Raw genomic sequence first — 68,168 nt, forward strand, 5'->3', positions numbered from 1 at the left:
AAATGCGTAAGACCTCGCAACGATGTCGTGCCCCCCTCGCTCGTGGCCCGAGCGTCTGCGCCTTGAGCAGTTTCCTTGCGTTCATCCGAGGCGTGCGCGCGCGAAACCCCCGTGGGACTGGCCCGCCCCCTTTCGAACTGGGAGGGCACGGCGAAGAACTAGCATCTCCTCGACTAAGAGGCCCGAACACACGCCTCCTGCCCTGCTCTGGCGTTCTATCCGACGAAGGAAGTGGGGAGGGGGGACTGGCGCGGGGATGTAGATGTTGACGACGTCAGCGTCAGCGGGCCATGTCCATCACGTCCACGCCCACGCCTACGCCCACGCGGATGACGCGGGCCGAGTGTTCCCGCCGCTCAGAGCGACTTAGCTTTTTGGGGAGAGGTCAGTGCAATGATGGAACGATGTTTGTCTGTGTTAGTATCCAACCAGACAAGCGGGTGGAATTCTGTCATTCCCCAGCGACAACGGACTGAAAGATTGACGGTACATGGGGGTTGTCATGTGAACTTGGAAGGGATCCGTGATTTGGCATTCTTCTGATTCCGTACATGGGTGACTTGGAAGGGTACGTGGCTCAGAGTCATTGTGTTGGGGTAAGCTAGAGATCCAAAAAGCTGCTTTAATCTATGGAAATCGAACCACACGAGGGTCTCTCAACCTAGCAACTCCCTAGGACCTTTCAAGAAGCCATCACCGTCAGCCGGTGGCTGGCGGGTACAATCACATCTGGGTAGATTCGCTTCGCATCATGCAGGACTCGGTGGGAAGACTGGCGAACCGAACCACAGACAATGAAGTCTGTTTATTCGAACGCCAAAAAAGACGCAATTATACCTGCCATCGTTCCTTGCAATTAGGGCGGGGGGTCTTTTTTGTTTTTGGTTTGCGGCGTACTACCGCCTCACAAATATGAGACTCGGCAGGTCTGATGTGGACTTTTCTGACCTGGCCAAGTGTGCGTAGACGGTGCAAGAGAGGGCGTCATCACCGAGACAGTTGTCACTGAATCGTCGTGCTTCCGTTTTTAGTGTACCCGCACCGATGGAAGATTATGGGCTCTGCACAAACAAGGTGGTGGCTTACTGTTGCCCTCGGCTCAGCTTAATCCGCATCGCTTGAGAAAATGGTAAGCCAATGTTCATGGGACGAAGCCTGGTAGAATAGCGAAGTGGCTCTGGACCATCCCCACGGGAGTTGACAGGGGCGTCCGGTTTGCCTGTTTTTCCCACCCGAGCCGGTCCTTTCATCGTGACTTGACATCAGCCGGCCCTGGTTCCCGAAAGCTTTTACCACGGGTTCCCTTTGGCTTCTCGGGCTTCACGGGAGCGGAGATTGGCCCTGGGGCGGATGCCTTGGCCGGCCTTTGATTGCCTCGATTATCTCGTGTTTCTGTAGAGTTTACCGATGGATATTGGTCTGGTCCCCCTCGGCAGGCCAGAACAGCGGCGATAGTTGAGGAGCCCGGTCTCCTGTGCATGTTGATGTCTATGGACCGCGGTGGACGTCGAAGCACCGGTGTTCGTGGCATCACGGCCCATTCTCCTCCAGCCGATATCCCCCTCTTTGGTACGACATCCTGAGGACTGCGGATGAATATGCCAAGTCCCATAACTCCCTCCTGCCATTCGAGGGATGTGCTGGGTCGGCGGCAGTGAAGTTAGATGTTCCTTTTCAGCCGGGAAGACGTGGTGACGTCAGTGCTGGCCGTGGTCCTAAGAACAATCTCATATGTGTGAACATTAGACTGATGGGACTACGAGTAGCACGAGAGCAATTTAGGTTCAAAATGAACACCGAGTCATGGTTCTCGCAAGAAAGATGAGCAATCATTATTTCCGAATCTAGCCAAAGTTCCGATCAGTTGCACTCCCCTCGACAGCCTTTTGCCTCGGTGATACGAGTCGAGATAGCAACAATTATGTGTACAAAGCAATACATCAACAGTCAGAGAGAGCATGTATGAGACCGTCACGGGACCCGAACTCGGATGCCAAGTCGCCAAGAATCCTCACGCAGCCGGACACACTATTCGTCCCATCCTCGGTCGCCGACGAGATGGGATCGCGCCCGTCTTCTCACGACGCTGACAAAACCCCAAACATCCCCGTCAAAACGTGGGCGCGACCTTCTCTTCGCCCCTCTCCATCACGCTCATCAGCTTCGGAGCACGCAGCGAAGCCGCAGACGCCCGCGGCATGTGCCCTGGCCTGCAATCCCTTCCCCTCGGGGCTCCGGCGCTGCCCATGCTCATGGAGGTGCTTGTACGCACCAGCTCGCCCGCGGTCATGGGCGAGGAGCGCTCGTGGCTGGCGTACACTGCCGTGGAGATTCTGCGCGGTCTTGTGTTCAGACGGCTCATCATTGAGTTCAGGGCCGTTTGCCCATCAGCAGGGGCGTGGTTGAGCGGCGGAGGCTGAGAGCTGAAGACGGGGTCCGAATCGGGAGAGTTGCGACCCGACTGCGGCGCTGGGGAGAGCGATGAACCGCGGGGCCTGTTGAGTTTGGATAGTAACATCTCTGCAGTTGGTCTGCTGCGTTGCTGGGGTGTGTGGAATGAGTGGCCCAATCTGGTCGGCGAACGGCTTGAGCCGCGGCTCGACGGCGGCGTTGGAAGGACTCTATCGCCGTTGTAGGAGCTATGCTTGCCGGACCTCATAGAATACTCCAGGTTCAGGCCCATCATATTGCCCGCCATCTCTGGCGGCGACAGCGGGTCACTATGTTGTGACATCTTCATGGTGACGGCTTTTTGGATGTCCTCGAAGCTCATTGCCGGAGGCGGAATCTTGCTGAGCCTGCGGATCGCACGGTTGTTCCTCTCGACAAAATTGTTCATGGCCCTCAACGCCCCTGCGTTCTCGCGACTCGCGACCACGCTGACGTCGCCCGTGCTGCGGCCCCGGGCCTGGTGCACGGCGTTGAGGGTCAGCGGCTGCCGCGGATGCGCGAGATGGCTCGAGGGTGCGACGTCCTGGGTGCCGGCCCTCAGGCTCGCCTGCACCTGCGCCATCACGCGGTCAAAGTCAATGTTCTGGCTCGGGTTCGCGCGGGACATGTAATACGGCACCGGAGCCTGCTGCTCCGGCACACTCGGGTTGAGCTCCGCCTTGGCGGCCAGGACAAAGAGGCTTCCGTCCCTGATGCGGCGGCGCACGAATGCCCAGCGGCTCCGGGCCGGGTTCTTTTCCAGTTTGGGCTGGTGGACAGAGCAACGGGCCAGCTGGGTGTAGAAGACCTCCAGGTGCCGTGCCATACGTTCGAGGGCCTGGAGAAGGAAGGCGGATAGGGCAGTGAGCCGGGCGTTCTCAAAGTCAGGGTCGGAGGACTCTTGGATGGAGCGTGCGATGTCGTCGAAGGCGTCCATCCCGGTACAGGATTCTTGACGGAGATCCTCCAGAAGGGCAATGTCGAGCTCCACGCTGCGGGCGGCGTAGGCGAACACCCCACGCTCTTGGAATCGTAGCGACGCGTCGGCGTCGCACACGAGCTGTCCTATGAGGGCGATTTCTTTCGTACAAGCCACTGCATCTCCGCTCGTCTTCGCCCGGGCCACCGTTCCTAGCACGTCCGGCAGCTTGGTGTCCGCGGCCGGACCGTTGGCGCTGGCGAGGCCGAAGGACAACTTGAGAACTAGCTCCTGCAGCTTTGGACCGAACAGCGCGGCAAAGCCGCTCTGCAGAAGTCGGCTTTGGTATCCGTAGAAGGTGCGGACGGCGATGATGTTCGGCAGGCTTTCGCGTACCCAGATGTTGTTGCTGCCAGAGGGATCATGTGACGAAGGCGTCTCGAGGGATGCACCCATGATTTCGTACATCTCGAACTGATGTGCAACCAGCGTCTCGACCGTAGATCGGAGGTATGCTGACCAGAGGTCGTGCAGCGCTGAGATTTCAGCGTCGCCATAATCAGGCTTGGGAGTCAAGTGCCCGACAAAGTATTTCGTCAAGAGACTAGAAACCTCGGGGTTGTTCGTATGTGCGAGATTGTCGAAAGATTTGGAGCAGTCAACACCGGCATTGGACTTAATGATGAGCGTACCTCCGGGATGCATAGAACAGAAGTCGGTGACATCGTAGGCGCTGCCGTGAACCCCGATCCACATGCGGGAGCCTGGGCGGTGTCCGGTATGCAGCGCCAGCTCAGACATGGGTATCGTCGGCAAGTTGCATGGCAGTGGCTTTGGCGTCATGAAAACATCGAGCATGAATCGTCTTTCCGCAAAAGCCTTGTTGATGATGACATCAACGCCCGCCTCTGTGGCTGCTCTGTAGGTGTAGACTGCCTTCCGGATTCCATTCATGACGGAATCAAAGACCGAGACGGAACCGCAGACATACAGGTAGCCACCTAGCCCGCCCTGTTTCTTAGACATGACGAGATCGCAAATCGCCACACCCTGCTCAACTATCAAGGCGTCAATGTAGCGGGGTGGGATGTGCTTTTCGACGAGGTGACGACCAGCGTACGCGAGCCCGCGGGAGTCTCTGGAGAAAGCGACATGCACCTCCATGAAGTTGGCGTTGACGTACTGCCGCAGCTCTTCTTCGAAGCAGAACTTTTCGCGCGACTGGACGCCGAGATACAGCAAGTTTTTACCCCCAGACAGGCCGCTTTGCGCGAGGCGTGCTTGCCAGAAACTTCGAAACGGCGCGATGCCACTCCCACCGGCGAAGAATGCGCAGGGCGCCATCGGGTCGAGGGGGAGTTGAAAAGCCGCCGGCCTCGAAACACCGATGAGGAACTCGTCATCTGACCCGATCTCCTCCATCTCCACTGGCGGGTTAAGGAAGCCGCTAGAGACACCTGCGCGCGAGATGTCCTCTTCCCCGGAAAAGGTCAAGCACAGCTTGTACTCTGATCGTGACACGGCAAGGTCGACGGTCTCTGGCAGAAGCTCTTGGGTGTAGCTGGCGATGGAGTATGTGCGCGGTACTTCAAGAGAAACCAGCCCGGTCAGCCACGACAGGTTGTCGAGGTTGAAGGCTCTGTCCCAGATCTGAGGCGGCGTATCGGTGACAGCACCTTGCAGCAGGTCGCCCAACGAGCCCCTGACAGGCCACTCATCCGTACCGAGGACTTGCAAAACGGTGTTGGAGGAAGCAAGCAGCATGCCGTGGACCTTGATTGCCATGCCCTTGGTGATGGGAGCTAGGTGACCCCGTCGCAAAATGTCACCGACAGTCAACTTGACGGCCGCCGTTCGTCTGACGGATCCCAGGTGCATCGCGAAACGAGCCCAAGTGCCGCCGGCTTCCACCGGGGTATCCATATGTTGCTCCAAGCCGAGGGCAGCAATGACTTTGGCGCACTCGCCCCAGCTGTTGAGGGGCATGACTGCCAACCGGTCACCAGGCGCGAAAGTTATTCCTGTCTCGCTGATGTCGAGAGTCACCATCGCAATCGACCTTGTCGGGTCGGAATCCACATGGGACCTGCTGAGGACCCGGGTGACATAACGGCATTCCTCGAACGTGCCTCTCATCTGATGGGGTTCCATGGCCAAGGCGCCTCGGTAGGGCTCCAAACGCTCCTTCATGGCCTCGGAGAACTGGCGATGGGTCTCCTCCCAAGGTCTTTCGCCGTCTGCCGCACCGGAAGCGCCGTTGGTCTCGGTCCGGCCGGTCTTCGCGGCCACCTCCAAGATTCCAAACACCTTGTACCTGTGAACTCCCATAAAGCCGCGCTCTCCGGTGTAAGCCTCGACGATGCCGTCGAGAACACCCATAAGGCGCGGGTCGCCGGACTGCTGAACGAATTCGGGGATGCGGTAATGATACTCAACAGCCGCGATAAAGGCCCGCAAGTTAGATGGGAGCCACGCCCGGAGGTGGACGCCCTCAGCACCGAGGAACGATGTGTACCTGAGCAGAGGTTAGAAGCAGATCATCATGAGTGTCTGGCACAAGGAGGCGCGTCACAAGAGGGTTCCATGGGCGTCAACGACTTACTTCTTTCTGCCCAGGAACGCATCCATCACCAGGTAAGGTGGGAACTGCAAGCCCGAAGAGGCAGGGCATCGTTTCGAAAGAGGGGCAGAGAACTTGGCCCAGCGAACCCATTGTTGAACAGGCACGTAATTCTCGCCCGCGTTGGGGTTTGTCGAAATTGAGTGGAAGGCGTTGGGCATCCGTTCGAGGATTTCCTTCAACCGAATCATCTCATAGAGGAGGCCTTCGACATTGCGGTTCATGACGTGCTCTTGGCAGGCGGCGATGGCGTCAGGTCCATGCTGGAACGAGGCTGTCGGGAAAGGTTAGCAATATCTCTCGGGTATGGTTTTCCCAAACGAAGTCGAGGGTCAGCGGACAACACTAACCAGACGTTTCCGCAACTCCCTTTAGAAAGGCTACTTCGGCACGTTCGCCAAACATTGGCCACCTAAGTTCTATGTTGTCGAAGCGAGCCACGTAAGGGTAGCCCGATGTTGCGTCCTTTATCTTCAGATTGTACGAAGACTGGTCGACAAAGGTGAGGTGTGGGAGAGTTCTGCCCATGCGGCGGGAAACTTGGAAGTAAGGAAGGGCAATGCTGAGAGGGATACCGACAAGTTCCTCTCCCAAGGGGTCACCCATTTTGCAGTTCAGCTTCAACTTTGTCGGGTTTGCCGTGGCGTTTACCCCGTCGTGCCCGTCATACTTTTGCTCGAAGCGATATATGGAGCACAGCATGCCTAGGGCGACGATGGCCGCCCAGAGTGCCTGATCAGGGATAACGTCTTCGGTGCCCTCAATGACGGGCGCAGCTGCGATCGACTCTCTTACTCTACCTCGAGAGACGCAACCGGGCATCCTCTCACAAAGATCAGACCAAACGCGGCCTGGGGATCTGGCCAAGGCACCGGCGGCCACGTCGTAGTCGGGTGGGCAGAAACCATGCTCTGTGCTGAGGTACCCGTCTCTCCAGCCGCTTTGTGGCCCGATCTCCTCGGCTCGGAGCATGACTTGTCTGGCTGGCGCCCCGAGGGCGACAGAAAGTAGGTCTTGCTCATTGGCATTGAAAGCATCCATCTCGGCCTGGCTCGTGGCCATGTCGATCTCTTGGGTTGATGGGTATTGAGAGTAGAGGACATGGTTGATCGACTTCCTTTCTCTGCAGAAACTCGTTCAATATGCAGTGTGAACACTGACATCGGTTGACTTACCTCATCCGCAGCCACTCCTCTGCGTTGATGCCTCGAGGTATCTAAGTGATTGTCAGTGCATCCATAGAAGAGATCCTTAGATGTCATAAAACTCACATCGAATGCTGTGTGAATATCACCGGGCTGGGAGAACCCAGAGAAAGAACATCCTCGAGGACCCATTCGCTTACTTGGTCGGCTTGGTCTCCCCGACTTGTCTGTGCCGATAGGACACATCCCTCCCGTGGTGCCCGAAACTGGGCATGATCTCTCCGAGTACGACATTGTGAATGTGACTTGCGTCTGCACTGTTTAGAGAACCATCAAAGACAGATGAGGGAAGGAAATAAAAATCAGAGACGAGGATAGATAGATATGGCCGCCAGGGCCAAGGAGAATAACGGCCTCAAGCCGGCGAAATCAAGATCTGGGAAACCGGCAAATTGTGCAATTCAGAAAGAAGAAAAAAAGACGAAATAGAAGGCGCCTTTCCCCATGGATTGATATTATTTCAAAAGAAACTCCTCGAGATGTCGTTGTGGCGCCATGCAGAAAAAGAAAGACGGGGTTTTGCCCCTGCGTACGCACTGTCCCATGGAAAAAACAAAACAACCGCAGACTGGGGCCGTTAGGAGTCTCCGCGGTCGTTTGAATTCTGAATCACAGCCGCAGGAACTCATGGGTCAAACGGCCCCCAAAAGACCAAAGGGGATGCGTTCCGGGGATGCGTTCCGGGGATGCGTTCCGGGGATGCGTTCCGGGGATGCGTTCCGGGGATGCGTTCCGGGGATCGGGGAGGCAGCCGTGGGATGGGCGGCGGCTCAGCTCCACGAGACCCGAACATGCTAACATGGTAGCCAGCCTTTGGATGGCCGGATGCCATCCCATAAGGAGACTTGGCTAGTTCCAAAATCTGGAAGGTCTAGTCTCATGAATGCCAAGATGATTGGCATGCAGCAAAGGCGTGAATCTTCTGGGATTATCATGCATCTATGGGATACTCGCTGATCTTATCAGGCAGTTGAGCAGAGTAAGAAGAGACCCGTTTTTGTGGCCACAAGACCAATGTGTTCGATGGCGTACACCATGAGCCCACGGACTTATCCGCCGGAGTCAGATATATAGATAGCCCTTGTAGTGCGAGATGGCCTAATCGCACTTGTGTGGCCGATTATAGCATTAGAGAGAGCGTCGATTAATAGATGGACACAAGTTATAGGAATAAGAAGGTTGAGGGGGATCGTGTCTACCGGAAGAGTCGGTAGTGTCATGCGGATGCAGTGTAACGAAAAGATTATTCACCCAATCAAGATGCGTTAACGCATCACGTACTGATCTGTACTCGAGAACTTTGTGCATACAGCTCTCCCGATCCGATTCACTGCTACCACGTTCATTTTTTATTCTTTTCTTGGACCCGCGGAAGGTGGAAGGTGGGGTTGTTTGAGAGCTTGGCAACTCAACTCATAAGATGCATCATGTTACAGTCCTCGAGACGCGGTTACGCACCAAGACTCCGCGAAGAGACAAGGGGTAGAGACATGGTCAAGGCGCCCGATTCTAGAGAAGAAACTTGGGTGGTAGAGCTGTATTTTACTATACGCCCTTCTCGAACCTTGATCAAGGATGAAGGTACACTTCTCCTTGGATAATGTAAACCGAGGGGCAAGGGACTCCTGCAGCCCCAAACGGCTTCTATTCCCGTGAATCCCCAATCTTCAGTTCGGTTCCACATGAGTGACAACAAGGAGTGGTCTGGCGCATCTCACTCGGCGTACTTGAGGCCGCCGCTACCCTGTCCTCGGTAAATTGCTAAGGAGGCACTTGTTGTTTCTTTTCTTTGATATTTTCCATTGCTGGTGAAGGCTGCAAACCAATCGATGAACTGTCCGGGGGCCGAAATGTCGTCGACGCTTCTTGGCAGTCAGAGCATAAGATGGCATGACATGGCTCGCTCGCTGCCAGAAAATCCAGAACGTCAGACAACAGAGAGTGATTTCTTACAACGAAATCTCCCACGTGAATTATCTCGCGTCACACAAGCTCGTCATAGGCCTGTTGGTGTTATGTTTGTGACTTGCCTAAATGCCCACCGGCTCCATTCAAGAGGGTGAACAATTGCCAGGAATCGACCCACCCCCACATTGACAATAGTTGCCCCTTTCTCACAACCATGTATCGCACCCTATTGGGTCAGATGTTGCGAATGAAGATGCGATGTCAAGAGTCTGGTAAGTAGGCGTCACCATAATGCCATCTACTTTACATTACACATCTTCCCAAACCTGTCCTACGTCTGGCAATGCCACTTTTTAATATACACTGCCCTAATTACATGGCAGGCTGCATTAATACATACCATGTCTTGAATCCTGGGCACAGTCTGGCTCGAATATGCTACCACATCTTACCCTTTACAAATATTTGATATGGACCAATGTCACAATGCCTCGCGTTGTCCGCGTCAACATGCGTCGATTAAGCAATCAGCCCAGACGACATTCGCATACAAGCTTATCTAACGCCTAATATCACGCGGATTCATTCTCTTTACTTTTTGGTCACAGTAATGCTAAGTTTGCAGACAAATGGGCTATGAATATGATGTTTTCTATAAATTCTTGTTTCTTTTCTCTTGGTGCGAAGGAATGGGGTGGGTTCCGTCACTTCTCAAGAACTATATTCCTTTTCTCGTCATGTGCTCCACCGCCTACCCTTGTCCGCTGTTTCACCACTTCATTCGAAAGTGTGTCCGCTTCTTTCTTAACCGACGGGGCGCCCGCATCGTCCCGGTGGGCGTCTAGTAAGTCTTTGCGTGACTTTCCACTTTGACGGGTACACATGGGAGCATACCCAGCAAGTGATGTGGGAGTCATTTTTAACCGTGTCACTGTCGTTGTGTACCTGTGCGACCTCAAGAGGGACCGCCTTGCAGATGTACCTAAGTGATGCGGGGGTCATTAGATCATTTCTTTAGTTGTCTCATGCTACCAAGCGGCTCTTCATTCCACCCATCTTCCGCTTCGGCTCTTGTTACGATCCCGATGCTACAGGCGTGTTTCGCATCAAAATCGATCGGATAAGAAAAAGAACCTATGGTTAATTAAGCCACCTGAGTATGTATTGTTTCCCTGCTTCGTCGAGATCAATCGGGGATCACCGGCAGTACCGCAGCTAGGTAAGATTGCCATTGTCCAGGGATAATGCACATGAGCCAACAGACGATACCTGCCAGATATTATGCATGACGGAGGGGACTTATCGAAAGTCAGAAAACGCGCCACTCCCGTTGAGATGTCTTTCTTGGGCTGTAGCGCGCGAACTCACCGTGGCTTTTGCTTTGACTGCGCCTTTGCCGTCTAAGCGAAGCCATGTCTTGGGTTTTAATTCAACCTCCTGCCACTTCGCGAACTCTACCGTGGGAGCTTCCTCGGTGCGCCACCATCAAGTCATTGAGGTGGGCTGTGTGCGCCAAATTCGGTCACCTTGGAAAGTGACCTCGGGGAGGCCAGGACAAGGGCCAGGATGAGAGCAAGGTGATCTATGTGAGTTGGGATCGCCAAAGAGACTTTAAAAAGACCCAGGATAAGCGTCATTGAGGCGATAGATGTCAAAGTAGCCACGGTATATAGCAGTCGCCAAAGTCATAAGCAAATGGGGGTGCCTCCACTTTTGTATGCACTTTGTCAATAGAATCCTGACGAAGTGATGGCCAATTATACTCCCAGGGTTACATCAACTAGTAGCGTTACAAAACGGATGTCGCAACCGCAACTGTCGCTAAGGATCTCTTTACTTAGCTGTCTGTTAATGCTTGTAGTTATTATAACTAGTATATGACTATGGTTTAATCTTTATCTTAACTACTCTTGCCGCAAAGAACAGTTACATGGCTCCTCAGCATACTGCTGTTACCTGTGTGGTCGAACATATTGACATACGTCGCTCCATTGTTCGATGAGATGTTCCCTCCCAAACAAACAATGATCCTAAATTAGCGCTTAATTGCAGTATAAATCAGGAGAACTAGACGCACCCGGACCAGACACGTGTATCCTGGCTAGAGAAGCAATTTTGACAGCAGCTCACGCAGGCTTGCAAGTACTGGCGAGCCTTTGGTGACAATTCTCCGGTTCTTTGAGGCATTCTTGTTAGAGCTCTGTTGTAGCTCCAATCACGTCCCCATTAGCCGTTGAAAGACCCAATACTATGCAGTGAGCTCATGTTTTTGACCTGAACCGATAGCTGTATTTATGCCAGTTTTCAGCAGTCTCCGCTACCAAGCAACACTCTATAAGAGCCTGAGTAGCCTTGAGCTCACGTGACATCGTCTGCATGTGAAAAGTCGCGTCATCTTCCGTACTTAACTCAAGTATCCGTATAGGGCCGTCGCTAAGGTTTATACGCATGAGTGGGACCACATAGTTGATTATGGCTTGCGGGACCTAAGTGAGAGGTTCAGGGTCGCGTTTGATAGTGGCGTCGTGCGAGAGGGCGGTTACAACGGCAAAAACTAAACCCTACTCCTCATGTGGCGCACGTCGCTCTTGAGGCTATCGTGACGCGGATACAAAGCCGAATCGCTATGGCCTTCTCTGCTTCGGGTCCTGTCAAAAGTTTCTCAGCCAGACACACCTGATTTTTGGGTCGGTGATCCGCAAGAATCCCGCAATATTGATTTGAAAAGTGAGTTGATTGGGTACCTGCTCATGAATGCTCTCGGAGTACGGGGACACGAATTAGGCTGCCACTTTCGCTTCTGGACCCTGTCAGTCCGAATTCCGACAAGCTGAGCTTGGCGCGCTTGGGCTCCGCTTCCAGAACGAGCCTATCGCTGTCCTTTGTCTTGTCTCCCGCCTCCAGTCTTGCGATAAGCGAGCTCCTCTAACTCCTCCTCAGCATGAGAGGCACAGCAGTATACGAAGTTTGCCGCCAATGGTGTGGCCTCAACTAAGCTGTCGGGCGTAATTTAGGCTTGGCTCATCCTTATGTATTACTTTGGCCATCCAGCCCTTCCGCGGTCTTTCCCCCATATCTTGATTCTTGACCCTTTCTTCTTCCAGTCATGAACACAGCCTAGGATATACGGTCTTACGCTTCCAGACCTTACACGAAGAGAACACGGATACCCCGTCGGCAAAGCTCATTGCTCTGACTATCATCGGCATTGCCCCTAACTGTAACGCATAACCAAGGCGTTTGGTTAGTCACTTGAACAGGCGCCCAGCGCCTTGGCAATCGCCATCATGCAGTCAGGCAGTTCCTTTTCCGCTTCGAGAGAATCGAGAGATTTGCCGCGATCTTCTTCAGCGTCGCAGTCTTCTATCGAAGCTGGGTACGATACGCAAAGCCGATCCTTCCTAAACCAAAATGTTTTCAAGAACGCAAGACACTATGTTCCGACCCGCCTCCTGAGCAATCGCCGCCTCGCCATCGCCTTCGGATGTGCTATATTTCTTGTTATTCTGATAGTGGCCACAACCACGGGTCAACAAAAACGGGCCATTGTTTTCGAACTCAATGCTGCCACCAACCGCACATTGGGCTTTGGTTCAATAGAGATGATCAACTTGCCCATCCGGCAGGATAAGGCGGACGCTGCTACTGTTCAAGCATTTCTATCCGGCATTGATATTAACATCATGGAAGGTGTTAATGGCAGCCGCCTTGGCGAGGTGGGCATGCCACCAAGCAGCATTCCTGATACTGAGCCTGGCTTATCTGGCGGCGAGAAAGGTTGCTGGAGGTCACATGCTAACGTGAGTTGGCGTCTTATCGAATCCGACTTCCTCGCCATACGCTAATGTCCCACTAGGCTTGGAGATCTATGCTTCGTGCGAACAGGGGAACGGTCCTCATCATGGAAGACGATGTGACGTGGGACATCAACATCAAGGAGGTCATGCGCCTCGCTTCCTCTAACCTAGCCGTTCTTCTTAACGGCACTCGCATGTTCGATATCGGCCAATCGCAATCCAAAGTACGCAATGCTCTATTTGACCCTTGGTACAGCGATCGATGGGACTTGATCACTTTCGGACAATGCGGTGACGGAGACGGCTGGAAGTCCGAACGGATCAAGTACGACGATCCTTATACGAACGGGAAGCAAAGCGAGTACTTTGGCGTCGGTCTCAAGGGTGGCCGTCGGATGGTCCGTCGAGCCGGCGGTATGACGTGTACTGGAGCTTACGCCGTCAGTGCCCGAGGCGCTGCAAAACTTCTGCTCCGAAGCAACTTTGACTTGAACCTACCGGTAGATGTCATCATGAATGACATGATCGGGAACGGTCAACTGCACGCGTACAGCATATGGCCCCCACCAGTCGTACAATGGCGGTACCGCGACAAGCTGGGTATGTGGGGATCCATGGGAAGCGATATTAGGGTCGAGCACAAGGACCAGGATCGGAGCGGGTGGCAAGAGGCACACAAAAAGCACGATGTATGGCAGCTGAAGGGTGACACGACGGGCTTGAAAAGTCCCGCAATCAAGAGTGCCTGGGGTACATTGATCGGCCTTGACGAAGAATGACAAAAACGTTCACAAGCAGCCTTACTCGATAACGTTGGACATATGAACATAAGATGTTATAGGTACATAAAATAAAAGCAAAATCGTCTTCCAATATGATTTCTCGATCCATTCTGGTGCGTATGTCAGCGAACAATCAAAGATGGAGGAAATGCCACTTCATGTGGCCTCCAAGAGGTGACCCGGCATATCATCAGTGGCTTTTATTCAACGTAATGTTGATGAAGCTGAAATTATTCAGATTATCACTGTAGAGGCGTACAAGCAAGTCTAGACTAGACGTCGTTTTTCGAGACGCTCTTCCAATTCTCGGTCTTACCTCAGACATGGCACAACCTTCAACTCATTTTGCTTGCTTTAAGATTCTAAGAAATCACGTCCCAATACCCTAAGGCTATCAACACTAGCTTTATAGCCTAGAACAAGCCAGCTATTCTTGCGCGTATTTCTTAATATCCGGTTCGCCCCATACCTTTTTGGGATACAACAGGCAATCCATCGCAGTGTCATCCAAGATGGCTTCCGTTGCATTGATCTCAACAGCGTTCAATTGACCCGCGGAATGATCCCCGCAGACCTTCTTGTCAATCCTTTCCAGCTTTCCCGGTCCTTCGTTCTCGAGAGCATCTTTTAACAGGGCGAATGCCAACGAGTTGTACAGAATGCCCTTATGCGGTATAGTGCGACCAGATGGTGTGTTGGGACAAGCGTTTTGTACCTCAATGTTTGACACATCCACTCCTTGCGCATCATTGAGAACGGCCGAAGCATTCGGGCCAGATTGGGGCTGAATGATTTCGTCCGTTGCACTGAATATTGACGTAGTCGGGACTATGCCTACCGGATCAGCCCCAAGCTCTCGCTCAAGTAAGCTTCTGAGGACATCAATTTACCGTATGCACTGTCGCCTCCATCCGCGCGAAGAGTGCGCACGAATGCAGAGTCGTACGTCTGTTGATAAACACTCGGTGCGGCGCCGATGATGGGCAAGATTATGTTACAGCCGTAGAATGCCTCCGTGGTCCCGCGGAAATTGGGGCTCAGTGCCACCAGGTCCGTAACCGCATCCCGGGTGCTCGGCCAGTACTTGAGTGCCCACTGCACGTTGAGGTTTCCCTGTCCCCAAGCGACTACGGCTGGTTTTCTTCCCGTCCAGGTTTGGATGTAGTTCATGGAGTATGCGACGTATTCCGAGTTTTCTTGGGCGTCGTTGAGTGACGCGTCTGGGATGTTCACCCAGAGAGGGTCGGCAAAGTCGGACTGGGCGAGTAGAATGCCAAGATTCGCGCGGTATGTTGATCCGGCCATCGCACCCATTCCTGGTATCAGAATCACCGGCTGTTTATTCGAAGATTCATTGAACGTCTCTGGGAAATAAATCTTGCTTCTCAGCTCTTGCTCCGACTTCGAATATGGCGCGTCACCGTCCGACCGCTTGGGGTAGATCTGGGTTTTTGGGTCGGGGTTGACGTTCTCAGTGGAGTCCACATCGCCACCGTGAGGACTATCCAGAGCCTGGATATCGGACGCTATGGTGTTAGACTCTACTGTTACTGTTTGATTGCTATCAGCGATGCCGGGAGTTGTGAAACCTGGCTGGTCAGAGACGGGTCGGGTGACGACCTTCGTCAACCACCAGGCAAGGGAGATTGGGACAACATGCGTAGTCTTCATTTTCTACCCTGAAATTGCGGTTGAATGTAAGCAGTCCCGTCTTTCTTAAAATCAAAGCAAGCAACGGGCGACGAGAGGGTCTAAATAACCTTTCGTGTTGCCATTATGTCCTTCCAAAGCCAACGGTAAAAGATGTATTGATCAGGGGATCCCGGCTGTCTGGCAAGCTACAATCCTGGTTTACTTCTGCTTAAGTTTCTGGTATCGTCCGGCCTTGATCCGAATTTCATCCAACCCAACGTTCTGTGCAAAAGGACGAAGATTAGCATCTATACTCGTCACAGGGGGGGGGGGGGGGGGGCTCACAAAATCCATCGCATGGTTTCACGAGAAATTGTCGGCCATGAGTAATCCGGCCCCCAAGAAGGATGAGAAGCATGTCACTGTAAGAGCCTTTTCGTTATCAGTTGGGTGACGAAGTATCGTGGTTCAGATGATGTTTGTTTGGCTAGAACATCTCGCTGTACGCACAGTGTTCCCAAGCATTCACATGATTCCACATGATTTCATAAGTAATTCGTCAGGTTCTCGGATAGTATATTATGGAGCATGGAGATAGCTAACCTGACACTGTTATAGGCATATCGATTGTATCCGTACTGGGGACCGGATCTCGATAAGGAATCACGCAGCTAGATAGCAAAAAGGGCAAAAACATACAACACCAGGTATTCGCTGGTCGTCACCGACCCAACTACTAATCCGGCCCTCACTGGCTTATCTATGGGAGAGCGGACGGGATCCCGAGTTTTCCAGTAGATATGGTCGTATGTAGCATACCGGAGCGGAAGGAATGTTTATAAGCTCTACCGGGTGTTTCATGCCACGAGAAACTGCCCCTTGCCCTACAGTATTAAGCTTGTACAAAATGAAAAGAAGCAACGGCATTTTTGCATATGCTCTATATATAAATTTACTTTAAATATAGGGGTAAATCAAAATAATATCACTATAATTATTCTTTCTATCTGCAAAGTATTAACTGTTGTATAAGCCTTATGTACTAGGCTTATACGCCGTGAGTTAATTTGGACCAAGTGTGCAATGATTCGTACCTGAGGCCCAAGTATTCAATCTGGTTAACCTTTGTTTTAATCTCTGTATATGATATTGATGTTCCAACAAGCAAAGATAAGAGCCGCTTGTTCTAACGTTAGCTTCTCGATGCTTAGTATGTATGAAAGGCGGGAGCTGCAAGTCTGAGCCTACTTCATCGGGAAACAGTTCTCTGCGGCAATAGAAACTCAACGTGGTCGCAACATACTCAGTACGTAACCAGACCAGGATCTAACTGTGACTGTTTCCCATCTTGCAATAGGTCTATAGAATAATTCCATTTCCTGTTGACTCACTCAGCTGCCTCGCACCGCCAGGTGCCAAGGTCTCAGTGGATTCTGAACCATCACTCTGTGAGCCCATATTCAGCTACAAGATAAGAAAGTAATTAACATCATAAGTTGAAACGATCCCGAGCGACCCGCCCCGCCCCCCCTCATTGCCTCAGAGCGTTCATCCGTGTCAAATGGTGTCGTCCCAAGCTCAAGCCCCTCGAAGATTCGGTTCCGTATTGTGTGAGCGAATCAGCGCCATCAGCCGGATGTCCGAAACTTTAATCTTTAGCTATTACGTGTTTGCATGTGGAAACCGCTTCACTACTAAGTCAATAGGGGATTGGTTTATTTTCATCCTTGCTTGGCTGCAAAAGAAGGCGAAAGGAGGCTGCTAGACTAAAATCTACTTCGTAACAGTTGATGAAATTTCTATGCTTGCAATCCTTATAAGAAATAAATGAATTTATGAGTGATCTGCGTCATTTGCATGGCTGGTAGCCTCGCTCCCTCTGCTAGCTAATGGGAGACAACCATTGACACAGCCCTCCTAGTAGACGTCCTGTAATTAATGGGGCAAATGGGCTGAGCAGTTGCACGACATCGACGTGAAGAGACACAATAAAGGCAGTTAAGGCATTAAAGTAAGGAAGCAACGCGCGCACAACAAAGCAACAGCACAGACAATGAACTAATAGCATGTTGTGGAACTGGAATAGCTTTGTGTAGTACCAGTGGCAGCCGCCACAGATGGCGTACCACCCGCACGGACTGCTTGGGATAGGTACAGTGGGGTGCCACAAGTCTCCTGACATATACACAGTATACACCTAAAGCACAACTTTATAGTAAGTAATATCAAGCTAACTATATATCTTAAAATTAAGGATAAAATACTTCCTAGATAGCCTTACTAAATCCCTATATATTTTATATTTAAGTACTTATTCTACTTACTTATTAAGATAAAAAAAGAGAAAAAAAAGTATAGTGTTCTTTACTTTCTAGAGATAGTAAGCTTATAAGGGATATATACGTAGTATAAATACTATATTTTCTTAAGGTAAAAGTAAAAAACCTAAACCTATTTATTTCTAGATTTAATATATTTATTATTATATAAGTAGTATACTTATAAAAATAGTATAATATAATTTACTTTTATACCTAATATATTAAGATAAAGTGTATTCTTTATAGTATAGTTAAGGTGGCGCACTATGAGGTGTCAGGAGACTTGTGGCACCCTACTGTATTTCTACCACTTCTCCAGTCCATACATAGTCTTAATAGGACAACTACTTTACTCTCAAATGACCAGACGCTGCGGTTTGTCACATAGCACAAACAGTAACAGGCAAAAGATAGGCGGAGGCAACATATCCCAGTCAACCTCTTGACTGTTTAATCCAGTTACTACCAAGACTCAAGGGGCTGGCCTGTGCGCCCTGAAACAGCATGGTCTTGCCTGAAGGGGTTTGCCTCTTTTTTGTTTACCTTTCTTCTTCTTGTTGTTCTTTCCTCCCTGGTGTCTTGAGATTTAGAACTAGAATAAATGTCTTTGAGTATGCTACGACGCTTGCCAGCTTTACTTTGTGTCCTAATTCCTATATGAGTGGTTGCACATGATGCTTGCTTCATGTCACTGAAGTGCCCCTATTGGTAGTCTTTCGAAACGTGTCTGGTGTGCGTCAACTTCAGATCGTGGAAGAGAACGCACCCGCCTAATCAGGTCACAGAAATTCGCAAGACAGCAAACGAGGGGTGCTAAGCTTGTTGGACGCAGTTCCGTCACTCAAAGGGCTGTCTTCAGCAGTTAACAGCTTTCCGCTGTTACCCAGAGACAATAAGGTGTGTGATGATAAACAACGGCCCCTGCCTTGTTGCAGGGGTCAAGGGATAATGGACAGCCACCCCTGACTCCCTCTCAGCGCCAGGATGCATGCATCGACCGATACGGAGACGTTGGCTAGAACACTACATGTACGGATCTCACTCTGCCTGTTGGTTGTTCACAGATACGGTTGTAGATGCGTGCTGCGTACTCAAGTGGTTAGTTGGAACCTATGTGGACCAAATGTCATTTCAGGGCATATTCGTACGCATGAGTCAGTTGCCAGAAGGTCTATATAACTAGCCACTTTCCAACCAGCTAAACCGCTAGACTTATAGAATTCATGCCTTTTACAATCACGTCTTGTTGATGCATCAACCCATCTATAGCCTTTCCAACATCAATAGAATTAATACCAGGAGGTGTGCTGTTCCCACTACTCGCAGGGGGGTTTGCCACGTACTGGAGGCCTTGCTCCATTTCAGGCCGTGGACTGATTACCACAAGTTCAGCCCTGCCGAGACCAGACACAGGGCTAGGGGGCTAGGGGGCTGGCCGGTTGTGATAGGCAGGGGAGAAGCGAAATAGCAGGCCTTAAGACCATATTCGCTCCGTTGATCCAGAGTCCCGGCAACTATCCTGACACAGCACAAGAAAGACCACTTCGCAAGAGACTAGCGTATCGATCGTTAGCTGTTCGACATCACCCACCGCATCATCTTCGCACAGCTACGTTGCCTCTGTGCCTCCCGCCCAAGTACCTCCAAAAATGGAATCCGCTTTAGCTCCAGCACCGTCCTCAACACCGAAACCGCTTCCCATCATTCATCTGAACGGCTTCCCAGGCACCGGCAAGCTTACCATCGCGCGCGCCTTGCAGCAGCAAATCGGGGCATGTTGCCGGCTGGTACACAACCACCTGCTCATTAACCCCGCCGATGCGGTGCTACATCGCTCCGAGGCCGGCTACCAAGACCTCCGGCGCGCCATCCGCGGGGCGATATTCGCGTCGCTAGCCCATAGCCCGGCAAGCCACCGCTTCGCGTACGTCTTTACCGACTTCCAGTCCACCGACTCAATCGGTAGCGCCGTGTGCGCTGAGTACCTGGCGGCGGCGCGTGCCCGTGGCGCAGCGCTAGTGTCTGTCGTCGTGCACTGCGACGAGGCGACCAACCTGGCGAGGTTACAGGCCGGAGACCGCGAGGCACATCATAAGATCATTGATCCAGATCTATTGCTCATGTTTCGCAGGGGCACTCAGATTCACCGATTCGACGAGCCGGGAGTGATGAGCTTAGACATAGATGTGGCCAATTTGAGCGCGGTCGAGGCGGCGAAGGGTATTCTAGAACATTTACTAAGAGTCTGCCCTGAGTTGGAGGATGAAATTACAGTAGCCAAAGATTGCTAAAGTAAAGTCAAGAGACGCGTATGCTTCCAATAACCCGTCTGAAGCGGTCCATAGTGATCCACTTGTGATTATCTGGCTCTACCCATACCACAGAGCCGTTGCTGGATGATCCTGACACGCTGGGGTCGCAGACTGGCCTTATCTTGACGACGCATCGCCGGCACTGGGCACACTGTTTGTACATGTGGAAGACACCGCGATCGATGCGGTTTAAGTCAGTCGGGGCATCAAATGAGCAGCTAGGTAGCTTCATAAAGACCGGCTGTGTCCAGTATCACACCATTGAAGCCTTGATTGTTTCATATAGTATGGAAAAGTACATCTACTACCCTCCTACATTTGAAAATAGAAACACAGTTCATCCATAAAACATATACTTGTAAGGTATATGAATCTCGAAACAGTGCATTCAAAGCAGTATTTTAGATGGCTAGACTGGGGCTTATTGCTTGGGAAAACGCCTACTTATGCAGCTCCGTCACGCGAGACCGAGCTCCAATTGGAAGGCGTCCGTGTTGGGCTGTCGGCCTAGGAATTCTGTAAGGGTCTTCATCTCATCCTGTTCCCCCCCCTTTTCTAGGACAGTATATTAGTATCTCTGACCCTCCTCTGCATTTATTGAATCCGCCTTGAAGATAGTGCGGAAGATATTGGCGGAGTACACCTTGGAACTAAGCGACAACTGTATTAGCAAATAACCTGAAAGATATGTTTTAGCGAGGCTATTCTAGTCTTATAATAAATAGCTGTAATATCCTGCGTTGTATTTATTAACTAAGTGTCTAAAGCGGATATAACTATAGCCCTATTTGTTACTGTAGCCTACAGCCTCTAGGCTATCTGGCGGGTATATCTCGCTTTGTATCTTGTTGTAGGTTGCAGATATGTTCATGTTCTCTATCGAGCTGTGGCTCTTGGGGTGGTGAACTGCTATGTCGAAAATGCAGATGTAGAGCTGGTTCAGATGGAATAATGCGCTATTTACGTACCTTGACTTGACTAGGCTCTTGATCATGTCGTCCGGCATCTTTTCAGGCGGCGGTCTCTGGCTTGCGTCTGACTTTGATTGCTAGGATTGTAAATACTCTGGTGAAAGGGACGAGTAGTGTTTGCTAAGGGCCTTTAGCTGAGATAGCACCTAGCACAAATTCTTGAGCATCTAACTAGGAGCTTCACCAAAGTCTAAGGCAGTCTCTGTGGCATGGAAACAGGCGTATGCGGTCTTTAATACAAGGTTATAGATACCGTAGCCTAGCTTATAGAAAAGAGTAACCACTTTATTATGCTTTAATAGACTAGGACTCTAGGACGTAGGTTTAGTAAAGCTGCATACTATTGCTGTTATAAGGTACTAGTAAATACCGTCCTCTCGACTAAAACCCTAAAGGGAATATTAGCACCTCTAGTTAGCAAACAGGAATTATATGTCATAGACATACTAGTATCACATTAAAGTTTGCCGCACCCCTATTTTTCCCTTTACAAGGGAAAAGGTCTAAGTATAGATAGCCAACAAATCCACCACCTTGCTTCACATAATCCTAAACGCTAAAAAGTTAAACATCCTGTTGGTATCACAGGGATCGCGATCGTAAAGCAGTAATAGTTCGATTGACTACTAGTTGCTTGTTGAGATGGATGATAGGAAAAAAGAAGAAGAAGTTGTTGCCGCGGATATTCGTGGTGGTGTAAGTGAGCCGCCAGGGTGAGTCACGTGATAGTAAATCACGTGACCATGGATCGGCTCCACCATTGAACAGTTGAATATCCCGACACTGGCAACTTTCTAAAGTGAAGGAAAATCGCCACAAATAGCCCAGATTTTCTAAAGTGAAGGAAAATCGCCACAAATAGCCTAGATACTGCCCAGCAGCCAAAAAGCTCAAAAACGCAATAAAAATCAAAAGCCTAAAAGTATTTAATACTTTTTGTCTATGTAATCTGTTATATAGCTTAAGAAACCTATCCCTTTATACTAATCTAAACTATCCTATTTCTAACTAGTTATTCTAGTGCCTTATTAGGTAATAATTTAGTAAATCTATTAGTAGGATTATTATTACCTTATATCTATTATACCTTATAGACCTTATATTACTTATATAACTACTAGAGGGCTATAATATTAATTATAAGCCTTTTCTTTTTTATAGTCTTAAGCTTAATAAGGCACTTATAGAGTAAGTATAAGTTAGTATAAAGGATTATTAGTATATATAGTAGCTTAAGGTAGTTAGTAATTATTATAATAGTTATACTAAGTATATAGGTAATATTAGCGCTAGTAACTATACTATAAATCTTAAAGGCTAGTATACTTTAAGTAACTTACTTATACTTTATTAAGCTAAAGTAAATAATATTACTAGTTATAGTAAATTTATTACTTATAGTAGTACTTATAGGTGCCTTATTAGTAAGAATAATAATAAATCCTAGCTATAAAGTAAAGTCTTTATTATTTATAAATAATCTATTTATAAAGATAAAAAGCTTTATAAATTTAAGGTTAAGTAGGTAAAATAATAAACTATAGTTAAGGTTATTTATTTACTATATAGTATAATAGTTAAGTGCCTTAATTTTATTTATATTAGGTAATTAGTATTATACTATAATAAAGTAGTTAAAGTACGCTTTAGGCTAGTAGACTAATATAATATATATACTATAGGCCTATTACTTAACGTACTACTTAAGTGCTTATAGAGATTTTTTATTAATAGGTTAAAGTCTTTTACTTTAGCCTTTTTATTAGAGAAAAAGCTTCCTTTTAGTAGTTAAAGATACTATACTGCTATTAAAGGTAAGTAGGTTATTAATAGTAAGGATTTACTTCTCCTTAGTAGTAAATATAGCCTTAGTAAGCTTATTAGCCTTATAGGTAGAAAAGGATTTATTTAAAAAGGTAATAGTATTATTAGTCTATATACTAATAATCCTAAAGTCTAGGCTCTTTATATTAGTAATTAGTAGGTATAAATTAAAGGTTAAAGTCTTTATTTAGAGCTTTTTTTTATAGTAGTAACTATATATTACCTACTAGTAAGTGTTTACCTTTATAATACTATATAATAGCTTTACTACTTATATAATAGTGCTTTTTAGATAAAGTTCTTATATTTATAATAAAAGGTATATAAAAATTATATAATTTAATAAGGTAGTTAACTATATATATACCTAAGTAATATTATATAACTAAAGTAAAAAATTATTATTATTATAGATAAAAAATAAGGTAAAGGTAAAAATAAGGTGCTAGCTAGCTTACTAAATTATAAGTAACTAGGTAAGAATTACTTTTTTACTATTATTAGTATATCTTTAGATAATAAGGTAGGATTTCTTATATAGTTTTTTATTTTAGCCTTTTACTTTATTAATAATCTATAATTTAAATATTTATACTTTAGTATACTTATTCTTATTATATTAAATAAAGTAAAATACCTTATAGGTAATAAGCCTTTTAATTTTAGTAGTAGTTACTTACTTAAAGGGCTTCTCTAGGGTAGTAATAATACCCTTTTTTTATAGCTTAATTAATAATAGTTAGTTAGCTTTTTCTTTTATTAAGACGTACGCTATACTTATAGTAATAAAAAAAGCAGTAAGCCTAATAGTAAAGTTAGTTTTATTAAAGAAATTAATATACCTCTATAAGTAGCTAGCTTTTTACTTTAGCTATAGGTATATAGTAATAGTAATACTATTATATATTTCTTTAGTAGGCATAAGGTTATTAGTAAGTAATAAGGCTACTATACTATTATTATTATTCTTTTTATTACTTTACCTACCTACCTTAAAGAGTAGCTATTATTACTTATTATAAGTATCTTTAAGGTATAGTTTAATAATAGTTAAATAAAAAGTTTATAGGCCTTAAGGGAGGTTAATAATATAAGTAGTCTTTTACTAGTAATAAGGTAAAAGAGGCCTTACTAGCCCTTTTTCTTACGCTAGATATAGACTATAAATTAAAGTAAAAAGGCTACTATTATAGTAGTATTTAGGCTATTATATATAGTTACTACCTTATTAACTTACCTTTTTATATAGATTTAATAAATAGCCTTTATTACTTTTCTTACTACTTTAGCCTTTTTAAGTAGGGTTAGTAAAGGTAGTAATAAGTTAGAGATTTATAAGTAGGCGCTAAAGACTAGTAGTATAGGTACTAGGCTATTTAGGCTAGCTATATTATTAATTACTTTAATAGCTAGCTAAAAAGTAACCTTAGGTGTATAGCCTTTACTATAAAGGATGTTATATATACGTTAGAGAGGTATATAGTATCTTTTAACCTTACTAATACTATTATAGGCTTTAATTAGTATTTCTTTAATATTAATATAAAGTAACCTTACTAACTACTTAAATTTACTAGTATAAAAGTTTAGGCTAGTATTAGTAATAATCTAGTTAGGTAGGCTAAAGTAGACGTTAATTTAGTATATCTAAAGTGCCTCTTATATATACTTTATAGTAATATTTTTAAGTAAATAGGCTACTTAAAAGGATATTATAGTATTAACTATATATAAGGCTAGGTAGTTACTATTAAGATAAATAATATTAATAATAATCTTATAATTAAAGTTATATTTATTATTATATAAAGTAAATTTAAAGTAACTAAGCGCCTTTATATTTATTTAGTAGTAGTAGTAGACCTTAGTTAATTTCTTTAAGGCTATAATCTTAACTTTATTACTAGATTATTAGAGGACGTAATAAAGCCTTTAGACTAATAGGTAGCTAAAGTAATAATAAATTTACTATAACTTTATATCTATAAGATAGTAGTAAGTAATACTTTACTTATATTAATTAAGTAGTATCTATATATAGCCTTATTTATAAATAGTAAGCATAATAGTATTACCTTAGATTAGCTTATTAGTAAGGTTATTAAATTTAATACTATACTAATTTATATCTATAAGGTAAAGTAAAAATAAGGTATTTAATAGTATTATATAAAAGGTTAGTATACTAAAAGGGGTTAGTATATTAATTACCCCTTATAATTTAAAGTAGTTACTACTACTAAAGTAGATTTTTATTTTACCTACCTATAACTTATTTATAGCTAGATTTCTTTTTATTTAGTAGTAAAAAGTAAGATACTACTTATATCTAGCTATTAAATATTTAGCTATACTAAAGTTAGGTATAATACTATAAAATAAGATAAATAAATATTACTTATTAAGGGTAAAGACGTCTACGTTAGGTAGCTTATTATTATATAGATTCTTATATAAGGAGTTATCTTTTATAAGAAAATAGGTTATAGATTAGTTACGTAGTAATAAAAAAAGAGTAAGCCTATTAATAGTAAATAAGTTAAAAAATATTATTAATATATAAAACGTAGTGCCTAATTCTTTATCTTTATTACTTTTTATATAGTTACCTTCTTTATCTAAAGTAAATAGCTTATATCCCTTAAAGTTAGTTATAAAGTAGTTAAAGGCTTTAGGTAAAAAGTCTATTAGATACTACTTTTTATACTTATAGTAAGCTTATTACCTTTTGTCTTTTAAGTGCCTTATTAACTAATAGTTAGGCTTACTATATATATAGTACTTCTTTATAAATAGTAATAAGGGTAAAAGAGGTGCTTATTACTATAAATTACTATTAAAAAGGCGCTATAGCATAAAGTTACTATAGCTATAGTTATGTTAGCTAAATTACTAGTAACTTTACTAGCTGTTATAAGTATAGTTAGTTTAGTATTAATTATCTACTTCTTTAGTTAGGTATTAATATATAGGTTATTTAAATTATATTATGTTACTAATTACTAATTAAAGCTAGCTATATATACTAGTAAATATTAAAGATAAATTAAAAAGGGTAAAAGAGCACTTTTCTATCTTATAGTAAGAGTTAAGTAATTAGTTATAAAGGGCTATATTAAATAAAGTACTAATCCTTATAACTATTCTTATAAGGGTAGTTACTTTCTTAATAAGTAACTCTAGGTATTTAGCCTTACTTTTGTCTAGATTATTTAAGATAGTCCTTATTAAATTAGTCTTTTATAGCTTAATAAGGTAGGCTTAAAAAGTCTCTTTATTCTTAAAATTACTTTTTATTTATATAACTATAGTAATAAAGTTAGTCTAGTTATAAAGATAGTTAGTATAGTACTTTATAGCCTTACCTTTAAGTATAATAAAGAAGGCGTTTATAAAGTGTTTTTACTAAATTCTAGCCTTTATATAGTAGTTATAAAAGATTATAAGCTTTAATTTAAGTAACTTATATACCCCTTTACTATACTTTATCTTATTAAGGTATAATTTAATAAGGTTAGTAAGCTAGTAAGTTATAAGTAAGGTAGTAGTAACTAGTATAACTAATAGGTAAGGGTAAGTATTACTTACCTACTTAAATAGTAAAGGAATAAAATTTAAGTTATTATATAATAAGGCTAAATTAATAAGCCTCTATTAACTTTTCTAGACTTAAGTAACTTATACTAAGGGGGTAATAATATAAGAGGGGCCTAGTTAATCTTATATTAATATTATTTCTAGTAGTAGGTTTATAATATCTTATATAAAGTTAGGTTTATTAATCTTTAAGTAAAAATCCTTACTTTTTTTTTCTTTTCTTTAATATCCTTAAGTGTCTACACCTTTAGATTATTAGCCTTAAGGGTATAGTAAATTTATTTAGTAATAGTTAGTAACTTTACTATTAATACCTATACACCCCTATATATTAGGTAGTCTCTAAATTTAATAATAGTTTTATAGGTAGTACCCTTAAAGGTATTAAGTAACTATTTTTTAAAGTCTTTAGTAGTATATCTTTATAGCTATTAACTATATAGCTATATAAAGTTATATTATATTATTTAAAGTATAATAATAGTGCTTAAGGTATTATATTACTTAACTTAGGTAAGGCTATTAGGAATATTAGCTAAATTAGTTATACCTTATAGTTATATAATAATAAAGGGCTAGCTATACTTTAGGATAAGATATAGATCCTTAATATCTTATAGATAGATATACTTTTTTACTTTAGCTAGTGCCTATAGTTTACTTTACCTTTTACTTAGTCTTTTTTTTACTATTATTACCCTTTATTAGCCTTACTAACCTCTTAAATATAGGCACTTACTTCTTACCTATAGGGTTAGAGGTAAATCTATATATTAGAGGAATTACTACTATTAGTATAGATAATAATAAGATAAGTAGATAAATAATATAATATAAAGAGGTATAAGTAAGAGATAAAGTAAATAAAGAAATAAAATAATAAATAAATAAATAGTAGTAAATAGCTTTAGAGAGGCCTTACGCTTTAGTAATATAAAGAGATAGCTCTAGGGAGGCCTTACGCTTTAGTAACATAAAGAGATAGCTTTAGGGAGGCCTTACGCTTTAGTGACGTAAAGAGATAGCTCTAGGGAGGCCTTACGCTTTAGTAATATAAAGAGATAGCTTTAGGGAGGCCTTACGCTTTAGTAACATAAAGAGATAGCTCTAGGGAGGCCTTATAGTAGATCTTACTTAAAGAATAAGAGGAGATATATACTATCTCTAAAAGGAGACATATATAGACCTTACTTTTTAGTAAGTAGGATACTATAGTTAAAGATTTTTAAAGGAAGAAAAGTAAAAAGTTAAGGTTATATACCTTACTTAAAGGTAAATAATAAGTAGTCTTTTTAAATTAATTAGGATAGTAAAGTTAAGTAAAAGTTATATTAGTTACTAATAACTATACCTTACTTAAAAAAAAAAAAAAGTAAAAAAGATAATATAGTTATTAATAAGTATTTAAAGAATAAAAAAAAGTAAGTAAATTAAGGTAATATAAGTAACTTTTACTTTTTTTACCTTACTTAAAGAATAAAAAGAGGTATACTTACTAAAGGTAACACTTAGCTACTAATTATTTAGTTAAAGGAAAAAGTTATAATTACTATAAGCTACGCTTAGCTAATAATATAATATTAAAAGTATATAAAGGTAAGATTAGTAAAAGCTATTTACTTATAAATATTATATTAAAAGTAAATTACTTAAGTAGTTCTTACTTAACTACTTTATAGCTAGTCCTATTAGTAAGATCTTATTTAGATAAAAACTTATAAAAGTTTATTTACTTATAATCTTATATAGGCTATTACTACTATAGTAAAATAAAAACTTAGTAAGATAAAAATCTTAATAATTAAAGGGAAAAAAAGTTAAAAAATAAAAAGAAAAAGAACTTAAAGAAACTTAGGTATAAAAAGAAGATAATTATACTAAATACTATAAAGGTTATTAGTAAGTAAGTAGTATATAAAAGAAGGGACTTTTCTAAAAGTAATAAAGTTAATAGTAGTAATAGTAGTTATTATATAGCAGACGTAAGGCTTAAAGGGTTATTTACTAAGTATTATAAGATCTTAGGTACTAATAATCTTTAGGCTAGGTAGCACTTTAATACTTTAATCTAAGCTACTATAGTAAGTAAAGTATTATAAGCCTCTTCTAATAATCCTTACTAATTTATAGTAGTAGTAACTATAAAGTTAACTACTAATTAGTGTTAGTATTATAAGGATTATAATTATAAAGTAGTAATAGTTTAATTAACTATTAGTTACTTATTAAGATAAATAATAGGAAAAAAGAAGAAGAAGTTATTACTGTAGATATTTGTAGTGGTGTAAGTGAGCCGCCGGGGTGAGTCACGTGATGGTAAATCACGTGACCATGGATCGGCTCCACCATTGAACAGTTGAATATCCCGACACATCCTTATACTAAATATATTCTTAACTATATTTAGAAAGGCCTGTTACGTTTCTATAGAAAACAAGACTAAATAGTTTCTTAAAGATAGACAGCATCCTAGAAATAGTAGCCTACAAGGGGTAGTATTCTACAACCTTCTGCTAATCAACCAAGTAATAAGTCTCTAGCATCACCTACTTGTAATATAAAAAGTCCTAATCAAAGAATCAACCGTTAAATAATTCTCCCCAAGATTTAACGTCCCGCTTTTTAAGCTACCACAGGGCTTCAGTCTCTTGCTAGCCACCACCTGCTAGTCTCAATCGTAGGTCATCCAAGAACGTATTAACCGTTACAAGCGTTTGAGCCATTCTACCCTCAAGGCAAAATAACGCATAGCTAGAATACCCTAGAAGACAAGCGGTTTCATCACAAAGAAGCACAATCTCCCAGAAGATTAAGACATTCTAGTTACACTCGTTATGCCCAGCAATATAGAAGCGCCTCCAAACATCAGCTCTCTTCAAAAACCTAAGTGTCAGGTAGAAGGATAGAGGTTCAAATAATACAAAAAACCTTCCCTTGTTCTCTCCTTGCCCGTCCTTCAGCTGTAAAATAGCACTTTCAGGCAATCCGTCCAGCTCTTCAGGGGTAAGCCACATCCCGTCATCTGTCTCATTTAAATTCTCCCAGAACTTACCAGTCAGTCAGCTCAGTTAGCTTTTAATTTCGGCAAAGCGCTCCCTCTGCGCCCCAGGCAGCAGGTTCAAGCCGTTCCGAACATGTTTACAGTGCTTCTTTCTCAACAGCCAAAGAGACTCCAGATCTAGATCTTCAGTTTTCCGCAGCACAGCATCAATCAGCGTAAAAATAGCGTCGTCCATAGCCCTCTCCACCATAAAGTCGTCAAGAAGCGTCTGAGCCTTTTTTGAAGCGTCGCGCAGCTCTGGGTCAGGGTATACGGACTTGTAGAAAACAAGCACGTGGGCTTCTCAAGCCACGGCATTCTCGGCGTGCACAAGCGGCAGAATAACATTGGCAAAAGTCGCGTTATCTGCCCGAATCTGCTCGATTATTTCACGCTGCACCAGACCAAGATGCTGAATGAGCCGCTCCGTGGCTTGGAGAAGCGAGGTGGGCGTCGCGGTGAATAGAGGAGGCTCAATTATTAGCGTCTAACATACTGCTATCACAAAGTAGGCTCACAATAGGGGCAATTCATGTGGTTGAAAGTGGCTTGTTTCTTCTAGATAGTGTTACGCCACACGTGGTGGCTAAATACTGCCTCGTTTCTGGAATCGCGGAACGACCTTTGGCTGGAGGCGGTATCGTGCGGCAGTATACCAAACGAGGTGGCTCGTTCCTTATGACAACTGCACAGATGAAAAAGTTGTTCTTTTGACGTTCAACGTAACGCGCGTTCAATCAAACATTGAAAACTCAGAATTCTGGTCGGAGTCTAATGCAAACCCTTGAGGGCTGCCGCTCTCGAAACCCATTTTTCATCACCGTTTTCTGGAAAAGCTGGCACCTGACCGGAACCGCTTCCCAAGGGGAAGGGAAGGTCCAAACTCGGTCCCTTCGTTCTGAGGGGTGGAATCACCCACAATTCCTCAGACATCAAGAAGGAGCCAGATGACTGACTTCCTCCATTGCTTCATTCCTTCTCGCCGACCGAAATGACCCTTATATAGGTGACATTTTCTCTCAAAATCTTCAAGGCATTAAGCTTCCCCGGTGAAGAAAACGCTCGTTGATATCCCCTGGGATAAATGATATTTGAAGCAGTGGTAAGTAACTCTGAGGGGATTTCTTTTTGGGGGGTTGTTACGTTACAGGGAGAATTTTTTGAATTTATATTTTTCTTGAATTTCTGTAGGCCTGGTTTTATTGGTTAACATTGGCATCAAAATATGGGGCTAGATCTCAACGTCCTAGGCCACTTTAGTTGACAATGTGCAACGGTGGCCATAGATAGCAAAATTCAATTGAATGCTTTGGGCCATGGGTGAATCGAACCAAAACGGAGGAATTGACACTCTAACCCACTTGAACAGAAGGCCTTTTGGATTTTGGTAGACTTAGGAGGGGATAGGATTTTGTTATGGAAGGAATGCGGTCGGTGCTGCTGCTGCTTGAGTCTTGATACACCACTTACAATACACCTTCCCTCCAGTATGGTTTGAGTAGACACCCGGAAGGTACTCTTGGCCGCACAGGCTCAGTGTTAAAAGTGAGTCACTGTTCAAGAAAAGCAATTTTTGAAACTCTATGGCTACCGGTTTTCGTTGCTGGCGGCCATGTATGACCTGCTGTCGCGACCGGTACGTGTTTGAAGCTGGGTCCTCGCCGGCCTCGACGTAGCAGTCTATCTCAGAAACAACCTGGGTCCGGATCTTGTCGAAGAGGGTGCGCTCCAGATACGTGCCCCGACTCACCAATTCTCGTCCTCCAAGGCCTTCTTTACCGCATTTCCTTCCTCCCCGCCCTTCTCCTTGGCTTCCTTCGCCATCGACTCTACCGCACTCCGGAGCTGCGCCGGGTACGCACCCTTGACCTCCTGGAACGGCTCACCGCCCCTGATCAGGGTGAAGTTGGGTAGGGTGGCCACGCGATAGCGGCTGGCCACGTCGGGCACAGCGTCGACATCGACCTTTGCGAAGGCGATGCTACCCGGGGCTGCGTGTGCGGCGGCCAGCTGTGCAAAGGCCGGTGCCATGGTACGGCACGGCCCGCACCACGTGGCGTAAAAGTCGACGACGACCTAGGTGTTACCGGAGAGCAGATCGTCGAAGGCCGCCGGCGTGTCGATGGCCACGATTGCGTCCTGCTTCTTTTCCTGCGGGGTTTGCGCAGTTGTGGGATCGGCCATGGTCACGATGAGGGCTATGAGGTGTGGTGTGTCGAAGGTGCTGAGACTGAATAGCGTCGTCTGGTTTATGGACGTGTTGTTGTGATAACTTGCTAGTTCGGCGCGTTTAGCTGTTGACGCGGAAAAGGGACGGATGTCAGCTGCCTATTTAGGTTCCGGACCGAGATTAGTGACCTTGCGGGGAGCCAGCCCGATCCGACGCCATACCGGATTTCGAAATTGACTCGGGCGCCAGAAGTTTGTTATATTAGGTATAATTACCAATTCATCTGCCCGGAAGGCAGTGTTTGGTTAGCGGCACGATATATATTACTGGCTGTATCGGCATGACGCGATGTTCCCACATCTGCACTTATGATTACACTACAGAAAATGGTCGATCATCTGATGCCCTGCACTGTGCCCTCGGCGTGTGTCATGTCGGTTTCTTGGCCGAGTCGCATAAGCAAAGGTCGTTCCGCTTCTCCATACTTACTTAACGGTGAAGGGTATTGCTGGCAGTGGATCCGGGAGGTGGCTTCTTTTTTCTGTTCTTCTTTTCTTTCTTTTTTTCCTACCCGATAGTTACCTATCTTTGCTTCCGGTCAAGAATTCTCCTGGATGTGGTGTTGCGCGCCGTTGCCGGCTCTTGGGCCCTTGTTGTCCTGCCCTCGCTGGAAGAAGCCGTTGTTTCTTGGAATAACTAGGCCGGTGTGTGACTGAACGCTGTAAAATGATTGATTGAAAAAGCGGAATGTCTGGATAGGTAGTCAACCCTCCTCGGATCTATCCAACCTAATCTAATGCAACAAACATTCTGACTGGTCAGAGATGATATTGCCCATTTACGTTCTTACCATAAATGCTTGGACTGGTAACCAAGGCCCTTCCCTGCCTTACCTCCGACCGCCAGCCGGACAATGTGTCGCGAAGCCTTCGTCTGACTGCGGAGGGAAATAGGATTAGTTAATACGCAGCACTAGGAGAACATTAGCTCCGAGAATCTGTCTTAACTATCCTACCTTTCGTTATCGACAACCATATGGCGAAGGTCGGCCGTACAATTACTAAAGGAATGTCAAATACGGCTCACTTACAACATCAGCAGGCGCAAGAGTTGTGAAGTTCCAGATAATCCAGGCTTTGACCCCGAACAGATCTCGGGTACACACACAAATACACAAATATTTCAGAACAAATGTTAGTAGCCTGGTTATCCCGTGAAGAGGACGGTTGCTCCCATATAACCTTATCCTGGCAGTCCGTAGCTGAATGGGCCCTAAAGCCACTTGCACACTTTCGCGTCAATCATTCGACGTCTTGATGACATAATCAACAACCACACCCATGTCAACCGCCCCCCGTCCGGACAGGGATCGGGGCGGCTCCTAGGCCAGGTCCGGCTGGAATGAGGTCAGCTCTTGGCGCTTCCTCCCATGTCGAAAACGCCAGCGAGTCCCCAAGCTTGATCGCGAATTGACATCACCTTAATCAGCCATCAGATTTCTCAACCTCCCCCTCCGCCGCACCTTTTTATCGCGGCTTCTTACGCTTCGGTCTTTTTCTCTCTCTCTCTGCGCGTCTTCAACTCCACGTCAGTGATGCACAGCGATCCATCATGTCTAACGTCCTCTCCCTCCTAGGCTGGGCCTTCTTGCCCAATGTACGCGCACCCCGCCCATAATCCCTTTCGTCAACCCCGTGCTCGCCATCACCAAGACTGACTCCTTCGCAGCTAGCCACCGGCTGGGTGCAGTCAATCTACTACGGCATCGTCATCCGTGCCGGAGACCCCAAGCCGCAGCCCGGTTCCGCAAAGTACGCGATGCACCGTCGTCGAATCCACATCCTCGTCGTCTCCTTCTACCTCCTCTACACCCTCGTCGAGGCCGACCGCACCCTCCGCGTGCAGGGCACCTTCTACACCGACCTCGACGTCGCCGCAACCGCCCCGGTGCGCATTATCAAGTCTCGCTTCCGTCGCCTCGCCGCTGTCTACCACCCGGATAAGGCGGGCATCGGCGGGGACACGAGCGCCGCCGCTGCGCGTTTCATGCACCTCAAGACCGCCTCCGAGACGCTCTCGGACCCGGCCCGCCGCTTCGCCTACGAGCGCTTTGGCCCCGAGGTCGGCGCCTGGCAGAACTGCAAGACCGTCCACGACTACGTCTCACGCGGCATATTCCAGGGGACGATCCCGTACTACGGCCTCGCGGCCGCCGCCACCTACGGGCTGGGCCTGCTGGGGTATCTCGACTGGGGACGGTACTGGCGCTGGGTCATCCTCGTCACCTTCTTCGTCGCGGAGCTCATCGTCGTCACGCGTCCCGAAATGCCGCCCTTCCTCGCCGTCTTCAACACGGCACTCAGCACGGCCCTGCGCCGCCCGCCGTACCTGCAGTTCCAGCTCGTGTCTCTGGCTCGCCAGGCGGCCGTCACGATATACATCGCCTTCGGCCAGATCGGGCCGCTCATCAATCCGCAGGGCCAGGCGGCGCACAAGGCGGCCGAGAGCTCGGCCGCCGCCGTCGACGAGGGTCTGCAGCGGCTCGAGGCGATCACGCGCGGCCTCGACAGCGAAACGAGCAGGCTGCTGGAGATGGAAATGACCCCGTTCGCCGGCGATAAGGAGGCGCTGAGTAGTGTCCGCTCCAAGGTCAAGGACTGGCTCGTGCAGAACACCATCCGGGCGGATCCGATGGTCAGAGATGCCATCGGCAAGTCATTCCAGAAGCGGAGGGTCGATGCGCCTGCGGGTGCCAAGGGCAACAGATAGAGAGGATACACATCGAACATAAAGCTGCTAGAGGCTCAATATACAAGTGTATTGCAAAGTAGTTTTTTCTTTACTCGTCATCACTAGCACAGAGGGTGACTTGCTGCGCTTTGGTGACGTTACCACTGCTTGTGATCGGTCATGTGTCGCGTTCGCCTAAAGTGAACAGCAACGCACAAGCTAGAATCAAAAAGCCAACTTCTCATCCATTCACACAAAAAGAAGAAGAAAAAGATATATGACCGTTTAGTAGTATTATGACGCTATACTGGATCAAAGACGTTGGGAAACATTGATATCGCGAGAGAGGAAAGTGTGGCGTTTGTGGCTGATGTCTGTGGCTCAAACTCGAGTTTGAAAATCTCTCAGTCTCTGCGTATCCCAGGTGATCGTCCAAAACGTCAGTGTAAAGAGAGGAAAGGGAAAAAAGGAATAAAAAAAAGGAGCTTTTTTTTATTGGAAAAATTGCTTCCAAACTCTACTCTATTTGTACGATTTCGTGAATCGAGCAAAGCCCCGAGGACAAAAGCGACCCAGAGTCACGATGGCGGCCTCGCCATTATGGGGCCTCCTCCCGACGGACTTGGTCGAGCACCAGGTCGGCCAGATCGACCTCCTGACGGCCATGTACCCCGCCGAGGGGGAGGTCGCAATCGAGAGGGAATCGGAGGAAACCCTCTCGCTGTTCAGGTCTCGCCTTGAGGACCCGTCGTCACCGCCGCTGCCGCCCTTCGCCAGGCCCCCGCAGGTCACAATCCTGCTCACCCTCGCCATCACCCAAGAAGAAGGCTCGTCGAGCCCGAAGGCGCTGCAGCTGGATATCGGCGTGCCTTTCGCCCGTGAAGTAGAAAGCGCAGCGGGGGAAGAGAAGGATGAGGGAGAGGCGCCGCGGATCAGGGTCCGGGTCCGCCAACCGGCGTGGCTAAGCCGCGCGGCGACGGCGCAGCTCAACGCGAGGGTCGCCGAGGGGGGCGGGGAGGACCTGTTCGGCACGATCGAGGTCGTCAAGGACGCGGCGGCGGAGTACCTCGAGCGTGCGGCCGCCGGCGGTGAGGGAGATGCGGAGGCGGAGGAGGAGCCCCTCGTCCGGGTGTGGTTCTACTTCCCCTCCATCTCGACGCGGTCCAAGCGCGACGACTTCGTCGCCCACGCGCCGGGCTACGGCCTCACGGGCTTCCTCTACGCCGGCAAGCCCGGCCTGCTCTGCCTCGAGGGCGGCTCGCGCGCCATCGACGACTACATGTCCTTCATCAAGACGGAGAGCTGGGGCGACATCCCCGCGCACCACAAGAAGGTCAGCGAGCGGCACCGCGAGCGCGGCGTCGCCGCCCGCGCCTTCCCGGACATGCGCGAGGTCACCGACTCCGTCGGCGGCGAGAGGCGCGGCCAGCGCGCGAACCGCGGCGACATGAAGGCCGTGGAGGCCTGGCTGGCGGAGCGCGGGCTGGGCGACGCCTTCGCCAAGGTGTTGATGTAGTCTGCGAGTCAGGAGGGCACGAGGAGGAAGGGCGAGGGACGAAATCACCAATTGCCTTTTTCGCGATGGTGAACTACCGCTTTCTAGCTGATTACCATCAGAAACATCCCCCCCTCCCCTGATTCGGGATTCTTCGCCCATCAACGTCTCTGCCTCGTGGTCGCGCAGCCCCTGCACCGCAACAGTTGTAGGACGATAGAACCCGCATCCTCTGAACAGAAAACGCTCAAGCGCCCAAAATCTTTCTTCAAGCTGGATTTCATGCACCTGACATGCTCTAGAGTTCGACGCAAAAGTTGCCGGGCGTGGAGGCTAGTTGGGTAAGGAAGGGGCTCTTGCCGCGGTCGAATTACTCAAGCTCAATGATTCGAGGAAGCTCCCTGTGTTCCGCAAGGCGTGCTGTTGAGAAGGGGAAGAGGGGAGGGGAGGAGGGGGCTAGTAAATCACATCAAGGGCTCTCGCATTGGCGGCCTGGGCCAAGGACTCACTGAGTGATCTCGAAAACAAATACCATTAGATCTACAGCAACAATTCTTTTCTTCTCCTCCCCCTCCTACGCCGGGCAAAACCGAGCGCGCCCCACCTTCACAGCCTCTGCCGCCCCCTCGTCTCGATGGGGATCAGGCACATGCCCACAAACGCCGCGAGGATCAGCGCGCCCGACAGGTAGATGGGCGTCGTCGTCCCGTCGCCCAGCACGTTGGCCGCCAGCACCGGCGCCAGCAGGCCCATGGCCCTGTTGAGGAAGCTCGCGACGCCGGTGCCGGCGCCGCGGACGGGGGCCGGGAAGATCTCGGGCGTGAAGGCGTAGAGGACGCCGTACATGATGTTCTGCGAAAAGGCCTCGACGCACGAGAAGAACAGTTGCGACGCGGGCGAGGTGCCGAAGCGCACGAACAAGAAGAGGAAGACGGCCGAGACGAGCGAGGAGCACGCGAGGGTGCCGCGGCGGCCGAGATAGGGCGACTTGTGGTCGACGAGGTAGGCGGCCAGCAGGCTGCCCGGCACGCCGACGGCCGAGGTGATGGCGTAGGTGCGGTACGTATCCGGGGTGATGGGCGTCGCCCCGGCGTCGGGGGAGCCCTCGGGCGGCGGGGCGGCGCCGCCGTGCGAGAGGTACTGCGGGAGGAAGGCGTTGAAGAGCGGGTAGCCCATGCCGATGGTGGCCCAGACAAACCAGACGATGACGGTCGCCAGGCCGAGGGTGCGGGTCTTGAAGAGGGGGCGGAGGCGCTCGCCGGAAAAGGCCCTCATCCTCTCGCGAAGGGCGTCAGCGGTTCTCCCCGGCCGGCGGTGCACGCCGGCGCGGCTGCGTCGGGAGCGCTCCTGCTCGGAGCGTTCGTCGTCGTCGTCGCCGGTCACGCCGTCCGCCACGGCGTCGAGGACTTCCTCGGTGAGCCAGGTCTTGGCGCCGTTGCGGGAAGCGATGCCGTGGACGACGGCGATGGCCTCGGACTGGCGGCCCTTGGAGAGCAGGAACTTGGGCGATTCGAAGAGGCGGAAGACGACGAAGCGCACGACGAACATGAAGAAGGTGACGAGCCCGATGGTCAGCACGAACCGGCGCCAGCCCTGGTCGGCGGGCCAGTTGGCGATGAAGTACCAGGCGGCCAGCGACGAGGATAGCTGCCCGACGGGCCACCACACGGACAGCAGCGTCAGCAGGCTGCTCGAGGCGTCGGGCAGGAACTCGAGGAACAAGGCGCCGTCGACGGGGAGGTTCCCGCCGACGCCGAAGCCGAGGGCGGCGAAGAGCACGTTCACCGAGCCCCAGGTCGGGGCGAAGGCCAGCAGGATGCCGAAGACGCCGGTGATGAGGAGGGTGAGGTTGAAGGCGATGCGGCGGCCGAGCACGTCGGAGCCGATGCCCCAGACGAAGGAGCCGAAGCAGAGGCCGAGAAAGATGGACGAGGTTGTGTAGCGGACGCGTTGCTCCGAGATGCCGAACTCGGCAGATAGAGATGGGAGTGTGAGAGCGACGCCCTGGGTGTGTGGTCAGTGTCCCTTCGGCGGTGGAAGCCTGCTAGTCAACTTACGTGCATCCATAGACTGGCAATAGTCAGTAATCTTCTCACGCCCAAAGAGACAGTGGGTGTTTCCAAACTTACTTATCTGCGAACCATCCGAATCCGCATAGGACGAAGAGCTCCCAGTTATACCTCCCCATCCCGATATCCTGAACCGCCTTGTTGATGAGTTTCGACTTCACTACCCAGCCTCATCAGCACACCGGCTTACCGACACCCTCCAACACCCCAGCAAGAGTAAATAAAATAAGGGGAAGAAGAAGAAGAAGAAGAAGAAGAAAAACTCACATTCATACTCGGTCCATTGTCCCTTCCCACCCCTCCTCACCTCCTTCCTCAGCCCCTCAATCGTGTACTCGGCGGCGCTCATCTCGAGCATCCCCGTGCTCTCGGTCTGGTCCTTGACGTCGTCGTCGTCGCCGTCATCACCGTTGTCGTCATCACCGTCACCATTGCCATCATCGTCCTGGCTCGGCCGCTCCTCGAACTCGCACTTGCCCGTCCGCGCCGAGTGGCTGTGCAGGTGCGCCTCCACGAGCGGGACGACGACGCCGACGTAGTCGTCGACCGATTCAGTCCGGTCCGACGTCAAGCGCCGGAGCATGGAGCGCAGCATGGCGTCTTATGAGGGGGGGTGTGCGGCGGCGGAATGAATGAGAACCCGAGTTGTGATATGTGATGGATATGTGTGATGCGTGTGGGTGTGTGTATGTGTGTCGACGGGAAAACGCCGGGGCGTGCCGTGCACGCGTGATGTCGACGAGGTACGAAACTCAAGCGTGCCTGCTTCGTCATGCGCAGTCGCCAATGAATCCACCGCCGGCGCCGCCGTCGTCGCCGTCGTCGTCGTCGTCGTCGTCGTTGTCTGACCCTTCTAACCTCGTCAAGTAGGGGACGTCGTCTCACTCCCCGATCGCGGCCTCGGAGCAATCTCAGTCTGGGCTTGTCCGACTTCTTTTGGATACTTTTCTACATCCTTTTATTGAAACGAGACGTATAAAACTCGGTTGTCAGGGACGGAGATACCCGTGGGCCACCAGTAACGTAACGATATAAACGCACAAGAGGTGATGACGGATGAGATGATTTCGGACACTGTATTTTCCTTCCCCTTCCTACTCGTAAAGGGGCGAATAAATGGTCTGTGGTCGTGTGTTACGACGGAACTGCGGACCACCTGACGAGAAGAGATGGACACGCTGAGCCTTAGCGCACTTAAGTAATCCCCGGTAGTGTATAGCGCGTTGGGTCGTGCCGCGGCGATCCTGCGGCTGCTTTAGGGGGGGAAGCGGCTCAGAGACCCGAAAATAGCAAACCAGGAACCATCACTAACAGATGTCGGTGTGCGACGACTCTAAATATGTTAGAGACGACGGAAGGCCCGGCGACTTTATGAAAGTAGAGGGTCACCTAGTGCGGGGAACCCTGTCATCCGCACTGGTCTTGTGCATCTCATATTTTATCATCGTCTCTTGATCTATAATGAGATACCAGGACAGTCAAGCCAACTGAGGCTTACTGGAATGCAGCTTGATAAGGCATAAATGTAATCAGGAATGAACCTCTTCATTGAATACGCTTAGATGCTGTTGAATGAACCTCTCGAATGAACGTTGCATGACATGGGTCATGATCGACTAGTCAGCGTCATAATCCAATGCTACTGATAGCTTCGTAGAAAGTAACCAACTGTGAGCCAGACATACAAACCTAAAAAATAAAAATAAAAAGTCGCCGTGAAATCCCGCACCCCTGTACAGTTCCAAGACGCCCACATGTTCTACTGCCTGAAACGCCAAAACTCGTTCTATACCGCCGTAAAATGCTGGTTGGCAAGGTCGAAAAAAAAAAAAAAACCCCTCGTGGCCCCGTTAAATCAACTCTCCGTCTCCCTCGTCCGCTCCGTCTTCCTCCTCTTCCCAGTCCATCGAAGACGCCCGCCTCTCGGCCTCTCGCTGCACCTCCGCCAGCCCTGACAGCTCGGCGACGTAGTCCTTCTCTAATAGCGCCTTCTTCACGAATCTCCAACCTTCGGTCCGATACGCGTCGAGAATCGGGGGGCCACAAGCGCTGCAGCACGGGTATGACTCGCCGCGAATCACCTTGTTGTTGAAGTTGTGCAAGGAGCCACGGACGGTATGGGGTACCAGTCCCAGAGCGTGGTCAACGGGGTCCTTTTCGTCATTCGATGTCTGTGGCGCTGGCGCGTGTTGCTTGAGAGGATGTTGGAGGAGACTTGCAAAGAGCTCGACAAGAAGTGCCGAGGCGATGGCTGCTACGCCAGGTCGAGTGACTGTGCACTGCTGGTCCAAAGTCTGGTCCTTTTGCGACTACCCGTAAAGTTAGCAAAGGCCCAGTATCCTTCACATGCGGCTACTCACATCGGCCGGTGCTACAACATCGTTGCAGAAGTAGCAGCCGAGCGTATGCCGCTCCTTGTCCTCTGGCTGGACGTTGTCGGGCTCGGCGCCATGCCGCATGACCACAAATGAGTCGAACCCGAGCGCGGCGTTGAGCACAATCTTGCCGGCGGCCTTGCCCAAAACACTCGGGAGCCATCTTGACTCTCGGCTGTCCATCAGGAGGAAGATGGCATCGTGGTCGTCGATCAGTTGCTTCAACTTGTCGTAATCCGCCTTGCTTCTGGCCTCGTCCGTAAAGGGATGGCCCAGCATGGGGACGGACAGAACATGGCCTTCGCTCTCGACGCCGGGATAGATCCTCTTGAGGGCCTGAGCAGCCCGTGGCGCTTTGTGCTTCCCACCTTCCAAGCAGTCTTCAAACTCGAACAGAGGCTGTCGGACGGGATTCGAGTACGACACACGTCCGTAGTCTACAAAGGTGATTTTGCGGACGCCCCAGCCCATGAGGTTTCTGGATACGTAGCTGCCGAGCGTGCCAGCTCCTAGCAGCAGACACTTGGTAGATTTGATTGTGTCCAGATCCAGGTTCGGCGAAATCCGCCATTTCATGAGCTTGAGGTTCAGGTCTACCGATTGGTCCGCCAGTCGCGCGGGGTCCATGTACTCGCCGAGGTTCGCGATCCTGGCTCGGAGCTTACCTTCTCCATCTCGCTCCCAACCAGTGACCTTGGGCATCTCAGTGACGGCAAGAGGCTCTACGGGGTCCATCTCCAAAGGCAAAATGATGCTTCTGGCGGCATGCCTGCTTGATCTGATGTCCCGGTAACACAGAATCTGCACCTTTGTCAGGCGGAACCGCTGTCGGATAAGCCACAGGAGGTTGCGCAAAGGCCAAGACGGGTTCTCGGGGTACGTTGACGGGTCGACGAACGCGACGTACCGGTCCTCCTCGGCAACATCGTCAAAGAAACTGTTCTCAAAGTCGCCGAGGTTGGCAACCTCCCACACGTAGCCAAAAGCGTCGTTGAGGTCGTGGAGGTCGCTGTTTGCATCCTTATCCAAATCGCTAACATCGACGCCCCGGGCCTTCTTGGCGAGGAAGAAGCCGTTCTGCCTCTTGTCGCGATTCGCTTGCCAAGTGCCTACCCGATCGACCAGCGCCGTGCTTTCTTTGGGATCAAGGCGGCCAATCGGGCCTGTACGCTTCCACTGGGGGTCTGAATGCAATGCCGGGAACGCAAACCAGTACGTGAACTTATACTTCTTCAGGTCGGCGTATGAGAGGATCGTGAAGGACGAAAGGAGGGAGGGAACGGAGTAGATGGTGCCGTCGTTGATGGCGTCCCAGACCTAGAGAGAAAGCGTCAGGTAAACCCACGGCATCCCCGCCAACGTTACGGGCCCAGCCTACGTGTCTTGCTGCAAGCTTCAGCATAGCTTGCTTGTCGGTGTTCTTGAAGTCCTCGATCGTGTTGACATTCTTGATCCAGCCCTCGGCGCGGACATGCTCGTCGTTGGGCCTGCTCTCCTCATCAGTCCTGACGCGGTCAATATGAAGCAGACGTCAAGCCCATCTGCGAACACCTTACTGGTCGCTGGTGAGCGCGTTGCCTAGGATCGACATCTTGCAGCTCTGGCCCGGCTCGACCGGCAAGGTCGTGTACTGGCCGAGCACGCGGCGCGCCGAGTCGTTGAGTTTGTCATGCTCGAGCTTGGAGGAGAAGAGGGCGGCGTAGAAGGGGAGTTCGATCTCGGAGGAGAAGGGCGCATATTGAATCGCTGCCATGGCGGGCGAGCTCTGGCGGGTGCGCGCTGTCGGACGCCTGGTGGGACTGGAAGAGCACTGCCCGCGATACGATGCGCCAGGAGTTGGTTCTTGGGGAGCGCTGCGACGTTGGTGCCGAAAGGCGTACAGTACAATATGCCAGAAACCCTCAGGGGGGTTATGTGTATGTAGGAGGAGAGGTCCGGAATCAGACGTTGCTCTGAATCGAAATGACTCAAAAAGGTTCAAGACGCTCGCTCCGTATGCGACGGATCAGGCAGGTCGCACTTTCAGATGGACTCCGGACAAAGCGCAGGGTCCGGGAGAAGTCGCTAGTAGCTGGAAAAGGGCTTGATAATGTTGAGCTGGAAAGAAAAAAAAAGAAAAGAAAAAAGTCACCTGTGCAAGAAGTCAGATTGCGCCTTACGAGTCACGAGAACCAGGCTGGTGAGAGCTTCCTTGGGGGAGGGGTGTGAGATGGTTGGTCTGACAGGATGAGGCAGATGGCCCCTCCAGAAGCCCCTCTAGAAGCCCCTCCAGAAGAGCAGCTGCCCAGCTGGACTTCCAAGGTGGGGGAGCTCGGTGCACGGGGTTATGTCATGCCCTACAAGGTCCGGTCGGCTAAACATCGGGAGATCTCGGTCCGATGGACTGAACGCGGGACGTGCTAGACCGATCGGGCCCGAAGCGGAAATTCCATTTACGCGTGGAGACGCGTTCATGCAAGATGCAAGGGAAGGGGACTTCGCGTCGTGGCCTTTCGATTGGACACTGGTTGCCAGGCTGACCTGCAAAAGCCTGTCTGCATTTCGTCGTATCCGTATACGCAGCCAGCAAACAGCCCGGAACTCGTTGCAGCTCTTAATTCACGCGTACAAGGGGACAAGCTCCCCAATCATTTACCTAGGTTTCTCCAATTTGGAAGGTCAACGTTTTAGTCAAGATGCTCATCGGAATCTGCGGCGGTGAGTTTCCTCGGAGGGTTGAGCCAAGCTCCGCCGTCCCCTCCCTTTGTACATGAGGTGGGAATCGCTTCTCTAACACTGAACAGGCATCTGCGCCGGCAAGAAGACCGTCGCCCAGTACCTGGTCGAGCATCACGGCTTCAAGCTGCTTCGTCTGGACAACCCCTCAACAACTCTGCCGCGTGACGAGACTCCGTCCTACAGTGCTCCGGAGCCGGAGCCGGAACCCGCCCCGCCCACCACCGGCAACGAAGAGTCGAGGGCTCCTCAGCAGCAGCAGCAGCAGCAGTCTTCCACCGACACCAAGGGGAAGAAGAAGAAGGGCCCGTATTGCTTCAACTGCAAACAAAAGGGTCATTTCAAGGTGGACTGCCCTCTCCCTGTCCAAGAGACCGCCCTCGCCGTCAACGGCAATGGTAACGGCAACGTCAACGGCAATGGTAATGGCAACGTCAACGGCAACGGCAACGTCAACGGCAAAGGAACCTCTGAAAGCCCGGCGCGGCAGGCCGGCGAGCGTTTCATGATCGTCAACGCTTTCTCTCTCGTGACGAGGAAGAACATGCCGCACCCTCCCCCGCCACAACAGCCGGCCACCAACGGCTTCCGCGCCGCGGCACCCGGCGAGCTCTCCTTCGCCTCCGCCGACGCCCTTCTGGACTACGTCACGACGCGCTGGCAGTCCCGCTTCGTCACGACCAACGTGCACAACGAGGCCGTCCTCGACGCCCTCTCCCGCCGCCCCTTCTTCATGCTCGTCTCCGTCGACGCCCCGCTGACGGTCCGCCACGCCCGCTTCCGCGCGCTGCACAATCCGCACTGCACCCTCGAGTCCTTCGCCCTCGCCTCCGACCGCCACCTCTACGACCCGCACGGCGGCCTGCAGCCCCTCATCTCCCGCGCCACCGTCCGCCTCGTCAACACCTCGTCCTCCCTCGCCCACCTCTACGCCACCCTCGGCAAGCTGCAGCTCGCCGACCCCGTCCGCCTGCGCCCGAGCTGGGACGCCTACTTCATGTCGCTCGCTGAGCTGGCCTCGCTGCGCTCCAACTGCATGAAGCGCCGCGTCGGCGCCGTCCTCGTCGGCCGCGAGAAGCGCGTCATCTCCACCGGCTACAACGGCACCCCGCGCGGCCTGCGCAACTGCTCCGACGGCGGCTGCGCCCGCTGCAACTCGGGCAACTCGTCCGGCGTCGGCCTGTCCACCTGCCTGTGCATCCACGCCGAGGAGAACGCCCTGCTCGAGGCCGGCCGCGAGCGCATCCGCGACGGCGCCGTGCTCTACTGCGACACGTGCCCGTGCCTGACCTGCAGCATCAAGATCTGCCAGGTCGGCATCGAGGAAGTCGTCTACGCCCACGGCTACAGCATGGACACGGAGACGGCGGCCGTGTTTGCGCAGGCGGGCGTCCGCCTGAGGCAGTATATTCCGGTAAGTTGCCTTCCTTACAACCCCGTCCTCGGTGACTTGAGACAGCTGACAGGAGACAGGCTCCAAACGGGTTGATTCATCTAGAAAATCTGGAAAACCTGGAGCTTTACTGAGATGATTGTCGGGAAAATAAAACAAGGTTGTATATAATTGGCCATGGAGAACCCTGATGGCCCAAGATGGGGTCCGTCACGCCCCAGCGCCCATCCCCCCCCCAAAAAAAGTCACGGGGCAAAAAGAATGATATCAAAAATTTAATAAAGCAATATCTCACGCGTGCGAACATTTTCACCTTCCACAACTGCCTTGCAGTCACGGCGACTAGGTTCTGGAAAAAATGGCAGCTAGTCCTCTTTCAATTGCCCAGATCATGCGGCGGCCCGGCCCGCCAAACCTAAAAACTGACCAAAGCTTCAACGAAGTCCCAGCTGCCCTTCTCCGAAGTTCGCCTCCGACGCCATCGCATTTCGAGGGCTTGCGCGCCGGAAACGCGGTCTGTTTCACAAGAGCGTCCATAGCAGTGGCCAGCGACCAGACAGCAAGGTACCCGCGCTTACTGCGTAGAGACGGACAGAGAGAGGGATAGAGAGAGAACAAAAAGCACCCATCCAGTTGCAAATTCCCCCGAGTCCCAACATTCACAACACCCCCCATCCAAACGGGCGGTTGTGGAAAAAGCTTGTGTTGTCGAGCCAGACCGCGAAAAAGGCTCCGTCTATTTCGGGACCCCATAAAACTCTCAAAACTACAAGGCTCCCGGCGCGGCATGACGACCTTGGCGGTGGCCCTTGAGCATTTTAGACTTTGCCCGAGTTGCCTTTGGCAGGCCCTTTCCCCCCTTCCCAGAGGGAACGCACACGTTCTCCGACAGCCTACAAGTGCTCTCAGAAAGGCTCCTCTCTTCCCGTCCGGGCATGAAACCAGACGATCGGTTTGGGCCTCCATGACGCGGTGTTTCATGCCCGGACTTGGAAGCTCTCGCGGACGGCTGCTGAGTCCGGGGAAAGGAAGGCGATGCATGTCGACGGCGTGCCGCGGCTCGTGGCAGGGGGAGAGCGGGAATATTTAACGGATGGACACCCCGCGTCGGCAGCAACCGTGAGGTTTCGCGACATGTCCGTTCAGACCCGACAAAGCAAAAGCATATCTCCTCTCCCCTTCTCCCGGGTCACAACTTTTTTTCTATTATGAAGCTAGCGTCTGATTAGTCTTATTCTCTCACTTTCCATCAACTCAAGGGTTTCACTTGAGTGAGGGAAAAAAAATATAAACTCCTTTCTACGATGCATCTACGGTCGTTCCTTGCCGTCGGGTTAGCCGCCAGCCATGGCGTGCACTCCCTCCGCCTAGGCCTCCCGGCCGTCGCTCTCAGCATGGTAAGAAACCCGTGAATCCGTCCCCCCCACCCCGGGCATCACACCGCGGTGTTCTCCCGAGTTCCAAATGGCTAAAAAAAGGCACGACGTTGAATGGCACCCAGGCTTTCACACTTGGCCGAGCGACACTCGCCGTGTCCGACGTGGCGGCCGGCGGCCTTGAGAGGAGGCAAGGGGAGACTATATGCCCGTCGATCGACCCCTCTGAGTGTACGGCGGTGAAGCGGGACGAAAGGGCCAACGACGACGACGATGACGACGACGACTTCAACGCGACCGGTTTCACCGAGGATGACGGGGAAGACGAGGACGATTGAGCTCCCCCCCTCCTTGCATTTGGACTTGTATAGAGGCGAGCACCGGCACCCTATACAATGAAGCCGTGCGCGTGTATCCGGACGCGCGGGGTGGCCCCTAGATAGACATGTGTGAGAGAATCTGCCGTTGTAGTCGACCTGCCTATTCAGATCGCAAACTTACTCCGCATTTTTTTTTTTCTTTCTTCTCCGGGACCATTGTTGTTCACAGTCGCACGGCGTAGGCGATGCGGGTTTAATGCCCGACACAAACGTCGCAAACACGTCTACTCAGACGGCTCCGACCAACGCAGTGGACAAAACACTGCAAAGGTTAATAATTGATGTTCGACTCGAGCGGCGTCTGGTATGAGATCTGCGACGGAACGGGTTGTTATCTTGTAGCTCCCATCAGACACAGCAGAAACGCATCCACGAATCGCGGCAAAAGCGTGACGAGGGCGCTTGAACAAGAACGCACACGGCATCAGGAACGCCAGATAAAAACGAGTCAAGAACGCCCACGCAGAGCACCACCGCAAAAAGGTTTCAACAAGAAAGCCGTAAACCAGTGTCGTCCATTCCACCCCATCGAGACGTAGATCCCGACAGGGGGGGGGGGGGGGGGGGGCTCAAATCCACCCGGAACCCCGCCCGGACCCAAAAGACCCTCCGCCATGTCCGGCCCCCACTAAACCCCACCAAGCTCCCGCAGCGCCCCGGGACCGCATCGCTCGGTACCAATCTCACCTTGTCACCCCCAAACTAGACAGCTGACACTTTCGCACCGCCACACACACACACACACCTTTCTTCCCAGTCCAAAAACCATGACCGAAGCTGACATGCCTGCCTAGCGCACGCAAGCCCCCATGGTACTGGGCCGGGCGAACGTAGTCCTGCAGGCTGAAGTCATATCACACCACACACACACACACACACACACAGTGGGTGAGAGAGAAGTGGGAGGGGACTCGTATACAAAAGGACAAAGGGTGACATCAAGAATCCCGGATCAGTGGATATTCTCCGGCCACTACCGCAGCTCTCGGCACTTTTGGCTGCTGAGGGCTGCTTCATTTGACCGGCCTTTCCGCCCGCGTAAGACGAGGCGACCCTGCCCATCGTGTCCCCCCTCTACGCCCAATCCGCGTGGTTACTGTTTGCTTACTGCATTGGCATAGCTCGTTGATAGGGCGCAGGTGTTCCAAACCAAACACAAATTCAACAAAAGAAGAAGTGTAAATCTTGGAACAAGGCGCATATTTTCATAGATACTGGCTAATTATATACAGAAATGCCCACCCATCCGATGCATCGTGTCAGACGCCAATAACAAGTGTCGATCACGATGAGATGGTAGCGGACAAAAGAAAAAAGGCGCTGGCTCCCAGACAACCCCAACCCAAAGCCACAAACGAAAACTCCAATGAAATGCGACAGCTGTACTGATTACATTATTTATCCCCCAAACCATCGCTTCGCATCCTGAAAACAAGTGAGGAGAATGTGTGTGTGTGTGTGTGTGCCCGACACTCCCTCCCTGTCGCAGGGTGGGTGTGGCTGCTTTACAGGCGGGGTGGTTCTGCGCAGGACCATAAGCGCCCACGTTCCATGCCGTCCTGAACCTTCGGTATTCAACATTGGATGGGTGATTACGTGACAGTAGATCGAAAGCCCGCTACAATGTGTAAAAATGACGGTGGATGAGGTATAAAAATGACGGTGGATGAGGCGTCGGCGGCGCTTGTAAGATGGTGCGCTCGTGTTGGCAAGCGCCACGCTGCAATATGTCACAGGCCATTGGACGCAGCCGGTGCTGCCTGTGATGCTCTCAGCCAGCCCAAATCAGCCGCTTTTTACAATCCAGAGTCGTGTTGGGGCCAGGGTGCTGTCGGGTAGTACTTCCTCCACGCATCGCAGGTTGGCGCGAGAGCCTTCAAGTCCAAGACTTGGGAAATGTCGTCCTTACGCTCGAGGAACTGGACGCTGAGGCCCATGCTGACATGCCAGGCGATGTGGCAATGCATAAGCCACGCGCCCGGGTTATCTGTCTTGAAGGCGATCACCATCCATCCACCGCCGGGGAGTTGCGCGACGTCTCTGCGAGTGGGGTTGTCAAACTGCAGAGTCTCCGAGCTGGTGAACTTCCCGTCACCGGTACCTAGCAAGAGGAAGTCGTGGCCGTGAAGATGGATGGGATGCGGAAGAATGAATTCGTTCTCGATGACCCACCACGTCCATACTGAAGCTTGGGGGATCTCAATGATGTTGGCGCGCGTCGGCCAGGACGAGTTGCCCTCGGCGACATACTCGAGGGTCGGCTTGCCCCACTGAATATCAATGGAACTGCCGCTGACCGTCCAGCGGAAGACCTGGGTGCCGTCAATGGTCGGTTGGGCGAGGTTGACGTCAAGAATCTTCTTGTTCAGGTCGAACTCGTCTTTGGGTGCGGTCCTAGGGAGGATAGGGGTGAATCCTGTAGTATCTACGCAGCCCAAGTTGGCGGGAGGTGTGCCCTGGTCGACAGGGAGTCTATCGGGAGCACCATCGTAGAAGAACACGGACGCGGGGTGCGGGTTCTTGGTCACTCCACAAAAGCCACCCCCGCCGACGGTTGCATTGAACCAGTAGTTCTCAACCGCCTTGTTGGCTTCAATGATGACATCGTATCGCTGACCAACAGTCATGAAAAGGCTATCTTTGACGACGGGCTTGACAGGCACGAGATCAGTGGCAATTACGGTGAAGTTGTGGCCAACCAGTGACACGGTGAAGGTGTTATCGACAGAAGTGTTGATGAGTCTGAGAAGGTGCTTCTTGCCCGGTGTCAACCTGGTCTTCTGATACTGACCCCCCGGGCCGAAGGGGTTGATGTTCTTGCCGTTGAACAGAATGTTGTCGCTGGCCGGCGGACCCCCGCCCGACACGAGCTCGGCCTGGCGCTCGAGACGGTCCGCGGTTTCGTAGTACCAGTCGGTGATGGGATACGGGCCAAGGTCGATGTCGTAATCTGCAGACGCCGGGCCGTTGATCTTGATGGAGCCGACCACGCCGTTGCCGTACTGGGAAGAAAAGTGGCTATGGTACCTGCGGAGTGCGGGTGAGCATGTGGGTCCCGCCCGAATCTTCTTGTACAAAGAAACACGCTTACCATGATGTGCCGTACTGCGTGAGCTGGAAAGAGTACGTCCTGCTCTGCCCGGGAGGGATGGGGCACTCGGTGACGCCGTTGGCGCCATCCTGGTCGTTCGAATTGCGCTGGTGCATGCCGTGCCAATGGAAAGAGGTGCCATTGTTCTGGAGCTGGTTGTGCACGTGGATTTGAACAAAGTCACCCCAGTCCGCTTCGATCGTCGGACCGGGGAATTGGTTGTTAATTAGCATGGCCGGCCTATGGACGCCATCTGGTGCGATGTCGGTCAAGTTGCTAACTGTGAAGTCAAACTGCACATTTCTCAGCACACGCGATGATGCGTCGGGAAGAAAGAGATGCTTACTGTTCTCAACTTTCCCTGGGGTGGTGCGGTGATCTCGAAATCCGAGTTGATGCCAAAGTTTCCGTTCCAGCAGGCCCGATTACCAGGACCATTGGAGCCGCAACCTGCCTGCCTTGGTTCGACTGAACGAATGGGGTTGGCCTGTGCGAGAGAGGCAAAGAGAACAGCCCCAAGGCTAGAGCTCAGTACTGTGGAAAACATGGTGAGAGTGGAAGAACAAAAACGAGTAGGATATGAGCGAGTGAGTTGATGATCTGAATTCTCGTCGAAATATCGGACGGATAGAAGGTGTTATATACACATTGTGTACCAGCACGATGCCTCGTACTAGACGTGGGCATCTTTTTGGGGAAGAAAATCAATAGTCTTGACGCACTTGCATGTGTAAGGACGCCGAGTGGCATGCGGTCTTTCAGCTATGCCATGATGCAAGTGAGAAGACGTGTGAGTTGAGATGAGGTGCATCCACCCCTGTCCCTCAAGCAGCAACCTTGACTCCTTCTGACATGGAGGGAGCAATAAGCCAAGGCGTCTTGGAAGTGGGGACGATCGTGCGGTACTACGAAGACGGTATGGTCTATGCACCATGCTTCAGGTCAGCTTTGAGCCAGCACTAGATGTGTAGTATGGAGACGTCAGTTGTGAATAATTGCGGGTGAGGCTGAGCGCCGGCTTAGCCAGGAGGGGGGAGGGGCAGTAGCTAGGCAGACGGAAAGCAACAGACTTGGCTAGCGGGGAGCGATCGTGTCAGATCCCCAAATTGGGCCCAATATCCGTATTTGACAACGCTAAACTCTGCCCTACGAATATGAACCACAGCCAAGCTTTGATTTGTTCGTGGGGCGGAGGCAGAGATGAAGGAAGGAATGGGCTGACAGGCCTCTCGGAGGCGAGCCATATGTCATAACATGGTCCGGCACTCATGGATGAGTATACGCCAATCGGGTCGCAACGTCTCGTCGGGCGCTTGGCTCGACTTGCAGACGACTGTCAGCATAACATCCGCCATGATTGCCAGCTTGCAATGATAATTTGGAGGTCCCGAGGTGATCACGGGGGAATGGACTCTCGTAGCGGCCAGTAGGGGTATGACCGCATCCAAGAAGCACGCGGCGTGACTGGTCGGGGACCGGGACGGAATGGAAAGCCGGCATCACATGGCGATGCATAGATGGGAGAACCGGCAGCAATAGTGGACGGTATCAGTCCAGATGTAAGCCTTGCAGGATTCGGAGAAACGCAACGTGGCGGGGGAGCCCGTTAGGCCGGCGAGTCAGAAACGGAATGCATCAACGGTGTGAAGGTGCCATGGCGGCCCATTCGGCAGAGGGGTTTAGTGAACAGAAGTCGACCGTAGCAAGACCAAAGTGATATTATCGGTGACAGGACAGGTGCTCGGCGGTGAGGTGGAAATGGATGGCTAGGCAGGGGAAGGTGAAATCGGGGACCAGGTTCGCAGATACGAGGGCAGAATATGGAAAAAGCAAAAGCATGATTCCTGATGCATGTCAAGTGGTTAGTGAGGTGATCGGACCCTACAGGAGCAGAACGATGGAGCCAGTCCAGAGACGGGAACGTCGGACCAGGTGAATTACACTCAGGGCAGGCCAGCACCATCGAGCGAATGCAGGGTGCTGCATGGTTGGTAGGCGAATCGAGGTGTATTGGAGCCAGCCCTTTCCGGATCATGTACTCAGCAACATGGCCGGTGTCTCGTATCGAGCGCCATCTGCTCTGGTCATCTCAGTACTGAGATTCACCCGACTGTTGAGGCTGCCGTCCCGAACATAGGGTCTTTGGGGGCTATTTTTAGGGTTAGCTAGGTAAGAAAATGCTTGGGAGGGAATCCTCCACCAGGTGGTTGGCACTGTGGTTGTTGCCCTGCAGCACACCAGACTGGCTACTAAGTAGATAGTAGTGCATCGAGACGAAAGAAGACGGGACCAGACGATGATGGTCTGATGTGGAGAGGAGGAGTCAGCCGCTTCTCGACCAGGATACCTTGACAAGAATCCAAGGACATGGGAGATGGGATGATGAGGTGCAGGACGCAATACCGGTGCTTGGCGAATGACGTTGAAAGGGTTCGAAAAAAGAAGCTTACTTGAGTTGGCGGGTATTGCGACGCGACGTCGGAATTGGGGTTGTTGTTGTTGGGTGGTAACCGCGGGAAGGCTGTGACCGGGGCAAAGCTGACATGAAGGAGTAGCTAGCTACGTAGTAGGTATGGTGAGGGGGAAGGAGCGTGTGCACAGTCTGTCCAACAACAGGCACTGTGACGCGGCGCGAGGAAGGTGTGACGGCAGTTGGCATGTGTCAACAGCCACACAGTGTAGGTCGGCACTTGCTCCGGGCTATTAATTCAGGTCTGATGGAAGAAGGCGTGGAGGTACGTATTCAATGTGGTCCCTCTTACTACTTGCATACCTACATACCTAGGTAGGTACCTTAGGTAGGTAGGTAGGTAGTATGCCGCACAGGCAGGTACGTATTGACCTGACACGCCCAACATCCATGTCAAGAAAAGCTTAGTGCCTCAGGCCACAGACAGACACAGACACAGACATAGGTAACACAACACACAGACTCACCGCTCAAGGCACCAGGAGATGCAATATGTCAGTCGGTGTTGCCGTCGTCGTCGCTGCCTTCGTTTACCTAGCCTTTTTGGCCGCGACGGCAGCGGCTCAAGCGCCGGCTCTAGTCAGTCTCCTACACACACACGCGATCGTACTAACGAACAACGCATGACGCACGCAAACTTGAACGGGTTGGAACGACGAGCTCCCCTTCTCTCTATTGCTTTTCACTGCAAAGCTCGGCCGAATCTCACAGCGTAGTAGTCCGGAGATGCTTCTTAGCCGCCCATGGCAGGCAGATAGCTCCGATACACTGTCGACTACGGCACTGCGTCAGCTTCTCGCGCGCCCGGATTACGACCGCCCCTCACCGCCCGTTAATTCTCTTCTTCTTCTTCTCGTATGGTGCTCTCGCTCACCTCATTCAATGACCCCTGCCTCGCCAACCTGTAAGCTTTGTCTTAGGTCAAGTCCACCACTTCACGTACCCTTCCTTCGTACTTCGAGGCCAAGTCCGACCCGTCTACCGCTCCGAAGTCCTTGAGCACCATGACATGTATATGGCTCGTATGATCTCTGTTGGCAGAGGTTCGTCAGATGTTGCACCACAGTTGCGAGCATTCCCCTTCTATCGATCCATGCCACCTTTGCCAATATTGGCGTTTTCAGGCACCCCCTTTTTGGTCGAAGGAATTCCGCCCCCCTCCCTCAGCACTGCGACAGCTCGTATCGCCATCAATGTGGCCACATGGCTCGAGCCAGTCTCTGTCGTCTGCGATTCGCCTCAGGCTATTGGGTCATCGGCTAGGTCGTAACATCATAGGCCCGAAAGATATCGATTGGGCCAGCGAACGAGAGGATTGCTTCCCATGCGGCTTCTTCCTGGCCGGGTCATCGGGCACAATCCAAGGTACTGACGGGCATGTTTGTCACCTTCCACGAGGTCCCGCCGTTTCCACTCCAGAAGGGCTGCCTGCCCCGGTTCCCCGCGTTACGTTACTGTACAATAAATGAGCCTTCGTGCACGATCTGGGATCACCATCGACTGCACCCCGCTCAGTTCGAAATACGAGCTTTAACCCCAGCTCTCGAAACGGTCCCTTCTTTCTTTTTCCACCTCCGTGTCTCCCCAACTCACCGTTGTGACGTGTCTCATTTTGGGCAGGACTGTTACCGGATTGCATTCCTGGCAGTCTTTATCAGCGCTTATTGGTCCTGCTAATGTTTACGAGGTCTGTCACTTAATGCTACTATTTCGCATCAACGCTTCAGGTTCTTGATGATAGGCACGCCGGCGGTGAAGCGCGCTTTGACTCAGCTACCACCACCTCGATGATTGCACGGATCATGGAACATGACGCAGCCAGAAGGGCCAGTATGCAGTTTCGCTGACGGAACACAATTCCAAGTCGATAGTTTGCATGAACCGATCCAGTTTCTCGTATGCAAGAAACCAGGTGCCAGTGCGTAGCATCATGTAGGCCCAGGGTGCACTGCCGATGCAATCGAGGCGTATCACATATAAACTGTCCTAGGCCTGAGCGAACCGTTTAAACTCTCATCTTTCGACCGCCACAGCAGCCGCCAACGATAAGCTAGAGCGTTCCTTAGGTCGTGAACCGAGGGACGTTCCAGCGCCACCTTGCCTTTTCCAAGGTTGCCCCTTTTTCCGATTGACATCTCTCTAATTTTACTATCCCAGCCGTTTTTGGCCAAGTGCCCCTGGCAGCCGAGCGGCAACGATGCCTTCCTTGTTCCGGCCCCATCCTCGCGCCCCCAGCAACGGACGCCGGCTTCCGAGTTGGTGTGTGCACTGGTCCCACTCTGCCGGGCCGCCGCTGCCACCTTCCGTTTTAGGTGCGGAACCTCCAACTCTAATCTGAACGACTTGGCTTCTTTTTGAGCCGCAATTGGGACATCTTTTTTTTTTTCCCTATCGTCAATTCTTTTAGCGGCTGACCAGCGTTTGGCCATCTTGGCCCCTCCCATATATTATTGTGTCTGCGCGTGCCAAGATATGTAGCCACCCGAAACGACTTTGATCTGTATTCCCTAAGCAGGAGGGGAAAAGAACGCTTGATTCTGCGGCTGGAACCGCCCAAACGACGAGGTCCCCTCTCCTTGTTCTTCGCGCTGTGTAAGGAGATGCATGCCCTCACCCCTATCAAGCACGGATAGATGGTACAAGAAGACTTTGACGGGCAAACGGGCGTTGCTGTCCTGGTTCGCGCCTGGATGGGAGCCCCCTCCCCCCTAGTATCACAGTACAAGACGTGAGCGCTCCGCCGCAAATACATGCCAATCTACTAAAGTCGGCATCACAACCCGTGCGAAATGGCACATTAGCTGAGTTCGTTGACGGCCTAGAATGCGGCATCGCGCTCCAGCCATGTTGCATCTGGTGGCTTCGTTGCTGGCGCTTACTCGGTGATGCCTGCGCAACTTGTTGCGTGCCGGAAAGGAACATGGGCGTTGGTACGAAGGCGAATGGCCCAAATACATTTTCTTCCTCTTCTTCCTCTTTTCCATCTATATAAAATAACGAAAAGAAGTATGGTTTGGTCATTGTATATCACAGGGAAGCGAGACGATCCAGCAGGGGCTAGCCACTGAGTTTCTTCTGAATCAGATTCCCGTGACCGTTCATGTGGAGAAGATGAGTTAAAGAATCGATAGTCAGACCATTCTGGTGAATCAAGACCGTACAGTGTGTGGGACATTGACACGAATGGGAACGAGACACGTCAAGCGAGGAACGGGTCAGTCACAAAAAAGAGCGCGTCAATTCCAAGATCAAAAAAACTATCATATCACGGCATCATCATAAGGCACCGAGCCCTGGGGCGAGAAGGAGTGACGCCTGGAAACAATTGGAAAGCACCAACCCTCCGAGGAAAAGCCAGACGACGGCAACCAGGTACGGGAAATCAGTCGACGATGAAATCCGAGGAAGACGAGGACGACCCGGAACTGATTGACGAGGCGTCGTCGTACGACGGAATGCCTCCTGAGTCGGTGGCGAAGTTGGTGTCCGTGGCGTAGGTCCACAGAGCGACCCACGCTCCGAGGTCCTTGCGGTCCTCGCCGAGGTCCTCCTCGCGGGTCAAAGGGGAGCCAAAATCCAGCTCAAAGCCGAGCTTGTATCTGGTAGCGGCCTTCGGGGTCATGCTGACAATGACCGGCTGCATAGGCGGCCGTGGTGGCGGCCTGCCCATGCCTGGCAGGGGCCTCGAAGGGGGAGGGAAACGTCTCGGCCCCATAGGCGGAGACATACCCGGAGGTATGTGGAAGGACGGCCCCGCCCAAGGCCCGGCCCAGGTGAGGAGCTCACGTCCTTGATTTACGTGCGGGGCGAGTTTTCCGCCATCGCTGAATGCTGAGACGCGCATCTTGACAACGGCCCCTGGCTTAATTGTTGTTGCCCACGCCTCTGGTATGATGACGGTGTCTTCCTCGTCGACAACTTCGAATGCTCCATCCCTCACGATGGGCCACAGCCTGTTAACATCTTTGAAGCGTTCGCGGATGCACATACGCGCACCCTGACAGAAGAATGCACGTCAGTTTCTTACATGGTCGACGCATGCCATCTTGGGAAGTGGGACTTACTTGAACAGTCCGACACAGCTCATATGGTAGATCGTACTTGCGGCCGAGGACGTCTGTCATGTGGACAGGCTCCAGGGCGGGCTTGACAGACATAAATACAACGGCGACATCGGGCTGCGTTTCGAGATCGACAGTGATCAGCTGTCTCACCCTTCCGTCCTTCTCCTGAGCACGCAGGAGGGCGTTCGAAACAGCTGAGCGGATCTGGCTGTCTTGGGGGACCAACGCGTCATTGGAGGCATCGGAACGGCGCTTTAGGATGCGCTTCAGTTCCAGGCGTAGCATATTCTGCTCAAATGCCAGGACCTGCTCGCGTAACGGCCCGTGTCTCAGAATGGTCGCCTCCAATTCCATGTCGTTGAGGCCAAGGGTGGTATTGCGGCGGAAGAGACCCTTGACCCATTTCCCCATGCTCTTGAAGACTTCGACCGGGAACCGGCGCTTCGGGGCCAGCAATTTGATTTCAACAGGGCTGGCATCAGGACCCCCGTCCCGAGGCTGGTGCCAGAAACTTTTTGGAGCGAGATGCGGAGGCGGAGGTGGCGCGACAGGATTCGAGACAGGAGGTACATCAGCCTTCCCAACTGTCTTATCGCCACGGATGGACGGCACGGTTGAGTCTTTGGCCGTTTTGCCAGACATCCAGGATACTGTATCATCTTTGGAATCGTCGCCTTTTGAAGATGGCGCGTCAGAAGTAACGCTCATGGTGTCAGATTTGTCTGACAATGCCAGTCTCTCCTTCCTTTCGGCAGCTTTGACAATTGACCTAGCGATCCTCACCTTGCGCGTCAGCATCCGAATTGCTAGCGCCCTCGAGGCCAACTCATCGTCGAAACTTCCAGGAGCTCTGAATCTTCACGGCAGCGTTAGCAACACAATACGAGTAGGTCGACAGGTAGGAGGGCTCACGTGGTCTGCAGGTGTGCGATATTGGCCACTTGTAGGTGCAGCAAAAGACTGGGCTTGAGCCAGCGCAACTGGTCTCTGCAGTCGTCAAAAGCGTCTGATACCGACCCCCACTTGATGTTGGCCTGGATGGCGATGAGCCTGGAAGGTTTCAGATCCTGGGGGCTAAGCGCCTCAAAATCAACACCTTCGACAACCTTGGCAGCGAGACTGGCTCGGTAAATGATACGGATGATGGTGGTGTAGACTTTGCCGCATCGCGTTGCGAGATCTTCAATGGCTTCACGTCCGGCACGCTTGTAGACAGGTAACGCCGCGCTAGCGTCAGCAGCGAGGAACTCTCGAAGCTCACCGAGTGCTGTTGTAGTTGCGAAGATATCCTCGACCAGCCTATGGATCGAATAGTCCGAACGCGACGTGCCGATCTCGTAAGCCACCAGCTTCGTAGCGAGCTGGCTGCCTAGGTTGGCGATGCCGGCCATGTCAGGAGAGGAAGCCATCTTGCACAAGAGGTCGTTCACTGCGATTGAGTAGGAAGACAGAGGATGACCGGAACAGACAGTGCTGAGGAATGCCCGATTGCTCTGCGGTTTTGAGGTACGATCAGGAGCGGGGTATCTGGACCGTCAGAACTGCAATTCTGCCTTGCAAGCCTCATTTTTGCATTTGTTTTTGTCTTATCGGGTTAAACAGGCTGCAAATGTCAACCTCTCGTTAGCCAGTTGGGACCATAGCCAATGATCCGCATGCTCGGTGCGACTAAAACCCCAGATCTGGTTTCTTGTTCGCGGCGGACGAGCTGCGAGACACAAGAGAGACCGATGGGCCAGTGGTGAGAAGCAGGCATTGCAACCATGAGGTAGTCCCTCACTCCCTCCCTCCCGTACCGCATCGTGATGCAGCTACCAGCCAATCGACCGGGTACCATTGGGTTGGCAGACACCGCCCTGCTTCCAAAGTCAGCGTCAAGCATCCTGGTGTGATGCCGTGAAGGGGATTCCGTCGCGGAAGCCATGCAGGCTCTTCATTCGATTCGATCTCCCCCCGGATCACGAACGTGCCCAGACGCCTCATTCGCTCGCGAAGTTAACACATTAAGGCCGTCTCTATGAGCACATTCCTGCACAGATGCGTTGGCGGCCACAAGCCTGCCTGAGTAGCTGCAGGCTAGACGTCTCGGATTCGGGCCGCGGTGGTTGCTTTCTCTTTTGGGGTTTAAAAACAACGGCGCATGAAAGTACGATGCAGCAGTAGCGGGCGTGGGGTATGGGCTGACGGCACCGGTTTCGTCTCCACGTGATCTGGTTACATCTTATAGGCTCGTCTGCGCAGTGCAACGCACCTTCCCCCCCCCATCCTCTTTCCGCCTCTCTTCCCGCGGTGACACTCGGAAGGAGGGACAGCGGGTGGCACATGCCGTGGCCCATCTGCCACTTTTGCGGATTGGTAGGCTCAGACAGACGAGGCAAGCAAAACAGAAAGCCAAGCGGATTTGGCATTCAATGTACGATTGGACTACCAAGCTCGTCCTGAATCAGCTTCCTCTTACATCTGCTGGCCTTGACTATGTACCACTTTCGCCTATGAGATATCGAAGCCCCCTCTGGTATTACCTAAGCTCAGTGTTGCCGCCAAGGGCCTCGGCGTGAGTATGGGGATGCCACGTCTGTCCTCGAAGCCGGCGTGTCAATCCTGGTGACCCGGACCAGAGACACGCAGTCGTCCTTGATGCGTTCCAATCCGAACGTGCTTCCATCATCTAGCGCCGAGTCTTGGTTGAAATATACTAGATACGTCCGAAGAACCACCGGGAAGTAGACGCCGGTGCAAAAACTGCCCCTTTTCCATGTCCCTATAGACGCTCCAGACACATCTGCCGCTTTTTAAGACAACGGGGCAATCGTTTATAGGTGTAAAAGGCGAAACAAGTATTCCTAGAATCGAGGGCCACGTGTCAGCTAAAAGCCATCGCAGGAGAAGTTCGAAAAGGACCTAGTCTTTGCCCGATAGTTCAGCGAACGCCGTGCCTTTGGTTGAAACCATGGATATCTCCATTTCCTTTCGACTAGGTAGGGATGGTTAGGGGATCTCTCAGGAATCCGGTCTCCTGCTGGCCTACCGCGCTGGCCAACAACTCCACGACGAAATATCACAAATCCCGGACAGGTTCGTCCATATCGTCAACATGTAACTATCTAGCTGAGCGTCAAGATGTCAACGAACCCCACAAAGACGTAGGCGATTAAAGGGGTTGGTTCTTTGGCACATGCAATCTTGCCGTGAGGCGGGACATTAGAAGGACAGCATTGAAGACGGGTTATTCTCAGGAGGCCTATCACAAGAATTACACGACATCTATAAGCGCCCTGCCGCCCCCTTGTTAACAAGTTGCAGGTCTTGTTGTCCACCGGCAACCATGTCCCCATCTAGGCCAGAGCCAGCATACTCCGGCCTACTTCACGACCGAGTTTACCTACACTTTTCTATCTTATGTGAGGCGTCTTTCCAAGTACACCATCCATGATTGTGATAGCGTAGATGTGTTAGCTCCTAGCTATGAACTTGCAACCTGGTACTGCCATAACGCTTTCGAGACTCTGGAGACTTCCTCAGCGTGCCCCGGCTGCACGGTGGCCCACGCCCCCAGCCTGGCCATCAACTACGAGGCGTTGCGCTTGCCAAAAGACCCTCATCATCTGAACTATACAAGATACCTCCCAGACTAACTGCTCTGGGACTTCTGATGTCTGGTCTAGCAGTGGTTTCCGACTTCAAGCATGTTGGAGTCACAGTGACTTGGTCGTTTCTCAGCGCCAACAAAACGAGGCACACCCAAGTAGCCACAGATTCAGATTCTCCTTGACCGTCTCTTGTATACTCTATATGTGTTTGCTTTTACAATGAAAGCAAGCATATGTTTACGTGACGTTGGTGAGTGTTGCCGAACTGCCGAGCAGCCCCCGATGTTGCTACAAGGCCAACATTCAAGGATGAGCGAGCGCCAAATAAACCGCGTTGCTTCGTAACTGATAATCATTAAAGGAGCCCTCATAGGCTGGTGGAGAGAGCCACACTTGCAGGCAGTGCGGTAGCATCTATTCAAGTTCTACGGAGGCCATCCTGGTTACGCATTCGCATGCAGGGTAGTAGGTATCAACCCCGGGTGTAAGCCAGAGAGGTCTTTGCTTCGCACTCAACATCACAAGGATATTTTTTTTCAAGATGCCCCCTCCATAGAGAAGAAAAGAAAAAGAAATAAATAAAAACTATTTCTATTTTCGACCACTGACGTTGACAATGTCGACTACATAGACTTTTGTACTCCTGCTACAATCTTTTCGAACCGACCAACCAACTGCGTCAAGCTCCCAACCATCCCCCTGAACCATCGAGGGTTCCCTTCTTGCCCCTCCCACCACCACACGTTCGAATCAGAAACTCAAAGTCCACTACACCTCGCTTGAAAAGCCGTGCTTCCTGTCCAGCGCGCGGAGAGGTGGGCGGGCGAAACGCCGATTCCCTTCCGCAGGGGCGATGCGTTCATCGGGCGTTTTCTCTGCTGGTCACCGTTGCCATGCTCGCACGTGTCCGAAGAGTTCGCGCGCGCGCGCGCGCGCGCGTGTGCGGGACCAACCGCAAGAGTGATTCCTTTCTCACCATGTCCCCCCACCCCGGCGCCCAAGAACCAGTTTACGTGGAAGTGAATCTGGAGTCTATGTTACCATGAATCAACTCTGCCAGAGAGAGAACAACAAAAAGGCATGTGGTAACCACACGGTTTAGGACAGCCGCCAGAGGCCCATTGCCATATAGCCTTCGCGGCTCCAGCAAGGATCCCGGCGATGGTCTTGGAGGTTTCCAGACGTATCCGTCTCCCGGGCTACTCTCGTCATCACTCGTCCGAGTGCCTCCTGATGTAGGCCAAGCTCGAAGAAAAAAGAGGAACAAGAAGCGCATCTGCAACGAGTACGTTGTCGCCTTGACAGACAGCCAGCCATCAAGCAATGCTACTCCCGCAACCACCTTGCACGGCTGAAAGCATCCCGAGTCGCAGCGAACCGGGATGTCTCAACTTTATGGTACACCAAGGAAGGGAAAGGTCGGAGAAAAAAGGGGTCCAACTACAGACGACGCTGTAGGACTCAGCCCCCCCTCCCCTCCCAAAGATCCTAGTCCTCCTGCACACCTTCCCCCCCCCCAAAACTAACTTGGCTTCAAAGAAGTTGGTGCGTATCAACACGCTCGTGAGTGATAGTGGTGGTGGTGGTGGTGGTGGTGGTGATGATGATGGTGGTGATTCCTGGTTGCCATCTCAAGCACAACTATGTCCCGGCAATGACACTGCCCCTCCACGCAGTCTGGAGATCTCAAATCGACCGCCATTCGTTTTCCAAAAAGTCCCACAGCGAAGTACCGCCCCGAGACATTGCACCTCTCGGACCGGAGGGGAAGGACGCTGCTTCGTCGCCTAGGGCTGCCCGTCCGACTGGAATGTCCTCCTCCTCCCTCCCCTCTCACCCTCGTCGCGCCATCCGATCTGGCCAGGGGTTTCTTCTCGACCCCCGATCGGGAGCGTCTCGCGGATGAGGGGCACGTCATCGACGCGGGGATCGAGCGTTCATCGAGTAAGGGGGAGGGAAGGGGAAAGGGACATTCCAGTCGGACGGGTAGCCCTGAGCGTCCGCCCGGTTCCCGTTACGGTCATGGTCAAATGGGGAAAATGGGGCGGGTCCACGGCCGAAGCAACAGCCGCGAAGAGACCCGGTTCACCTCGGACTGAGTCAAGATGGGGGGGACAAGAAAATGACTTTGCGGACGCACTGATTACCGTTATCATCATCATCATCATCATCACCGTCATCACCGTCATCATCTTAGAGTGGCGTCGACCCATATCGAAGACGCTCGACACTTCCGAGCACAGATATCAAAAGACATCAATCGTCAAGACTAGGTAGAACGAAGAGCTAAAAAAAAAGCCAAGCGTCCCCCCATGCGAACCTTTCTGGCATCCAATCTTTTCGCCCGAAAACCGACGCACGTAGAGTTTTTGATGGACTCTTATTTATTTTTCCGAACTGAGAACCAGAGACAACAACCCCCCTCCCGGGGAAGGGCAAAAGCTACGTGCATGCAGACTTGTGTAGGAAGGGTGCGGAAGGGATACATGGAATCAGAAAAGACTAAATATTACATCATCACGAATCAGCAAAGGTTAAAAAAGACCGACAAGGCCCATACTCAACCATGGTGTCGATGCCACCGGACGGGAAAAAAGGTTGCTGATGAGGTTGGACCGGCAGATGTTGTTGCTCCAGCTCCAGGACCGTGCGTCCGCCCCCACCACGCACGGCAGGCGGCCAGGTGGCGAACAGGAGTGTAATCCGGAGACTCTGAGGCGGGGAGGAGTCGAGGAATCGACAGCTCCGTTGGGGCTACTTATTGCAAATGTCCAAGGGAGACAAGTATCCAATGACATACGGCGTTGTGGCAGAGTGGTCTAATGCGCAAGACTAGAAATCTTGTTCCTTCGGGAGCGTCTGTTCGAATCAGGCCAACGTCGATCATTTTTAAGTCAGACGCCGGCGACACCCGACATCATCGATTTGCGATCTTTTGTCATTGTTTTTTTATATACTCCGTACTATATACTACGTATACCTTGAAACCATGCGTCGAGTCAGCTGCGATTGGGTTCTCACACTTGGAGGCACGGGCTCATCGCGCAACGTGCGATCAGCTTGTCACGGTCGCGGATTTGGCGATCCGAAGTTCTTCCCAGGATGCCCCCCCGGGGGTTTTATGCGAAGCGGTGCGGCGCCACGGAAGCACGCGGTTTCTGAGCTTGACGAGAGGCCAGGCGGCCGCCCGGATGCGTCCGGTTTCCGACGTCTCGAAGGGGGGACCAGCACTCGGGACCAGGAAAGGATTCTCCCACCTCAACTCAACATCCCAAATCTGGCGGCGCCCTTGCCGCCAAGGTAAATACTCAATGCAAGTGTTTCTCATTGCGGATGTCATAATATTCACCTGCATATCTTCCAGTCAGGGTGCGTCGGCGAAGGACCTGCAGGCAAGGAAAACAATAAAAAGGGGGGCGGGGTGAGTGACAAGTGAGCGATTGCCAGGTTGATTGGAGATCCTCATCAGCGAGCCAGATAAGCTGGCTGGTGATGAGTGGTGGCGTATATCACGCAGACCACGCCGCTAACAACATTCCTTTCCTCCCCCCCCCCCGGAGAAACAGTCCCGCGGGCGCGGCGCTGCAATTTCTGATAGGTTTCCTGTGGAAACAAGCAGGAGGTCACTCGGGCTCTGTGACGTCTCCCAAAAGGCCGCGATGGTAACAGGCCTCTGATCGTGCCACATAGCGCCTTGGGTTAGGTACCGAATGGCGTTGATATTTACGCGTGCGAGCATTGGCGCTAGTACACGAAACCACGGCACGAGGTTGGCCAACACTAAGAATTGCTTGCGGCTGGCGGTTCTCAATCGAGGCGATCGTCAGGTTATTGTATGGATGCAGTAACTTCCGCTTGACCAGATCGGAGACGATCCAAATGATGAGCCGTGGATGAACGGGCCTTAGTGGTCGGCGGCCAAGTGCAATTTCAGGGCGAGCCGTCATGTCATATGGCGCGTACAGCGTCTAACAAGCCCCTCGGCCACTAGTTCCACAAGGGCAGAGATCGTGAACGTCGCCATGGGAGTGCAGGCGGGTTAGGTCTCATTTGCCGCCGAGGGGTCTGTCAGATGATGATCAATGAGGGGGGGGTATGGGGGTATGGGGAGAGACTAAGATGAACCTCCACCGCGAGTTGTTGTGGTAGTCTCGATCATCAGGCTTCGTGCATCTTGATTCGATGCTGGAGAAGCTCGATAATATTGAGTTTGCTGAAGAGAAGTGGCAAAGAGGTTGATGATCGGCCAGTGAGCAGACAGGGAACCTCTTTTGGGATGGGAGGCGGACCAGGGGGTCGCAAGAATGGGGGTGGGTAGGTGGGTGGGTGGTCAGAGCAGAAGGCCAGGCCTGCAATCCGTTGGACGAGATACAAAGACGGTTTTGTCCATCCATATCGGATACCAGCTCTGACCTCAGCAGAGCCCGAGTCCATTTTACATCACCACCCTCTTCGAGACCGAGCAGTAACGCGCGTGGCGCTGGACTATGACCAAGAAGCGGCCAAGAAGCAGCAGGCGCCCAAGATGTCTTCGTGACGTATGCAGGCCGAGTTAGAGGAAGCCGAAGCATTAGTGCAGAGTTGTGTAACGCGGCTTGAGGACTGCAGGTAAATTGCGGTGTGGCGGGCGAGGAAACCCTGCTCTGCTGGCATTGACATTGGCATTGGAGTCGCAGTCGCAGTCTTGGGGTGGACATTTGCTCAATGCCGGTTTGGTTCTTCTCCAGAGCCCACCTGCGTACCTAGTAGACAATGCGGCCGCATTCCTTGCTACGCAATGCGCAAGCAGTCCGGTATTGGGCGCTGCCCAAGGAGCGCCATTGTCTCTCGGGCTTCTTCGGTGCTACTTGCTTCTTGGGCGAACTGGTGTCGACGGCGCAGCGCAGCCTGACTGACTGACTGACTGACTGACCTGAGCCGACGCGGGCTTGTTATTAGCAGAGATGACGTGAACCGGATTTTGCATCCCCGAGGGTTCCAATTAAACACACGATCTGCCCACTGGGGTTTCAACCATGACCGGTTGTCTCCACGACGGCTGAGACGGTTACAGATGGTACAATAGTCTACCTATAGGCGCATAACAAAACAAGATCAATGTTGCGACCATGTTGTTTTATTGGGCTTTGGGCGGTGGGTGTCTGGATGTTGTTGGTCAGGGGCTCTATATTGCAGAATGGCACGGTAGGTGGAATGCGACAGCTTGGCCAACGGCAGATGAGTGGTGACGAGTCTGACAGGGACATATGACAGGAAGCGTGTGACGGAAGAAGAAGGGCTCGCGCGAAGGATGGTGATTATTGACTACTAACCTACGATATTCGTACCAGAAAGGGACGTGGAGGTCGAGGGCAGCCCCTTGGAGTAGCGTCGACGATCGGAAGTAGCGCCGCTAGTGTAGTTAGCAGCAGCGGCAGCGATGGATGGGCGTGAGAGTCAAAAAGCAAGTGTCAGTGAGAGTCAGCATCAGTGCCAGTGCCTGTGCCAGTGTGGGTCGGCGAGGCTTGGAGTTGCAGTAGTAGTCGGAGGAGCCTCAGTCGCAGTTGCATTAGCATTCGCATTTGCATTTGCGGTTACAGTTGCAGTCGCAGTCACTGCCGCTCAGAGCGACCAGAGCCGAGGAATATTCCGTTTCGGGAAAGGTACTCCTTGCGCTCCCCTTCTGCATTTGCAACCTAGTGCAGTCCAAGCCTAGGTAGGCACGGATACACAGCCACTCGGGTGACGAAAAACATGGCCGCTTTTCCTTACCACTATAATATGGCAACCGGTCATCTTTTTTTGTCATCCGAATGACTCCATAGTAGTACCTATGGAAGGAGGTGCACGAGTGATGGCGAGATTGACATTGATTGAAAGAAATAATGGAGCGTACGATGTACGATGTACGATGTACCTCACTTACTACATCGTAGGTAGTTGGTGTATCCGTAGACCAGGCCCGGACGGGATTTACCTGGCCGTTAGTGCCGCCCCCCCCCCCCCCCCCCCCTCCCCCCCCCCCCTCGCTGGCCCCAGTGTGACCAATGCCCGTCTAGCAAGGGGAGGCGAGGTCACTAGCAGAGATAGCCTTCTGGGGGCCACGAGGCCCCACGTTCGTATCCTGCAAGGTACCCGGCCCTCCAACTTGACTGGCAGCAAGTACGGTCGTCGGTACCTAACTCGCGTGAGGCTCTCTCACACAAATGAGCGGTCGCATTCTGCATTGCGACTGGTCACTGGAGGAACAATGTGCCACAAGAGAATCAATAAAAGCGGGGCGTTATTGGGAGGAGGGGGGAGGAGTGGGAAAAGGAGAGACGAGACAGAGAGAGAGATAGCATTGAGAAAGACGAACCGGAAGAAAGGGTGGGGTGAGTAATATGGGATTACGAGTCCAGACGCAACGTTGAGAGCCAAGCGGTCAGTCAACCCCCCGCGGCGATGAACCGTTTTGGGCGACGCCGTTCGTGGTTAGGTATCCGTAGGTTATTAAAATCTCCCTCAGAGATGACGGTAACCGCATACATTCATTTATTCGCCCGATGTCGTATCCGCGTCCCGTTCGAGCCGCGCCACAGGAAATCCACATCCGTTCCTATTATATTCTTTGCCTTCCTCTTCATCTTCCCCCGTCTGTCCGTTCGGGCCTCCCGTCCATGTCATCCTCGTCCTGCCCAATGTCACCTTATCTCGAACAGCGGCTTTCGTGTTTAGAATCATACCTCGCCGGATTCCGAAAAGCGTGTCATGCCGAGTCCTAATTATGGATCGGGCATACTGCACAATGACTAACCGGATGGGTCGGGTTTGTTTTACCACAACCAACCTAATCTGTAAGTAGGCAGGCAGTATGTGTAGGGATGCCTTGTCTCTGGTCATGTGTCCTGTGCTCTCAGGGGATCCCGACCAACCATGACCGCGACCGCGGCTTTACCTGTATGTAGTGCGCCGCGCATCCCATCTGTCAAGAATCCTCCGATTCTCGTTGCGTGTCAGCAGGACAAAGGCCATTCTGCCGAGTAGGTACTTATCACCGCCATGTATCCGCAGAGCCCTTACTTAATTGATTCTACGGATATGAATGCTATGTAATTATATTGCTGGGAACCTGAAACAAGCCTGCGCTGGGGAAGGCAGTCGGCCACCCCCTGCTCGTTTTGCCTCATCCCTCCTACCCCCTTAGAATGCGGTGTGCCCGCCGCGGCTAACTACATATTATGTAGAGAGAGATAGGGAAAGAGAGAGAGAAAGAGAGTGCCGGTAAACTGACTGTAGGTTTCTACACCGTACCTAACCTAGGAAGGTACGATGACCGGTAATGTAATTAATGAGCGTGTTTAGAAGGTGCTCCCCAGACAAGGCCAGTTGCCAGATGCACGCACGAGGGGGTTAGCGTTCGAGGAAAGGGGGTAGGTATTATACGTCTTTGCGAGGCAAGAACGAATGCCCGAGGGGGCGGATCCACCCCGTCGTCTCGGCTCGCAGTGTACCTTCATTTTCTACCCAACGACCGGCCCTCTTGCAGTTTTCTGCATCGTTGCCTGCTTCGTCGAATCGCCCGCGCCCCCCTTCCTCCTTCCTCGATCGGATCCGTGGATGCTTCTGGACCCTTTGCCCTACATCTGTCGCAGGTGAACTCGCCTGCTCCTTGCGCAATTCAATTCAATTCAATCCGAGCGAGAGGGCCTCCATGATTGATCCTCGACACGGCACATTTTGCCTAAACCCTAAATAGCGTGCGAGAACTGCAAATCACCGCAAATCTGGGCATCAAGCCTTTCCCCCCGCGACCAGCAGACGGGCACGCGACAGCGGCAGCCGTCTTACTGTATTGTATCACCTTCTCACCGATCCTCCTTTTGTCTGCCTGTCCTGCGTTGCGTTGCGTTGCGCCGCGTCTGGACACATAATAGTAACGTCTCTCTATCCGTTATACGTCACCCACATAGCTAGGTATAGCCTATTGATGCACTATGCCATGCAATCAACCCTGGCTCCCTGCTTGATGCTCGTCGACCCCCAGGCTTAACCTGGTATATCCCAGACAGGTCCACCAGGGGGCTTCTCGAAAAGCCACAGTCTGTGCTTACTTGCTTCCTTCCCTGCGACCACCCACACCGCCGACAGGGGTCTTGCTTTTTCGCTCACTGACCCTGAGACCAGTCCTTGCTACTGCTCGACTCCCCCAAATCCACCTCAAGTCCCGACACCCTCTTTCTCAACTTCGAGACGCGAGTCGCAACATCTCTCCTCCAAGCGACTCATCCTCAGACCAGCCTATCCTGTCTTGTTTCTATCCGTCACTCTTCAGAGCCCGTGTTTCCCGACATCTGTGCTTCTCGTCAAAACACGCTCCAGCACTGCATCCTTGACAGCAACCAAGATCCCGGGACTCGTGCGACTTTGCACCACAGAGAAAAGGACCTCCAAGCATCGCTTGGTCACACGCTTCACCCTTTGCCCTCGCTCTCGACCCTCACGCTCACGCCTGCGTCTGGGTCTTCGCCTGCAACCTGCAACAGGGGGTTTCCAACTATCCACGACCCCGTCACATCGCAATCCACAGAGTTTCCAATCCTGGACCTGGGAAACGCCCCGATCGTGCGCCCTATCACTCTTAAGCTTCCAGCAACAACGTCAGCTCGCCTCACCCTTTCTGGAAGTAGTCAAGAACCGCTTCGTCCCCGCTGCAACTCAGCGCACCTACATCTATCTCCCGCTCTTCCCGTCTTTGGTCCGCACCTTGCTTGCGCCCACGGAATCCTATTTGATGCGGCCTCAGATGCGCCTGGAAACACCGAAAACTTGCTTTTAGCGGACACTTAGGAGAGCTTTGGGAGTCTCAGCAAAAGATCCGAACGAGTCCGAGTCAAAATGGCTCTCCCACGAGAGTCGACATTGATGCCGACC

The 68,168-nt window shown here is 51.0% G+C and overlaps 17 protein-coding genes and 2 non-coding genes across 19 annotated transcripts in view; 8 read left to right on the plus strand and 11 right to left on the minus strand.

Moving 5' to 3' along the window:
• Positions 1–2,110: 2,110 nt before the first annotated feature.
• On the minus strand, positions 2,111–7,408 carry GLRG_03363 (cytochrome b5-like Heme/Steroid binding domain-containing protein; the record flags this gene model as incomplete). The annotated part of the gene is made up of 5 exons (XM_008094048.1): positions 2,111–5,864; positions 5,952–6,243; positions 6,320–7,092; positions 7,145–7,185; positions 7,241–7,408. The coding sequence occupies 5 exons, from the start codon at positions 7,406–7,408 to the stop codon at positions 2,111–2,113; spliced, it is 5,028 nt and encodes a 1,675-aa protein (XP_008092239.1).
• Positions 7,409–12,369: 4,961 nt separating this feature from the next.
• On the plus strand, positions 12,370–13,658 carry GLRG_03364 (glycosyltransferase family 25; the record flags this gene model as incomplete). The annotated part of the gene is made up of 2 exons (XM_008094049.1): positions 12,370–12,882; positions 12,939–13,658. The coding sequence occupies 2 exons, from the start codon at positions 12,370–12,372 to the stop codon at positions 13,656–13,658; spliced, it is 1,233 nt and encodes a 410-aa protein (XP_008092240.1).
• Positions 13,659–14,088: 430 nt separating this feature from the next.
• On the minus strand, positions 14,089–15,332 carry GLRG_03365 (uncharacterized protein; the record flags this gene model as incomplete). Its single annotated transcript, XM_008094050.1, has 2 exons — positions 14,089–14,489; positions 14,552–15,332. The coding sequence occupies 2 exons, from the start codon at positions 15,330–15,332 to the stop codon at positions 14,089–14,091; spliced, it is 1,182 nt and encodes a 393-aa protein (XP_008092241.1).
• Positions 15,333–15,985: 653 nt separating this feature from the next.
• Positions 15,986–16,101, minus strand: GLRG_12509. Its single transcript, XR_001139443.1, has one exon. It is a non-coding gene; the product is annotated as a 5S ribosomal RNA (ribosomal RNA).
• A 3,162-nt stretch (positions 16,102–19,263) lies between these two features.
• Positions 19,264–19,905, plus strand: GLRG_03366 (uncharacterized protein; the record flags this gene model as incomplete). The annotated part of the gene is made up of 1 exon (XM_008094051.1): positions 19,264–19,905. The coding sequence occupies one exon, from the start codon at positions 19,264–19,266 to the stop codon at positions 19,903–19,905; it is 642 nt and encodes a 213-aa protein (XP_008092242.1).
• Positions 19,906–30,129: 10,224 nt separating this feature from the next.
• GLRG_03367 (uncharacterized protein) lies at positions 30,130–30,291 on the minus strand (the record flags this gene model as incomplete). Its single annotated transcript, XM_008094052.1, has 1 exon — positions 30,130–30,291. The coding sequence occupies one exon, from the start codon at positions 30,289–30,291 to the stop codon at positions 30,130–30,132; it is 162 nt and encodes a 53-aa protein (XP_008092243.1).
• Positions 30,292–31,104: 813 nt separating this feature from the next.
• GLRG_03368 (uncharacterized protein) lies at positions 31,105–31,389 on the minus strand (the record flags this gene model as incomplete). The annotated part of the gene is made up of 1 exon (XM_008094053.1): positions 31,105–31,389. The coding sequence occupies one exon, from the start codon at positions 31,387–31,389 to the stop codon at positions 31,105–31,107; it is 285 nt and encodes a 94-aa protein (XP_008092244.1).
• A 45-nt stretch (positions 31,390–31,434) lies between these two features.
• Positions 31,435–31,747, minus strand: GLRG_03369 (uncharacterized protein; the record flags this gene model as incomplete). Its single annotated transcript, XM_008094054.1, has 2 exons — positions 31,435–31,652; positions 31,717–31,747. 2 exons carry the CDS (start codon positions 31,745–31,747, stop codon positions 31,435–31,437), a joined length of 249 nt encoding a protein of 82 aa, XP_008092245.1.
• Positions 31,748–33,139: 1,392 nt separating this feature from the next.
• GLRG_03370 (DnaJ domain-containing protein) lies at positions 33,140–34,297 on the plus strand (the record flags this gene model as incomplete). The annotated part of the gene is made up of 2 exons (XM_008094055.1): positions 33,140–33,184; positions 33,257–34,297. The coding sequence occupies 2 exons, from the start codon at positions 33,140–33,142 to the stop codon at positions 34,295–34,297; spliced, it is 1,086 nt and encodes a 361-aa protein (XP_008092246.1).
• Positions 34,298–34,841: 544 nt separating this feature from the next.
• GLRG_03371 (uncharacterized protein) lies at positions 34,842–35,774 on the plus strand (the record flags this gene model as incomplete). The annotated part of the gene is made up of 1 exon (XM_008094056.1): positions 34,842–35,774. The coding sequence occupies one exon, from the start codon at positions 34,842–34,844 to the stop codon at positions 35,772–35,774; it is 933 nt and encodes a 310-aa protein (XP_008092247.1).
• A 585-nt stretch (positions 35,775–36,359) lies between these two features.
• On the minus strand, positions 36,360–38,417 carry GLRG_03372 (major facilitator superfamily transporter; the record flags this gene model as incomplete). Its single annotated transcript, XM_008094057.1, has 4 exons — positions 36,360–37,757; positions 37,811–37,823; positions 37,883–37,982; positions 38,090–38,417. 4 exons carry the CDS (start codon positions 38,415–38,417, stop codon positions 36,360–36,362), a joined length of 1,839 nt encoding a protein of 612 aa, XP_008092248.1.
• Positions 38,418–39,672: 1,255 nt separating this feature from the next.
• On the minus strand, positions 39,673–41,950 carry GLRG_03373 (E1-like protein-activating enzyme Gsa7p/Apg7p; the record flags this gene model as incomplete). The annotated part of the gene is made up of 4 exons (XM_008094058.1): positions 39,673–40,131; positions 40,183–41,514; positions 41,576–41,684; positions 41,754–41,950. 4 exons carry the CDS (start codon positions 41,948–41,950, stop codon positions 39,673–39,675), a joined length of 2,097 nt encoding a protein of 698 aa, XP_008092249.1.
• A 922-nt stretch (positions 41,951–42,872) lies between these two features.
• GLRG_03374 (cytidine and deoxycytidylate deaminase zinc-binding region) lies at positions 42,873–44,439 on the plus strand (the record flags this gene model as incomplete). Its single annotated transcript, XM_008094059.1, has 3 exons — positions 42,873–42,894; positions 42,981–44,326; positions 44,386–44,439. The coding sequence occupies 3 exons, from the start codon at positions 42,873–42,875 to the stop codon at positions 44,437–44,439; spliced, it is 1,422 nt and encodes a 473-aa protein (XP_008092250.1).
• A 1,170-nt stretch (positions 44,440–45,609) lies between these two features.
• On the plus strand, positions 45,610–46,019 carry GLRG_03375 (uncharacterized protein; the record flags this gene model as incomplete). The annotated part of the gene is made up of 2 exons (XM_008094060.1): positions 45,610–45,702; positions 45,807–46,019. 2 exons carry the CDS (start codon positions 45,610–45,612, stop codon positions 46,017–46,019), a joined length of 306 nt encoding a protein of 101 aa, XP_008092251.1.
• A 1,838-nt stretch (positions 46,020–47,857) lies between these two features.
• GLRG_03376 (multicopper oxidase) lies at positions 47,858–49,699 on the minus strand (the record flags this gene model as incomplete). The annotated part of the gene is made up of 3 exons (XM_008094061.1): positions 47,858–49,088; positions 49,153–49,445; positions 49,499–49,699. 3 exons carry the CDS (start codon positions 49,697–49,699, stop codon positions 47,858–47,860), a joined length of 1,725 nt encoding a protein of 574 aa, XP_008092252.1.
• A 5,305-nt stretch (positions 49,700–55,004) lies between these two features.
• Positions 55,005–56,394, minus strand: GLRG_03377 (uncharacterized protein; the record flags this gene model as incomplete). Its single annotated transcript, XM_008094062.1, has 2 exons — positions 55,005–55,619; positions 55,687–56,394. 2 exons carry the CDS (start codon positions 56,392–56,394, stop codon positions 55,005–55,007), a joined length of 1,323 nt encoding a protein of 440 aa, XP_008092253.1.
• Positions 56,395–56,594: 200 nt separating this feature from the next.
• On the minus strand, positions 56,595–57,095 carry GLRG_03378 (uncharacterized protein; the record flags this gene model as incomplete). The annotated part of the gene is made up of 1 exon (XM_008094063.1): positions 56,595–57,095. One exon carries the CDS (start codon positions 57,093–57,095, stop codon positions 56,595–56,597), a length of 501 nt encoding a protein of 166 aa, XP_008092254.1.
• A 4,981-nt stretch (positions 57,096–62,076) lies between these two features.
• Positions 62,077–62,158, plus strand: GLRG_13091. The gene has a single exon. It is a non-coding gene; the product is annotated as a tRNA-Ser (tRNA).
• A 5,974-nt stretch (positions 62,159–68,132) lies between these two features.
• GLRG_03379 (LIM domain-containing protein) overlaps positions 68,133–68,168 on the plus strand; it is a gene marked incomplete at both ends in the record, with an annotated part of 2,202 nt that continues 2,166 nt past the window's right edge. Inside the window, one exon of the mRNA XM_008094064.1 lies at positions 68,133–68,168. This exon is cut by the window's right edge and continues 79 nt beyond it. Within this exon, the coding sequence (XP_008092255.1) occupies positions 68,133–68,168 (36 nt within the window).

The sequence above is a fragment of the Colletotrichum graminicola genome, assembly GCF_000149035.1.
Source record: "Colletotrichum graminicola M1.001 genomic scaffold supercont1.10, whole genome shotgun sequence".
In the NCBI taxonomy this organism is placed as follows: domain Eukaryota; kingdom Fungi; phylum Ascomycota; class Sordariomycetes; order Glomerellales; family Glomerellaceae; genus Colletotrichum; species Colletotrichum graminicola.